The sequence below is a fragment of the Primulina huaijiensis genome, chromosome 12 (assembly GCF_012295235.1).
Source record: "Primulina huaijiensis isolate GDHJ02 chromosome 12, ASM1229523v2, whole genome shotgun sequence".
NCBI lineage: Eukaryota > Viridiplantae > Streptophyta > Magnoliopsida > Lamiales > Gesneriaceae > Primulina > Primulina huaijiensis.
Window position 1 is genome coordinate 2,474,216 of NC_133317.1, and position 62,863 is coordinate 2,537,078.

A 62,863-nucleotide genomic window follows, 5' to 3' on the forward strand; every position below is an offset into this window, starting at 1 on the left:
CCGACCCAACCCGAAACCCGCCTAACATGGCACTAACCCGAATCCACCCAACCCGAACCCGAAAAACCCCAACCCGAACCTGATTTTTTTCGTGTTGGATCGTGTCAGGTTGACGGGTCGTGTTGCATTTTGACACCCTTACTTTTAATTATCTTGTTTGGTTCAAACTTGTAATGTTTTGCCAGAAAAAAATATATTATATAATCTGCTGGTGGAATGTGTGTGTGTGTTTGAATGTTTTCAAAAAATCAGTGAGACTAAAGTAATTTATATTTGATGATTATATTATGATCACATAGCCGTTGGAAGATCTGCAAATAATCGAGAAATCATTATCATGGGAAAAATCCCAAAGGATGGGGGGAAAGAAAAGAGCACTAAATGTGCCTTTTAAGGTTTAATATATTGATATAAAGTAACCATTAAGTACGTACTTTTGTGTGTGTGTGTGTGTGTGTGTGTGTGTGTGAGAGAGAGATATGGATGTCAAGTGTATTTTTATTTTTATGTAGAAGAAGAATGGGAGATAATTGTAATTTCGATCGATATTATCTGGACTCGAAGCCTTATAAGCAATTGATAGCATGATATAAATTTAAAGGATGTATTTATAGTTCCCAATTACATTTCGATGTGATTTTTTTTTTGACACATTTTAATGTATGTCTTGTGTTATATATTTTAAGCTAAAATTATCGACGCTCCAAGCAACGGGGGAGGCACCTCCTTTGTGTCCTAGAATTTCAAGGGCAGAAAGGAAGGCGCTTAGATGCTGTTAAGCAGGATTGTTTACTAAGAGTTGTGAGTTTTCATATATTTATCACCAAAAAGTATTTTTAGTTACATTTTTTGGATTTGTGACTTAAATATTAATCCATCTGAATGAATTAACAATAAGAATAAACAAAATAACATCAACTTTAAGATTATCATACAAAAGAATTTCTTCTTCTACTTTCTTCTCAAAAGGGTGTTTACTTCATTTTTTTGGTTATGAAACTTGTGACGTAGTTATTGTATCTTGAGAGATGAGTGCATAATGTGCGGGACAGATTCGTCTTAATGAAAAAGAGTTTTCTCGTGTCCCGACTTCAAATTGCTAACATATATTCACGAATTTAGTTATCTTCATATTGCAGTTCAAATAAAGATGTTAAAGAAGATGTACATAAATAATATATATAGCGATGGAAATCGTAATTATCTGGAAAAAGGGTTGTAAATGGAATTTAGAAAAGTTTTGGGACCTTTGTCTGGAAATGGAGACAAAGTTTTCACATATTGATCTTTTTGCAGTCTTTTCTTTTAAATATTGTCACTACCTTGCATTCATAAAATAAAGCCTTTTGCTTTCAAAACAATGGAAGCCTCGGATCTCATCAAACTCCCAACGATGAATTATTGTGAAATCAATCATATGCTAAAATATCTTGTCTCATATATATTCAATGCGAAATAAAAAAATGAATAGGTCTCTTGTTAGATGGTCTCACGAATCTTTATATGTGAGACGAGTCAACTCTACCGATATTCACAATAAAGAGTAATATTTTTTTATGAATGATCCAAATAAGAGATCTGTCTCACAAAATACGACCTGTGAGACCGTCTCACACAAGTTTTTGCCTTAAAAAATTTAAGACACCCAAAAAAATTTGGCTAGTAATCCTAAGAATATAACTCGATATCAACCAAAATTATATATATTTGATGGATAATTTTTTTTATTTTTTTAGAGAGATGGGGGATGAATGAATTAGGGGTGTGATGTGATGTTCTGAAACCCTTTTTGCTTTCACAAAAAACAATGAAATGCTTTGGATCTTTCAAACCAAATCATAAGATTCACTATTTGGATTTTGTAACAAATAACCAAGAAAAAAGAAAAGTGTGTCCAAATTGTGTTGTGGGCCTATTTGTCAACTTAGATGGATTGGGTTCATGACTTGGTCAAAAAAGGACACTTCACAATTTATTTTTTTTTAAAAAAAAAAAAGTGAACGAGAATGTTGCCCTTTATCTTTTCATAAATTAATCATTGTTTGATATTTTTTTTAAAAAAAAAAACAACAAAAGGAGAAGTAAAAACGACAGGATATTTATATTTTGTAATGTAATGCGTGGTTTTAAATTGATTTGGGTGCAATGATAATTTGTAATGAGCTTTCTAGTTTATTTCAAAAGTTAAAAAATTAGGACTTTTTTTTAAATCAAAGTTTGTCATCTATGATTTTTTTAAAAAAAATATTTTTATTTCAAAAAATTGAAAACCCTCAAACACACATTATTCAAGCTTAATAGGAAGAGACTCATTACGAAGAAAAAATACTCCATTTGGTTCTACATTTAATAGCTTTTTTTTCTTGTTTTGTTATTAATATATCTCTATTAACTAAGTATTGAAAAACGTGAATTTTTTTAATTGGATGAAGTAATTATATATGGATAAAATATAGAGTTTGTTTGTAAACTGTCTTTCCATTCATTTTCATAATCTGTGTGAAAAAATAAACATGTTTAATGTATTTGGTACGGAGGGAGTGCAAATTTAATCGTCTAAAAATGAATGATCATATTTTCCTCGTATTCTAATATTTTACTAATGTAAAAGAAATAATTCTTGGATAAAAAAAACCCAATAAAATTCAATGCACATTCATTTTTCAGAAAATGATATATGTAAATTGTGGGTTACAAATTGAGTTACAAAATGAATTTGAAATGATAAAATTATCCTTTCATTGTATTTTAAATGCACATTATAACCCAACGTGTAACTCAAATTGTATATGTAGTATGATCCTTAATTTTTTCGTCATGGGTGGACCTCAAAAACTGTACGGAGTCAGATTGTGACATTTTTAGAGGACAAAATTATATTTTTGAATTAGTACTTTTCATTTAAGTACACCCGAAATTCACCAAAGGAAGATGATGGATGTTTCTCACATGTTTCACGACTTATACATGATTGATATCCTATCAAATTACCAAACATGATATTCAGTGTAAAACACAGAGCACTCGTCGAAGCAAAGTGGTTGAAATGGAACAAGGGATTTTTACCAAAAACATGCAAATTAATGCACCTGAGGAATGTAATCAGGCCGATGATATCGAAGCGATCGATGTATTTTTCATGTTCAGAGTGTGGGGAGAAATTGGAGGAAAGGGGATAGTGTTTCCCCAAGAAAATGAGGAAGCAGGGGCCAAATTTGCTGCCCAAATCATTGTGTAAAAGAATAGAGATTGTGCAAATTGGTCGAAGATATTAAGTCATGTGGAAATATACAAAGTATAATGTAGAAAACGAGAGATGAATGGGATTTGGCATGAAAGTGAAATGCAAAAAGTATGTATAATCAATTCTACCCTCTTTTAGTATGATCCGCATTTTGAATGAGTTAATGATGCACAAACAGTCTCACAGATCAATTTTGTAAGATGTATTTTTTATTTGAGTCATTTATGAAAAAATATTTTTTAATTATAAATATATATGAGTTTTTTCACCCTCCTAACTGTTGTAAATATTCTGAAGCAAATCTAAATTAACATATTTTAAAATTGAGTGCATGAAAAAAACAATGAGCGCCAGGAAGAAGTGCTGAAGGGAAATAGATCGTTGTTATTGGTTATTTCAGGAGATACACCCATATTTGATAGAAATTTCACATCTTGGACGAGATGCGGCTCAAACTAGCTTCAATAGTTCCATGGGGTTCGTCTGTTGGTATATATACATCGTCTTCAAACTGCAACAATCACCAAATTGTGAAACATCAGCTCTTTCCTCCAAGTTTGTATATGACTAAGGTGTTGAAAATATGGACAAGCAAAATTGGTAAGAAAAAGGAAAGATAAAAAAGCAAATCAAATAATACAACGAGTGCAATACTCTATACTCCAAATAAAAAACCATATAGATGCCAAACTACTTGAATGTTTGATTCCTTGTCGGCTTAAGAGTTCTTTTTATTTGAACAAAAAACTAGGTGATAGTGATTCCAACAAAAGCTTTGAACACATGGCAGCAATCTATACTACTCTTTTCATATTTAATACTGTTGTTATTAACATTATATCATGCAAAACTTCCCCTATTAACATACTGACTATTTTCCTTCCATGATGACAAAGTCATCTTAGAAATGTACATAATACCTAAAAGCCCATAAGACATGTATCTAGGGTGAAGGCACGATGAAACTTAGTCCTTGTACCTAGACACAAGTCATGCTGTAGCCCTTCTATGAAACAGACACTTGAGCCATGGACCACGATCCTTGGTGTCTTTCAAAAGGCAGATGCTTTCTAATCGCGTCTTAAAAGGACATTCATTTTTTGCTCAAAGGCTAATAAATATTTGTTTATCGTTGCCTTTAATAATGTGTAAAAAGTATACAATGGATAAAATGTAATAATTTTTTTACAAATATTTGAATTCTAGTACATTATTCCTTAGTTTGCCTCACTTCAATAAAAACATATGCCCTACGCCTTAGACATCACTCGTGAGTGTCATACTTGAACCAATAATAAATACGGTTATGTAGAAATTAGAATGATACAGATGTTAACATAGGGATATGTATGGATTCCTAATATTCACAATAACATGACAAGTGTAGAATGTAATTCAAGAAATAATATGTTTCACCAAACTCTGCAAAGTTATGGCTTCCAGTGACAAGGAAGGGTCACAAGGTTATTTCAAAATATATTTTGCTCTGTTATGCTGCTATTAAAAGAAAAATCTACCTGAACTATAACTGGGTTATCTTTGCTAGATAATTTGGCAGGTAGAAAGTGGATATTTGGCATTTTCAACTGCACTGATGATATATCAGGAAACCTGAAACACAAATTTATCAAAGATTCAATATATTTATGCATACACATGTTAGGGTTCAACACGATGGGGTGGGGGCGTAGGTGGGAGAGATAGAGAGGACCTGACAAGAATTGCATATGCCATATGATAGAGAGTACTCTGAACAGATGGACTGTACACTCCATCCTTCGGAGGACCAAAGAAAGTGTTCACCAAGACAGTTTTTACATCCATATATCTCTCCGTGAAGTAAAACTTTTTTGCAGGGATACTTGCTAGAGCATTGAAAGGATACCTGAATTAAGAAATAATCTTGTGTTAAACATGATAGAATCCTACAACTTACAAAAGCTCAGGCTGTCGCATAAACAAAAACTGGACATATGACTAACAACCCCAGATCTAAATTTCGTTTTTAATATTTATTGTGTTAATTACCTCCAAGAAGCCGTGACCTCTGTTGCTAACATCCTCTCTCGTGTGTCAGGCAATATTGTGTACTTGTCTCTTATGAATCCTTCAAAACCTGACTGTCGAACAGTCAAATTTATAATGAGAGTCAAATAAGGAAACCGGTCAAATAAAATCAAGCTCCACATTTACTACTCCAGGTGAAATTGCAATGTTTATAATCAGATCACTTTTTGTGACGAATGATCATTACTGTTGACATCTTTTTCATGATATGTGAGTGCTCTAAATAAAAAGATCTTGATGTGGCTACTAAGGTTAGCATGAATAAAAATCGAGTGGTCACTAGAAGTTCTTCAGAAGACAAACGACAAAGACAATGTTATTCAAGCAAAAAAAATAAAAGGTCTGAGCAGATTAGGCACAAATGTTGAAAGATTTTAATTTTACAATGACTCACTTTGGTTGTTTTCAGTAAGGCCAATCCTTCAAGACCCGAAACCACCTGGACTTCACCAGATTTCTTTATCATGACTTCAGTCGTGTGCTTCTCTGATCCGAGCTTAAAACCTTGAGATGAGGTATCACTGACGCTCGTTAAATGAAATTCTTCGATCTCCCCCATATCCTCTCGCCTTCAGCAAACACACTCCATAAAACATTCCCGTCCCATCCCACCCAATAGCAAAGAAAAAAGTGGGAAGAAGTTAACATTTTTCATTAAAATATTGACAGAAGTGTGTTTATTTTAAAGTAGAAACCAAGATATTTTTTCATACGAAAAGTTAACAAACAAGCCTTGGAGTCTAAAGACCTAGGATTTCGAGGAGTTTGTTTCAACTCGTCATTGCAAGAGAAATGGATATCAGAAAAAATCTTTACAGGGATGTGTTGTGCAGTTTCAAATCCTCCTTGAGGGGTGCATTGCTTGGGGATGGTTCTTGTTATATGTGTCTTCTTTAATCAACATTCATCAATACAAATGGTGCCCTTAATTAACTTACCATGTTCATGAGGTTGACCATTCACATAAATGCGCTCCCATGGCTTCTCGACTATTTTGATTATTGCAGCAACGACCTACAACATTTACGTTATTAAATCCAGTTATCATCATACTGTACTGCCAGAAGCTATATTTTGTCCCATGGCCCATGAATAATGCTGGTCACTAGCAGACAGATATACTGTTTCTATGCAGCAACAGTCACTGTAAATATGAAAACCCTTGACTTGACAAAAAAATTGCAGGTTACTAGGAAGAAAGCTTGGGTGGTCGCTTCATATTAAATTTTAGAAATGGTAAACAGTGCTTTGCTAGCTCATATCATAAATAGGAGAGAAAATTACAAGGCAAAAGGAAAAAGAAAGAAATGGGGAATAGAAAGAGTGGAATCTAATCCTTTGACTAGTTTATCAATTCATTAGTATTATATACAACAATTTTTCCAACCCTTCTAAACTGACTCACTTGAAATCCAAAAATCGTTTTAGCAAAACACTTTATAAACGTAATTACAAACGCATTTTCAAATCTTGCTGAAATCTCCATATTCATGCACTCAACAACTGCGAATCATCCCAAACCAATATTTTAAGTCAAAAGCAAGTCCAGCGACCTTCATTGTGGTTCTTTACTGAACTGTCTGACTATGCAGTCAACAATTAACTGCACTGGAAAACCAACTTCTAATAGAATTACCTGCTGATAAAAGGAGGTAAAGTGCTTGCCAAGTATGATAGCAAAATCCTCCACTGAAAGTTGTTCGTTGCATTCTTTAGCTTTCACATATACCTGCATCACGATCTGATCGTCAGTATCCCAAAGACAAAGGAATAAGGAAATCAATAATGGCGTTGCAACTGAAGTTATAGAACATCCTGTCATGGACATGAAAGTATCAGAAAAGAATTGCAAGACCACGTCTTAAAAGCTAAGAAAAGAACATACTAGCAATAAGTCAACTCAGATGGGGACTCGAGAAATAACAAGACTTATGAGTTTAAAAAACAAGTTCATAAAAAAGAAGCTAACAAAAAACATCAACAGATGTTGCATTTGCATAAGGAATTACATATGTTCTTCTACTGAATCTCTACGGTGATACAACCGAATGTAAAGTGTCCAAGTCAGGTTGAGGAATGCATAAAATGACAGGAGATATGTAAGACTTTAAAAAGCCTCTTTTTCTTCCATATCTTTCTGCTAATTATTTTAAGATCATACCACAACTCCACTATCGAGTGCAAGGTATAGGGATTCGGCTGATATCCAAAACACAGACACACATAGATATTTTCGTACAAAAACCAGGAAATTTCCCGCTGTTGGCCATCTTCAGGAGTGTCAACTCTAACGTCTATAATGAAAAAATGTTCAGTTTCTTGATATAATAATCCAACCCAGAAAATTTGTTAGCCAGACATGAAAACGTATACGAGTAAAGTCAGTCGCTCGCATAACATGAACCAAATTTCCAAGAAAATCAAATCAATAATAAAAGAAACTCTCCAGAAATTCTGAACTACATAGTACACGATCATGAAGATACAACTGATTCGTATATAAAAAAACAGTGAACAGATCAATCGAATTACGGTGTTTTTCATGGTATCGGTGGCCACGATATCGGAATTGTCCCCACTAGTATACGCGGGGATGCAATCGGAGAGGAGACTGATGCTGACGTTCCATTCGACGAAATGGTGAATTCCGCTGCCTGGTTGTTTCCAAATCCTTCCAACTCTCACCCTCGATTTTCCGTGTTTCTGCTCCAATTTCAGATCCAACATTTTCAGCACAGAGTTAAAGAGGTAAACTAACGATTGAGGTCGGGATTAGGTTTCGATCGATCATTCAGTCTCCGAGACCGTACATATTCGATTTTCTCAATCAGTCTGTAACATCGACTGGTTTATCTCATTCACGTAATTAGTATATTGTTGGTTTTTGTAATTGGAATAATACAAAATATTTTATTTTTGTATTTTTTAAATAATTAGATCGCGATTTGTATCATATAATTAATTTTAAAATAATATTATATTAGTTTTTGTGTGGTGAAAAATAATTAATTCTCAAATCAAAGTCTGAAACCATTTTGCCTCATTAAAATGGTATTACGTAAAAGCCCATCAATTTCAATTCATTTTCTTTTAATGCGGATGGAATTCTCAATTAGACGTTATTACTTTCAATAATGCTATATGTACAATAATAATATCGTGATATTTTATTATTATATCGTGAGATTTTGTTATTATTTCGTGAGATTTTGTATTGAATTTATCGTGAGATTTTGATAAATGGAATTTTTGTATGGAATTTTTTGTGTTGTAAGAATTGTTATATGAATTTGGTTGTACATGTAGCATTACTCTATTACTTTTCACAGTAGCGTGCAAATCACTTTAATCATTAAATCGCAATACACAAATCATATGTGAAAGTTTGTCCAATAAAACATCGATAGAAGGAAATCTAACTTATAATTATTGATCACACGTTCACTTAGTTCACCAACTCGAGCACATCTTATATCCAATTGATTTCTTACATATGTTTTGTATATGTGCATTGAATAAAAATTTAATAATGTAGACTAAATTCGATTCATGTAGATTTTATTCTACTAGGATGGGAGGAGTCATTTTGTTCCTTGTAATGTGTTAACATCTTATAGAAAATATTGGACGAAGGAGATCATCGAGCCCGATTAGTAATAATAAAGACGATAATAAAAAAAAATTGTAATGTGGAATTACAACATAATGATAATACAATCTTTAAATTTATGTTGTAGGTAGTTGGGTTGATGTGATTATATAATATTATAATTTTAATTCGTTGAATCAGTTGGTATAAAATGAATAATTAGTGATTTAATTAATATATAATAATAATCCATACACAAAATTGTAACCGAATATTTTGATCAGATTGAATTACTAATCATATCAAACCAATCAAACACAAACTAAAGAGAAAATTATTTCAGACGGATTGTTATTTCAATTATCATAAAAAAGCCACGTTTTTCTTGATTTTGTTCATATGAATATATACACGTGCTCTCGTAAAATCGAGGATTGAGACGTTACTCTAAAGATATTCACGATTCGGTTTACGTCCAGAAGAGAATCGAAACCTAATATTCGGATATTCGTTTTTTAGCTTGGTTGACTAAACAAATAACATTTCTTTTTAATCATTATTTATTAATAAATAAATATAAATTAAAAGTAATAGAAATTCGGTTAAACCGAAAAATCGAAAATACTTTGGTTTTTAATCGAATCGAACCGTGAAATTGGTAAGGATTTTTTATGGAATTTTATTCGATTAATCGAATCTTCGGATTGATTTGATAGGGATGAAGTTGAACACCGTACGCTTCAATAGATAGAGTCGAATCAACCGCCAAACCGATTCAACTGTATTTAAATCTATTGGGGTAAGGTCCACAAATTTGTTGTGCAATTTTTCCTTTATATTTTCTCTTGTAGCCTTTACTACCATTTGTTTTCAATTCATGTTTTAAGCATAAATAAGATAGTGTTTGTAAATATTTTAAAAATATATATCATGATTTTTTTTTTTACAAATTTTGTAAATTTGAAGGAAAAAAAACATTTGCAGACACTTACTTAAATCATTTTTAAATATTTAAGGAATTAATTGTAAGATATAATTTCTTATTAAAAAAAAAAGAAATTCAAATATTCTAAAAGGAAAATCAATGCGTTGTGGAAAATCCTGGATGCTGTCCGTTAAAATCTATGAAATTGTATGTGATGCGATTCTGGTAAAATGGATGAGCCGGGTCGGGTGCTCCACCGGATCTGCTATCAAGATAATGACGGGAATAAGAGCAGTGAGATATATCTCCGTAGTATGGCTTCAGCTGTAACCTGCACACAAGGAGATGAACTCGTGAATGGGCGCCGGAGGGGAGTCCGGCGTGGCCACTCCGATGCTTAAGTCAGTGAATGACTCAACAAAAGACCAATGTAACCAAGTGATGGTTGTGATATCGGTGTAAGAGTGTAGACAATAAAATGAATGAATCCCCAATGCAAAGAGATAACCTGGTATTTATAGTAGGGGATGCACTGATTACCTCGGTCTGCGTGCTACCTATTAATTATAGTAGGGCGGCTACATTCTGACATGTCAAATCATACACCAGTCACATCCCGCCTATCTGACTTTGTCAACCACTTGAATTAGTGTCAGAGATAGGACGGTCGCCCACATCCAATTCTGCTAGTGTACTCGAGTGCGGTGCTCATATCGAGGTGGCCCGGTTAGAATGCTTAACGGGTGTCTGGTTGCCCGGGGAGTAGAGCCCAGGTTTGCACCTGCCCGACTTCAGAAGAATCATCCTGCAGATTGACCCTGATTTGGGAATCCATCTGATATCCCGGGTCATTCATGACCCGGGCTCTTACAGGGCTATCAGTATGCACTTGCATAATATTGTGTGCTTTTTCCTTACGACATTGATATCTAGCTGGAACCAAAACTTTGGTTAGTCGTGGAGGAGAAGGGTGTAAAATTAACTTAGTTTTGGCGTGAGAAATGGAGCGCTTGATTGGAGAAAAGAAAAGGGTGGTGGTGGTTGGCGGCGGAGCTGGCGGCTCGCTCATCGCCAAAACGCTTCAAAACGATGCGGATGTTTTCCTCATCGATACGTCAGTCTTCTATCTTTCTTCGATCCCTTTTCATTATTTTTTAGCTCTTGGGGTCGCAATGTGGGTTACCTTTATATGCGGTTGATTTGTTTTAGCTGGCATTTCTTCGATTTGTTTTTGCCTCGATGAGGGTCCGGCTACCGGGATATGATAAAAGAGCCATTTTTATGTGTGTTTGTGTTTGGTGGCAAATTGCGTATCAAGTTTTTGATAGAGAAATTTCGATATAGTGGCTTTTCTGGTCTTGATGTAATGTGAAGGACACAATCCCTTTTTTATATGGATAGATCTGTTTATAATTTTGAATCATGGGAAGCTGAGGAATGTTCGAATTAGAAAATGAGAACGAATATGAACTATGAAGCAACTGAAAGGTTATTGAAGCAAAGCATACTTTATGCGTTTAGTGAGTTTGAGCACACTGACATGTTTGACTAATGTCATGGTGAAAATTGCCACTGGGATACGGTTTTTTGTATTGGCTTTTGATTATTGTGTGATACTCTTGAGGTTTTAGTTGAATATGTACATGTATTTATATTGTCCCTGTAGGTTAGGTTGCATGTCTGCTTTCATCAAACTATTCTGTATTGCGTTTTCCATATTCAATAAACTTGATACAGTAGAAACTGAGCCACGGCTGATGAAGTAGAATGATGCACCATAACCTTGTGTAATATTAGCGGCTCGATTTGTTTTGTACCAACGCATTAAACTCCGTGACTTCATCTTGATAAATTGTCTACATTTTGGTATTGTGACTTAGATACATAGACATATGTACGTGGGGAAAATGCAGCAGCATAAGGTAATCAATTTTCTTAGATGGTTGATTCAGTTATTTTGTCTTTACTCACCAATAAAAAGCAGGAGTGGAACTGTTCAGGGAGGATTTCTACACCCCTTTTTTTCTCTCTGAAAGCGAATTTCTACACCTTTTGAATGTGTTGGAAAAGATGAATTCTGACTAAAATCAGTGGAATAACTTTTTCTGCTGAAATTCTGTTTTTCTCCGCATGGTTTGTTTTCTTATTTTTCTCCAGCTGTAACCTGTAAAGAGTTTGGTTTCATTTGATTAATCGAAATAAATTATAGGAAGGAATATTTAGAGATGCCTTGGGCAAATTTGAGAGCAATGGTCGAACCTTCATTTGCCGAAAGATCTTTGATCAATCACTCAGAATACCTTCCTAACGCTCAAATTATTACGTCTGCTGCAACTGGCATCACAGAAAATAATGTATTGACTGCCCAAGGGCGTTTAATCGGTTACGATTATCTTGTCATTGCGACAGGCCATGTACACGCCGGTAGTCTTACAAAAGCTGAGAGGCTTCATTACTTCCAAGCAGGTGAGATTGATAAAACGACACAGCTGCGGGAGTGTGATTACTAGTTACTTCATATACACGGCATGACACCAAATCAGTGCATGGCTTGGTCAAATTTACGTTCTACATAGCATACATTTCTGGATGAATCAAAATACATATGTGGGTTCTCCATGAAAAAAAATCTGGGATCCTCCTATATAAAGATGTGCAATACACAGGAGAATTTCTCTTGTTGTGGCATAAATAACCTTTCGAAGAACTCCATCACGTTGCCTTCACTTGCATGCGTTTATCCCTCATTTTTAGTGAAATGTTATGCATTTAAGCCTATGATTTCCATTTGGACCTTGATATTATCGTGTTCTCAAGTTGAGTACTGTTTATGTACGTACGTAACATGATGCACTCATTCATACTTTAATTCGACCGAGAAATGACATCCCCAAAGATTTTATTGCTTGCTGGATTTGAACAGCAAATACACAAATTTTAATCGCTGTTGCATTTGCTGGCTTCTGACTTTCCTGTATAATGCAGAGCAAGATAAGATAAAATCTGCCAATTCAATTTTGATTGTTGGAGGGGGGCCGACTGGTGTAGAGCTAGCTGGAGAAATCTGTGTAGATTTCCCTGATAAGAAGGTAATACTAGTGCACCGAGGATCAAGGTTATTAGAATTTATTGGAGAAAAGGCGGGACAAAAAGCTCTGAATTGGTTGAGTTCAAAGAAAGTGGAAGTCATTTTAGGACAATCTGTCAAGCTGAACTCTCAGACTGATGGTGTTTATGAAACATCAGGTGGAGAGAAAATTGTAGCTGATTGCCATTTCCTTTGTGCGGGTGCGGGAATTGGGTCATCGTGGCTAAAGAAGACGATCTTGCAAGATAGCTTAGACATGGGAGGGAGATTAATGGTTGATGCTAACTTGCGGGTCAAGGGCCACCCAAACATCTTCAGCATTGGAGATATAACAGATATTCCAGTAAGTTTTTTTCCTCTTTTATGAAATATTATTGTTTTTATTTACAAGGGAAGTAATATCCTCAGATATATCCTGATAAACAAAGATAAAAATCAAGAATACATAATAAACCTATATTTAAATTAACATGTCTACATGGGCGGGACAAGTATTTTTCTGATGAAGACCTTAATGTTTCTTATCCTACAAAGACTCGTGGAATGTATTTATACTTCTAAATGAATTATCTGTGGTCCGGCTTTCTGGTGATAGAAATACCTTTATGTTATTTAACGTTAGGATTTGAAACTTTAGTTGTAATTTTTTAAAATTATTGGAAATCAAATTAGAAGAGGATGATGAAAATTTCCTAAAAAGACTATCCCCTTTCCTCCCAATTCTCTGCAGTGTCTAGGATTACTGCCTATACTTGAATCGCTTTTATATAATTCCAAAACACTTACCTTGTAGGAAATAAAACTGGCATATTTGGCTCACAATCAAGCCTTGGTTGCTGCCAAGAACTTGAAGTTGCTAATGAGTGGTGGAAACATAACTAATCTGTCTACCTACGCTCCTGCTCCACCAGCGGCAATCGTTTCGCTTGGACGAAGAGATGGGATTCTGCGATATCGTTGCCTTACTCTTTCTGGGCGTATTCCTGCTATGATAAAATCTGGAGATATGTTTGTGACAAAATCACGTAGGGAGCTTGGTTTGAGTTCTTAGTTGATTCATATATAATAAGCTCTTTTCTTGATTTTTATATAATAAGCGCAGGAATCGTGGATTTGATTAACTATTTCTCTGTGAAATATATAGTTTGACAATCTGAAAGTGTCGTGAGTTTGTTAGGGAGATACTCATGTCGCTTATATAATAATCTTTCTTGTCATACTTTTAATACGTATTAGAAAAGTGCATCGATTAATTTAGATAATCTTTATCGATATTTGATTAACATCGTGTTTAATATTTAAGATTATTTATCAATCTAAATAGATCAAAAATAAAAAGATAAAATATCATGACCACGAGTTTGTTAATTTATAATATCATACAATTTTCACTATGTTTTTTTATGAATGTCCAAACCATGATTTACTTAAATGTACCATATATATCGATAATTAAACTTTTGGTCTTTGTAATTTATATTATTTTTAAATTTTGGTTCTAATAACCGTGAATTTGTAATTTTAATTTTGTAAACATTTATAATCTTGTTGATGGTTAATTGTATTTTAGTCATGTAATTTGTATTTTCTTTTGATTTTTTACTTAGTCGATCGTGTCTGTCTGTCAAAATTGTTTCGACTGTCTGCTAAAATTGTTTATGTAACCGACATAGATGTTGACATGAATTTATGGAGAAAAACTTTCATGTGTCATGATTTTTTTAGAATATTATCCGTCCTTCCAAAAATCCAAGCCAACACTCACAGGCGCCACATAAGTAATTTTCAATTGATAGATCGGACATCGGTCAATAAATGACCAAAAATGAAATAAATATAAATTATAGAACTAAAAACGCAAATTCATTGTTAACACGACTAAAAATCGAGAAAACGCAAATAACATGACTAAAATTATGATTTTTCCCCTAATGTTTAATGATTCTCAACTAAAATACTCTTAATTAAAAAATTATCATACTAATATTAAAATAAAACCACTAAAATTTTATTTAGATTTAAATTTAATTATGATTTTTAAATTTTTTAACTTTTTATATACATGATATTAGTTCACATTTCTCTAGAATTACATAGTATGGACAATTAATTCTATATTAGAATAAATCTCTTGCAATTTTATATTGATGGCGATTAATTTCATGTTATTAAAATTTGAAATACTACGAATATATATGCAATCAAATATAAATTTAATTAAGAAATTATACGTTAAATAAGAGATAAAAATATTATATGTAAAAGCTTTATTTTTTAACAAATACCAATAAATTATCACTATAAATTTATATTTATAAGTTTATCTCATAAATTAAATACAAAAATAGAAATGGATTTCTTTTTTTATTTCCTTATTAATTTTTTCTATAAATAAAACTAAAAATAAATAATACTAATCTACAAATAAACATTATAAAAATTTACAAAAGAACACCTAGAATTCTGAATTTACCTAATCTCAAAGTCTCATTTCATTTCAAAAGTCACTATTTTTTAAAAATAATAATTGAATAGAAGTACTTTCATTAGAAAATTATCATCGTTTCAAAATACACGAGTTTTCCTTCCAATAGTTAAATTAACCCCAAAAATTTGTGTGATACGGTCTCACGGATCGTATTTTGTGAGACAGATATCTTATTTGGGTCATCCATGAAAAAATATTACTTTTTATGCTAATATTATTACTTTTTATTGTGAATATCGGTAGAGTTGACCCGTCTCACAGATAAAAATTCGTGAAACCGTCGCACAAGAGACCTACTCTTAACTTAAAACTTTGACCATAAATTGGAACATTGCTGTTACTTGGAAGCCGCCGATCTGGGAAAAATCGAATAGATCGAGATTGAGGAAATTGTTTTTTCATTTCAAAATATTATCTACAAGAAAAATATTTCTTTGACAGCAACTTTTTAGCATAATTTCGTCCGTTGATTAGTCTGTTGTGTCTAGAATCTACTAAACCCATTCAACGATCGATTAGACGTTAAAGTCAAAATGTTTGAACCTTACTTTTCTTAATAATATTTAATAATAATAGAATATTAATAATAATGGTGCCCTTCAAGCCTGTCGAGATTATGTAATCACGAATTTTTTATAGTTTGAATCAAATTTTATATTATTGATATTGCAAATTATAAAATTTGAAACAATTTTGAATATAATATAATTAAATTTAATATAAATATTCTATGTGATAAATACTTTATAAATGGTTCAAAAACTATGTATATAAGTATATTATTAAATACACATGTATACCATGTATATTTATATGAATTTATTTTAACCATGTAATTATAAAAACATAATGATAAAATTAATCATTTATTGCATGACTATTGTTGATTCAATTAAAAATATATGACTAAAAACAATATTACTTACATTTCGTTTGAAACTGATTTTGTTATGACTCCTTATTTTGAAAATTACAAAGAAAGAAAACAAAAAAAAAATTAAGTATGTTGGAATCATATTAGAGTTTAGAAAGGTAAAGAAACTTTATTAAAATTTTATAAACTTTGAATCGTTCTTAATAGCTTTAAAGTTGTTAAGAAAAAATATTCTTGAACGACTAGATTTGTTGGACTACTAAAAATAAGTAAGTGCGGAACAGTCCGACTTCACTATTGATGAAATATATTTGACAGAAACGGTTTGAAATAAGATTTGCAAGAATGTAAAGTGCGTAATAAAATAACACAAGTATTTTATGTTGGACTGCAGATAAACTAATATGACACCCCTTATTTCACTTAGATAGATTTCGACTAAAAGATTTTGGTTTCACAACGTCTTGTAACAACCCATTTCAGTTATTACTTATCACTGCATATATTGAAATTCTTAATGAGCATTTTACAAATGAGGATATTTAAGAATACTCTATTCACCACACAACGATATAAAAAACCTACGATCGGTTTGACAACTGAGTTATTGGTGTAGCACAAAATGATCCTCGATGATCCGATATAAACCGATAAGAACGTGTTTAAGTGAGCAAGTTGTGATCGAAAATATTAGGTGTACTCAAAGATCTTAAAATATGAAGGATTGAGATAATTCGTTGATGGAATCCGTAGAATTATTCTCTTCAAAGTTTTTCATATTTATAATTGAAAGCTCAAATGACCGAATTTGTTTTTCAACGATCATATGTATTATCACTCGACATAATGGACATGTCGTTTTCATTCGCCATATGTATCATTAAATGGTAATTTAATGGTTCTTGTGCTTTTGCGACATTAAGCTCTTGTTTTTCGTAAAACTGATGCACCATGTTCGAAATATGGAACTTTATGTCATTCGTAAGTTGATAAGATATTATGAAATCATTTTATATAAGGCAGACGTTTGAAGTACTTGACTTCAATATCCTATATGAAAATAACTGTTTTATGACCGGTGGCAGTGCGAGATATTCAACGATTTGAACACATGTACTACCTGTCAGTTTGACACATGATACATTGTAGTTGGGATTCAGAAATTATTGTCAAAACATCTTAATTTTCTAATGATATTGTTTGAACAGCTTGAATTGACCAGCAGTCTGAAAACCTGAATATATAATATAAGAACGACCTGACCTAAAATAACTCGATATTGTTATTTTGTTCATAACCCAAACTCAGGATAATATAAATTAACATGTTATTGTTTGAAAATGTTTAAAAAAGTGAAGTAGTGTTTGATTGTGAATTTAGATTATATTTTTTTATATTATAAATATTTGTTGTAAATAAATATATTTTGAAGTTAATTATACTGAATTTGGGAATTGGGATTGGGTCAGTGTTTTGAAAAGTTTACCTGTTGCTCACGTAAGCAGTATGAATATATATCCGACGGGTCAATAAAAAATATACGATCCATTTAAAATTTAATTAAATAAAAGGGATTTTGACTTTTTTAAATCGAGAAAATGGAGTTGAATATGTTAGTTAGATAAGATCACTAATTAGTTCATTAATTAGTTAGTTAAATTTCACATGGGGTCGAGCTCTTTGTTCGGGTTGAGCTCGACCTAGTGGGTCGAGGTGCTGGGTCGTGAAGACCTCGACCCACTCTTTTGATTTTTTTTTATTTTATTTTTTTTAAGAGATAAGAACCCACTCTTCTAATTTTTTTAATTTTATTTTTAAAATAAAAAAAATGAAGAGTGGGTCACTCTTCTACTTCTATTTTTTTTAATTTTTAAAAATAAATTTTTTAAAAAAAAATAAAAAAAATGGAAGAGTGGGTCGAGAAGATCTCGACCCACTCTTCTTATTCTATTTTTTTTTAAATAAATTTTTTGAAAAAAAATTAAAAAAAATGAAGAGTGGGTCCCACTCTTCTACTTCTAAATTTTTTTAAATACTTTTTTTTAAAATAAAAAAAATGAAGAGTGCGCGACCCACTCTTCTAAATTTTTTTATGTTTTTAAATAAAAAAAATAAAAAGAGTGGGTCGAGTGATAATGTTAGAGGTTTGGTTTAGGGTTTTGTTTAGGGTTTAGGGTTTGGGTCGAGTTTGGGTCGAGATGGGTCGAGTAGGTAGGAAATTTTTGATATTTTTGAGTTTTGATCATTTTATAATATATAATTCACTTTATATATGAATAGAATGTAAATATATATAAAAAATTTATTTGTGTAAACATTAGTTATATGTTATAATTTAAGTATATTAGTTAAAAAATTCATAACAAGTAGAAGAATGTATCTCTTATTCTAACAATGTGGGTTGAATTTATACTCGACTAAAAATCTTAACAAATTTTATAATTCCACTAAAATTCATAACAATTTTATAATAATAGAACTAAAAAAATTCATAACAAATTTCATTACATATTCACTTTAATGAAATGAATGTATATCAAAGCATATGAAATTAATGTTTATTGTATATAAACATTAACAAATTTTATAATTATACTAAAATTTTTAACAAATTTTATAATAATATACTTCTCGACCCATCTATTACAATATATTAAAATCTATATAGATTTTACAATATATTAAAATATATATATATATATGGGTCGAGAAGCCAAAATTATGCTTCTTGACCCATCTCGACCCACGCGACCCACCAAAATTGGGTCGCGTATAATCTCGACCCAATTTTCTGACGAGTCATAACCCTCGACTCAGTTTTGATTGAAATTGTTATAATCCTTAACACATAAAATTAAATTACCAAATTGAGTGTACTGCATCAAATATTCTATCTCTTTCTCATTTAAAAATGATACAATCTTCTTACAGATTTCAACGTATTTTTATCCTAAAGTTAACTTGCATTCAAAAAATTGATTTCTTCCAAGTTTAGCGAGAAAGTAAACCTGTAAAAAAAAACAAACAAAAAGATTATTATTGTTTAAATTTAAAACAAAACAAAGGTTATTTATTATAAAAATTTAAAATTAATGGATTCAAGTCACGACCCCGGGTGGGTCGTGAAGTCACGACCTTGGGTCGTGAAGCACAAGACCAAGTGCTTCACAATGAAGCACTTTGGATTGTGAAGCACAAGACCCACGACCCATGGGTCGTGAAGCAAGGGTCGTGTCACGACTAGGTGAAGTTCTTCATCTTGGGTCGTGAACACTGACGAGACTCAATAAATTTGATAACTCAAAATAAATTTTTTTTCAATACATAGTTTTATTTTTGGATTTGTTGCAGAAGAATAATTTATAGATTCGTGGTTAATTGTTAGCCAAAAAATGAGAGGATGGAAGGTTGAGAGGAAAAAGATTTTTTGTGAAGATAAGAAATGAAATGAGATCTAAGATTGAGTCGAGAAAGATGAAAAAATTAAACCGAATAAGTTTTTTTATTTAATTAAATTATAAATTTTATTATATATAAAATTAAATCATTAATAAAAAAATTAATTTTTAAACAAATTTTAAACCAAAGATAGAAAAATAAATTACATTCCATCCCTTTCCCTTAATAAACTCCTCGTGACTCCCTTTTTCCTCATTTTCCCTATATCCGACAATCATTTGGCTCGAGTATTGCGCGATTGTGATTCTTCCTTACTACGATAACACAGCACAATTGTTCATTGTTCAATTCCTTTTGTTTTGTGGTGAGCAATGGAGCGCTTAACCGGAGAAAAGAAAAGGGTGGTCGTGGTTGGCGGCGGAGTCGGCGGTTCTCTGATTGCCCATAAGCTTCAAAACGATGCTGATGTTGTCCTCATTGATCCGTCAGTCTGCTATCTTTCTCCGATTCCTTATTTTTTACAGTATTATTGTGTGTGTGTTTTAGCTCGATGAGTCGTTTTACACGTGGCTTGATTGCTTTGGCTGGCCTTTCTTTGATTAGATTAACGAAGTACTTGGTTTCGATTTCGATAGTGTTGTTGCCGGGGTGTAGATAAACGAGCAATTCAATGAGGGTTGGTGGTATTGACCTAAAATATGATCATGATTGCAGGGTAAATAGACTTCTGACTGAAATCAGTAATAAAAAAGAATTAACTTTTTATTGTTGAGATCCAGTGTTTTTCACACGATTTGTTGTATAATCTTACTTGAGCTGTAACCTCCTAAGAGCTTGGTTTCATTTGATTGATCGAAACATAATACAGGAAGGAGTATTTAGAGATCCCCTGGGCAAAATTGAGAGCCATGGTCGAACCCTCATTCGCGGAAAGAATTTTGATCAATCACTCAGATTACCTTCCTAACGCTCAAGTTATTACATCTGCTGCAACTGACATTACAGAAACTAATGTATTGACTGCCCAAGGTCATTCGATTGGGTATGATTATCTCGTCATTGCCACAGGCCATGCACACACCGGTGATTTTACGAAAGCTGAGAGGCTTCATTACTTTCAAGCAGGTACAATAGCCAAAATGAAGCAACTGTGGAATGTGATTATTATAGTATTGGCACAGCAATTCAATGTGTTGGTTGTTCGAAGCTACATCTTGTATTGGATGAATCCAAATATATGTAGGTTCTGCATGAAATACATCTGGGATCCATATCTTTAATACAAGATTATATGTCCTCTTGTGGTATAGAATAACCCTTCAATGAACTCTGTCAAAGTTGTCTTCATTTGCTTGTTTTTAACCTTCCTTTTTAATTGAAATTGCATGCTTTTAAAAACCATGATTCCCATTTGGCCAGTGATATCATAATTTTCTCATGGTCTGAGTACTGATGAACTTTTATTTGTTTACTTGGGCTATTGGTCTAATATGATGCACTCATTTATATATGATTTGACCGAGTGAAATTCTAGATGGCATCCACAAAACATTCATAATTTGCTGGATCCGAACATTTAATTTTTTACTTCCATCACAGCTGCGTACTTGTTTGTACGATTCTCTTGTTGCATTATTTGAGATTCTTCATTAAAATACATAAATTTAATTGCTGATGCCTTTGCTGGCTTCTGACTTTCCTGTATGTTGCAGAGCAAGAAAAGATAAAATCGGCCAATTCAATTTTGATTGTTGGAGGGGGGCCGACTGGTGTAGAGCTGGCAGGAGAAATCGGTGTAGATTTCCCTGATAAAAAAGTAACACTAGTGCACCGAGGATCAAGGTTATTGGAATTTATTGGAGAAAAGGCAGGGAAAAAAGCGCTAAATTGGTTGACTTCAAAGAAAGTTGAGGTCATTTTGAACCAATATGTCAATCTGGAATCTCAGACCGATGGTGTTTATGAAACATCAGGTGGAGAGAGAATAGTAGCTGATTGCCATTTCCTTTGTGCGGGTGCGGGAATTGGCTCATCTTGGTTAAAGCAGACGATCTTGAGAGATGGCTTAGACACGGAAGGGAGGTTGATGGTTGATGCTAACTTGCGGATCAAGGGTCACCCAAATGCCTTCGCCATTGGAGATATAACTGATATTCCAGTAAGCTTTTTTTCTTCAATGCATCATTTAATTTTACTCTTAAGGGATGTAATGTCCTCGTATACATTATACCTTAATACACGACTTATGGAAGGCCTGCTAGTTTGACAAAATGACTTCATGATAAACGAAGGAAGAAAAGATCAAATAAAAATCAAGATACTTAAGAAACTTACATTTAATTCGACACAAGTTTCTCTTGCTATGTTACTTTTGTCAATTCTATGTCTGCAACATATTTGGGAACACATGAGCCAGACATCTTCAGATTTGGAGCATGAGAAAGGCTAAATTAACTCTGTCCCGGTTTTTTTAATGATCTCATGGTAGAGTATTGCTAAATCAGCTTGGATGCAGGTCCATTTGCCGAAACACTGAAACTTTGATTTTTTTTTTTCCTTCCATACAAATATACAATATGTTGGCAATACAACAAAATCTAGATTTTGCTGCTCTTGAAAGTGCCGCCTAATATCAAATTGATTTACATATCAATCTTGTTCAGTAAATTATGAGTGCCACACAAACTATTCAATATTATGATCCCACACATATCTTTACGTGCGATTGAGGAATATTTAGATACAAGTTTTGTTGGCTGGTCCAAGATTTTTCCAACAAATACCTTAAATAATGTTTCTCATACTGCAAAGGCTCGTGACATCTATTTATACTAGTAAATGGGCAATCTATGGTCTTGCCTTTTGGTAATACAAAATTACAAATACCTTAAAATGGAAACTTGATACAATAATGTTTTAACATTTTATTCCCTTTTCGTTGCGTCAGTATGCTTTATAATTGAAAAAATGAGACTAATTTAACTTTTTATTCTGTTGTCGTGTCAACATTCTTTCTCATTGAAAATAGGAGACTATATAAATCTCTGCTTGTGTCGATCGTCGCTCTATGTAGTGAAGAGTTCTGTACGGAGAATACTGTACTTGAATGGTTCAGTTATTATTTGAAATCGCTTCTTGTAGGAACTGAAGCTAGGATTTTTGACCAATAACCATGCCTTGGTTGCTGCCAAGAACTTGAAGTTGCTAATGAGTGGCAGAAGCAAAACTAAACTGTCTACTTACACTCCTGGTCCACCAGCAGCTATTGTTTCACTTGGACGACGAGAAGGAATTATGCAAATCCGTTGTCTCACTCTTTCTGGACGCATTCCTGGGATGATGAAATCCGGAGATTTGTTTGTGACAAAATCGCGGAAAGAACGTGGTCTGAGATCTTAGTTAAGTTATTGAAGATTTTCCGTGGCGTGGCTATATATCTATATGCGTGTATTTTGTGTCTTTTCTTGATGTATTATTAGGTCCTGAATCAATGGATTTGATTGAACTCTCTCCCGCGTTGGGAATATTTGATTCACTGGTGCAGCATGTAGCAATGCCCTGTAATTTTGTGTTTTCATGTGTAATATTTGAACAAGAATGGTGTTCTATGAAGTTCAAATTAATCGGGTGAAAAACTCAAAAGTGACAGTTTCTCTATATAATAAAAACTTCATGTTTTTTTTCTCGTTTTATAACACCTAATAATTGTTCAAAATATTTTTATGAAAAGATCGTACTTCAATCAAGAAAGAAAACTATGATTATGTATTTGTTATAAAAAAAACTAACTAAAAATGAGTTTGATTTTGTGATGATTTCATTGATAGATGTATAAAAACTACTTACATAATGAAAATTTAGCAATACATGACACATTTCAAATAAGAAAAGCACACTTGTTTTCAATACATAAAAAATATATAAGTAATTTTAAAGGTTTTGAAGAGTGTAAGTTACATTAGTTATTGAACAAAAAAATTAATAAATTATATTTTTGTGATAAATTATTTTTGTGATAAATTTTATTAAATAAAAATGAAAAATTTGCATTTTTGGAGAGGTACTTTAGACTATGAAATCAAAGTTAATTATTTTAGGTAATCTACCTTAGTAATATAGTATATATCCCCGTAATAATATAAAATAGATATATGTATTTATGCCATATTATATATATAATTAATGGCATTTAAAACCTCATGTTTTAAAAAAATTAGAAATAAAACCCTCTATCGGAAGTGTAAATGTGTTTGAATTTTTATAAGATATGAATTAAATGTATTCGATTTTAAATTTAAAACCTCATGTTTTAAAAAATTAGAAATATCACTCATTTGTCATGAACAAGGGGACTTCTGTTGTGATATTTTGTCACTAATCCTGCACTAATATTCTGATATGCTATTATGTTCCTATCAAAGTTGCAAATGTTTTATTGGTTGGCACTTTTAGAAACTCAGATACATTTGTTTATCACTTTTGCCATTTATAGCTAATTATATCACATGCTCACAAGATGTCTGCTTTGAAGTCGGCGAATAAAGATCTCAAAGGAATGATGAAGACTGAAAATTCAAGATATAGATGTGTGTAACCTCACTCATAACATCTTTCTCTTTTAACCAAAGTATTGTTTTGTTTGATATTTTTCTTATATTTCCTAGTGGAATTTGATGGTTTGTAGAACTTACAAGATGAAATGTTGGACCTCATGGATGTGAGCAATGAAATCCAAGAGTCTCTTGTTAGAAGCTATGATGTACCTGATGACATCGATGAGGATGAACTCTTGTGTGGTAAGATTGAATCTGAACTCCCTTATTAATCTAAATCAAGAGCATTTAAGAATTATAATGAAGGGTGTTGATCGGTATGATACTTTGCATTGACGAAATAGTAGAATTGTACTTCTGCATAAATAATGAGAATATGAAAATTTAAGCTGATAAACTCGGTTCTTATTTCAAACTTTGTGCTGTATTAAGATGATCTATCACCCTTCTTCAAATTTCCATAGAGGGTTCATTCATGTTGTGATAAATTCTTATCTTTCTTGCTTTAAATGTGCAAACTTATGCTTTTATACCCTCTAATAATCAATTGATGGTGATAATAATTGTTTTGATTTTGATGTTGAGTGACATATATTAACGTAGTTGCTTGATTTGTACATGCCCCTTTCAATGATGGCTAAATGTCTGTTTCTAAGTTTTGCGGCGATCATCTAATCCACAAAAAGAGAAAAAGATTTAATCTCAGGCATAGAGTGAATAAATGATGCCCCTCTTGCTTCTCAGGAGCCCAACAACTTGTGAAAATCTCCCAAACCAGGCCCTTGGTGATTGCTTCTGTCCATACAGGGACTTGTTCAGTCTGCACACTTTTGACCCAAAGGTTTTTTCAAATCTAGGAGGTGCATCCTTATATACTTCTTCCAACTCTCCGTTGAAGAAAACATTTTTCACATCCAGCTATTGCAAGAGTCAATCTAATTTTGCTACAAGTGATAGAAGTACTCTCACAGTATTTAACTTGGCTAGAGGTGCAAAAGTTTCATGGTAGTCAATACCATAAGTTTGGGTAAATCTTTTGGCTACCAATCTTGCCTTATATCTCTCAAGTGACTCGTCGTCTGACTTGTATTTTGTTGTAAATACCCACTTGTATCCTAACCCTTCCTTACCTCTCGGTAGGTCGACCATCTCCCACATCTAGTTCTTTTCAAGAGCTCTCGATTCCTCCAACACAGCCACTTTCCACTCCGGAACTTTTAGATCATCCTGCATACATTTAGGAACCTCCAAACAGGAGAGCTTTGATGTAAAGGCATGGAAATTGGGTGAGAGCTTATCATACGAAATATAGTTAGACAAGGGGTACTGTTTGATACATGACCTTACACCCTTGCGAACAGCAATGGGTATATCTAAATCATTAAGTTCGCTAGATTCAGATATGAAAGGACTGGAATGTGCATGTTCAATATGAGTATCACCTGGAGAGCCGGTGAAGTCATGATCACGCAAAGGAGCAGCGGATTTCTCCACTTGTAATGTGTCCCGTGTGAGTAGACAATATCATATGGTAGTACTCTTGTGTTTATGATTTATTATAAATTTTATGCACCATTTCCTGTTATTGTATATTTTGTTATGGCCATCTCTATCCTATCCTTGAGAGTTGAGATACTTTTCTGCTTGACAGGCTGTGGATGAACTAGTATTACCTTCTGTTCCTCAAGCATCACTCCGAGGTTAGAGATCGAGTTGCAGACCTTTGTTAAATATCAAATGTAATATTTCATCTGTCCCTATCTAAGCAATCTGGATCTTATTGGTTGTTTGACACAATTATCGAATGGTATTTGTTCAACTATAACACTATTTTTTTTGCCATAATCTGCAGTAATTTGAAACATTACATATAAAATAAAAACACCTCCTTTTCAGTGAGATCAATTATCACTGGACCATCCACGAAAACCTTGAAGGGTTTATTTGTGCTGCAACTATCGTATTCCTCTCTCGACACTTCAATCATATCTTAAAGTCCCAAATTGAAGTCAAAATCTGTATGCAAATCCAAATGAAACAGAGGTGCATCAGGCAGCCATAAAAGCTTGGATTAACGACTGTCTAAAATCTATGTTTTTTTTCTAAACACAAAGAAAGAAAAAGAAAAGCCCATCAATTGTGAAATCTTTTCCTTTCATCATAATGAATGTAAAATGCAAGAAAAATCAAGAATCACATAATGTGTCACCGATGTGAGAGGAATGAGAGGAGGACCAATTGGCATAGAAGCCATTTACTGGTTGAATGGACCAGATTGAATCTCCAACGATGTGTTGCAAAATACACGAACCATCCATTAACACAAGCAAAAGTACTGTGAGTGTCAGTAAAATCCCACTTTGTTTTGCCATTTTTTCTTGATATGGTTGGAAGAAGAAGAACAAGAGTAGATTTTATAGACGACAGTTGTAAGTTTGTTGGAATAGTGTGACCGTTGAATTGGAGAGTTCTTTTAGAACTTAAGCAATATAAGAATAAAATATATTACAATGAAGACGAAGTTGACATTTATAATTCATATTTCCAATTTATGTTTTTCGCTATATTGCTTTTTTAGTATAAGTTATAATAATAATCAATAATCACTCTCGCTTTTGTCATTCATTGTGTTTGATTTGAGACATGACCATTGGTTTTTATCTACTAAATTTGGTCTGCTCAATATTTATGTTTTTTGTTAATTGACTGATTCTTAAATTAGATCTAGTCCACGTCTGAAAATTTAACTAAATCAGGTTTTGTTAAATTTTTGTATAATTTTCGGAGAAAATTGCAATTTTTGTTCTATGTATCCATCGTAAGAAATTTCAATATTTAATCTTTCATCTTTCATGTTGTGTCGGATAAAAAAAATAGACTAAAATTGAAATTTAATAATAAAGACGTCAAAAACACAAAATATATCATTATACTTAACTAAATAACAGTTTTCTCATATTTTGATATTTAGACTAAAATAGCAGTATTCTCATTCTTTAATGAAGTGCATGCGAACAGGTAAACCACTTTTATAATATACATCCATACATCCATACATACATATACATATATATATATATATATACACACTAGAAAAGTGAACGTGCGTTGCACGCGAGCAATTAAATTGCTGGAAATATAAGTACGAAATTTTGATAATATTTAAATGATTTAAAATATGGCTAATAGCATTTATTAATTTCAGCAAACCAAACCACAAAATCAAAAATCATGACCATAGACGCCAACGGTATATGAATCGGAGAAGTTATCTTATCCATGTGACACATTTTTCAATATACTTCTTGGTTGATTTTGATAACTCAACAACTCTTTGTCGTAGTTTGTTATAATATACATATAACCATTTTGGTAGACTCAGCAAGTATATGATCGTCTTTAACATCTATTATGTTATTTAACATCCTCAGCTGGGATCTGACATGCTCGTAGTTTACTTCCCTATCAGGATTTTTTTGGTTTTCTACATTGTTTTTATCCAGTATTCTTATTTTCCAAATATTTATTTTATTGTTGAATGATTTTTCAGTTTTTGACAATCATCAACTATAACTCATAAGAATAAATGTTGTTTTTAGTCGTGATTGGTTTTTACTTGTGACTAAAAGTATGTATAACCTATATATTCTTCAACAACATAACCGATGAATGGTGCTGTAATTTCTTCGAACATCGTGATATTTGCAATATCATTTTTATATATTTAATATCAATATTATCAACATATAGCTATAAGTTTAATAAATTTTTAACAATTATTTCTCAATCAATGTGAGAAAAAAACTTGAAAAACTTTTCAAATGACTATATCTTAGAACCGTGTCATCGTTTAATTTGACGCAATTCAGGAAAGTCATTTCGTTCGTCTTTTTAGAAGATTTGAAACAATGATTGCGTGCATCATATCATGAGGATGATATAGTTTTAATCTCATGAACAAAACAAATTTTATTCTATCAAGTTTATATTTTGTTTTATAATATTTTATATATTGTGGAACGACATACAAATTAATTATTGTATTTTAAAAATCTTGAGAAGGACACAGATAACGTAATTAAGATATGTATATGAGATATCATTCAAATATATATATCAAAGTATTTGTCTTATTCAATATCTCATCTAATAATACAACTGTTTAGATTTCATGAGCATCTTATAATAGACAAAATTAATTTGATGAAATATTGTATAACTCAATTTGAATTTCACTATTCGGCTAAGTGAATTTATTTGGCGAGTAGTTCTCTATGTTACCATTATATATCTCATGAATTAGTTTGTTAGTCACTTTAACTAAAAAAAATAGACAAAAACAACCTCTTAGCCACCTTGAAATCTATCGAGATAATATTGGAAGAAATAAGGACGTAGTAATACGCAACATTATTTTTTTAACATGTTTTTTTCATCCACTATGTTTGTCATAAATTTTTTGTTCAAAATTTGATTCTTTTCTTAACTACATGTATGAAGAACTAATAAATTATATAATTCACAGAAACCATATATTACCATCTTCGTAGAACATAAGACCCAAAATATGTGGCTTTGATTGGTGTACTCTCATACATATTTTCATATAAACAACAAGACAAATAATAAAATATCAGAAAAATCAATTGCCGTCAACAATACTAAACAAAATGAATTTAAAAAATTCATGACACAAACAACCTCCATAAAAAATGATAACTCAAAGTTCAAAAATTTACAAATTTTGTAAATTTGAAGGAAAAAAACATTTGCAGACACTTACTTAAATCATTTTTAAATATTTAATGAATTGATTAGATATAATTTCTTATCAAAAAAAAAAAAAAAAGAAATTCAAACATTCTAGAAGGAAAATCAATGCATTGTGGAAAATCCTGAATGCTGTCCGTTAAAATCAATGAAACTGTATGCAATTGCATAATATTGTGTGCTCTTTCCTTACGACATTGATATCTAGCTGGAACCAAAACTTTGGTTAATCGTTGAGGAGAAGGTTGTAATTAACTTAGTTTTGGCGTGAGAAATGGAGCGCTTGATCGGAGAAAAGAAAAGGGTGGTGGTGGTTGGCGGCGGAGCTGGCGGCTCGCTCATCGCCAAAACGCTTCAAAACGATGCGGATGTTTTCCTCATCGATACGTCAGTCTTCTATCTTTCTTCGATCCCTTTTCATTATTTTTTAGCTCTTGGGGTCGCAATGTGGGTTACCTTTATATGCGGTTGATTTGTTTTAGCTGGCATTTCTTCGATTTGTTTTTGCCTCGATGAGGGTCCGGCTACCGGGATATGATAAAAGAGCCATTTTTATGTGTGTTTGTGTTTGGTGGCAAATTGCGTATCAAGTTTTTGATAGAGAAATTTCGATATAGTGGCTTTTCTGGTCTTGATGTAATGTGAAGGACACAATCCCTTTTTTATATGGATAGATCTGTTTATAATTTTGAATCATGGGAAGCTGAGGAATGTTCGGATTAGAAAATGAGAACGAATATGAACTAAGAAGCAACTGAAATTAGGTTATTGAAGCAAAACATACTTTATGCGTTTAGTGAGTTTGAGCACACTGACATGTTTGACTAATGTCATGGTGAAAATTGCCACTGGGATACGGTTTTTTGTATTGGCTTTTGATTATTTTGTGATACTCTTGAGGTTTTAGTTGAATATGTACTATGTATTTATATCGTACCTGTAGGTTAGGTTGCATCTCTGCTTTCAGCAAACTATTCTGTATTGCGTTTCCATATTCAATAAACTTGATACAGTAGAAACTGAGCCACGGCTGATGAAGTAGAATGATGCACCATAACCTTGTGTAATATTAGCGGCTCGATTTGTTTTGTACCAACGCATTAAACTCCGTGACTTCATCTTGATAAATTGTCTACATTTTGGTATTGTGACTTAGATACATAGACATATGTGGGGAAAATGCAGCAGCATAAGGTAATCAATTTTCTTAGATGGTTGATTCAGTTATTTTGTCTTTACTCACCAATAAAAAGCAGGAGTGGAACTGTTCAGGGAGGATTTCTACACCCCTTTTTTTCTCTCTGAAAGCGAATTTCTACACCTTTTGAATGTGTTGGAAAAGATGAATTCTGACTAAAATCACTGGAATAACTTTTTGCTGTTGAAATTCAGTTTTTCTCCGCATGGTTTGTTTTCTTATTTTTCTCCAGCTGTAACCTGTAAAGAGTTTGGTTTCATTTGATTAATCGAAATAAATTATAGGAAGGAATATTTAGAGATGCCTTGGGCAAATTTGAGAGCAATGGTCGAACCTTCATTTGCCGAAAGATCTTTGATCAATCACTCAGAATACCTTCCTAACGCTCAAATTATTACGTCTGCTGCAACCGGCATCACAGAAAATAATGTATTGACTGAGCAAGGGCGTTTAATCGGTTACGATTATCTTGTCATTGCGACAGGCCATGTACACGCCGGTAGTCTTACAAAAGCTGAGAGGCTTCATTACTTCCAAGCAGGTGAGATTGATAAAACAACACAGGTGCGGGAGTGTGATTACTAGTTACTTCATATGCACGGCATGACACCAATTCAGTGCATGGCTTGGTCAAATCTACGTTCTACATAGCATACATTTCTAGATGAATCAAAATACATATGTGGGTTCTCCATGAAAAAAACATCTGGATCCTCCTATATAAAGATGTGCAATATACAGGAGAATTTCTCTTGTTGTGGCATAAATAACCTTTCGAAGAACTCCATCACGTTGCCTTCACTTGCATGCGTTTATCCCTCATTTTTAGTGAAATGCTATGCATTTAAGCCTATGATTTCCATTTGGACCTTGATATTATCGTGTTCTCAAGTTGAGTACTGTTTATGTACGTACCTAACATGATGCACTCATTCATACTTTAATTCGACCGAGAAATGACATCCCCAAAGATTTTATTGCTTGCTGGATTTGAACAGCAAATACACAAATTTTAATCGCTGTTGCATTTGCTGGCTTCTGACTTTCCTGTATAATGCAGAGCAAGATAAGATAAAATCTGCCAATTCAATTTTGATTGTTGGAGGGGGGCCGACTGGTGTAGAGCTAGCTGGAGAAATCTGTGTAGATTTCCCTGATAAGAAGGTAATACTAGTGCACCGAGGATCAAGGTTATTAGAATTTATTGGAGAAAAGGCGGGACAAAAAGCTCTGAATTGGTTGAGTTCAAAGAAAGTGGAAGTCATTTTAGGACAATCTGTCAAGCTGAACTCTCAGACTGATGGTGTTTATGAAACATCAGGTGGAGAGAAAATTGTAGCTGATTGCCATTTCCTTTGTGCGGGTGCGGGAATTGGGTCATCGTGGCTAAAGAAGACGATCTTGCAAGATAGCTTAGACATGGGAGGGAGATTAATGGTTGATGCTAACTTGCGGGTCAAGGGCCACCCAAACATCTTCAGCATTGGAGATATAACAGATATTCCAGTAAGTTTTTTTCCTCTTTTATGAAATATTATTGTTTTTATTTACAAGGGAAGTAATATCCTCAGATATATCCTGATAAACAAAGATAAAAATCAAGAATACATAATAAACCTATATTTAAATTAACATGTCTACATGGGCGGGACAAGTATTTTTCTGATGAAGACCTTAATGTTTCTTATCCTACAAAGACTCGTGGAATGTATTTATACTTCTAAATGAATTATCTGTGGTCTGGCTTTCTGGTGATAGAAATACCTTTATGTTATTTAACGTTAGGATTTGAAACTTTAGTTGTAATTTTTTAAAATTATTGGAAATCAAATTAGAAGAGGATGATGAAAATTTCCTAAAAAGACTATCCCCTTTCCTCCCAATTCTCTGCAGTGTCTAGGATTACTGCCTATACTTGAATCGCTTTTATATAATTCCAAAACACTTACCTTGTAGGAAATAAAACTGGCATATTTGGCTCACAATCAAGCCTTGGTTGCTGCCAAGAACTTGAAGTTGCTAATGAGTGGTGGAAACATAACTAATCTGTCTACCTACGCTCCTGCTCCACCAGCGGCAATCGTTTCGCTTGGACGAAGAGATGGGATTCTGCGATATCGTTGCCTTACTCTTTCTGGGCGTATTCCTGCTATGATAAAATCTGGAGATATGTTTGTGACAAAATCACGTAGGGAGCTTGGTTTGAGTTCTTAGTTGATTCATATATAATAAGCTCTTTTCTTGATTTTTATATAATAAGCGCAGGAATCGTGGATTTGATTAACTATTTCTCTGTGAAATATATAGTTTGATAATCTGAAAGTGTCGTGAGTTTGTTAGGGAGATACTCATGTCGCTTATATAATAATCTTTCTTGTCATACTTTTAATACGTATTAGAAAAGTGCATCGATTAATTTAGATAATCTTTATCGATATTTGATTAACATCGTGTTTAATATTTAAGATTATTTATCAATCTAAATAGATCAAAAATAAAAAGATAAAATATCATGACCACGAGTTTGTTAATTTATAATATCATACAATTTTCACTATGCTTTTTTATGAATGCCCAAACCATGATTTACTTAAATGTACCATATATATCGATAATTAAACTTTTGGTCTTTGCAATTTATATTATTTTTAAATTTTGGTTCTAATAACCGTGAATTTGTAATTTTAATTTTGTAAACATTTATAATCTTGTTGATGGTTAATTGTATTTTAGTCATGTAATTTGTATTTTCTTTTGATTTTTTTACTTAGTCGATCGTGTCTGTCTGTCAAAATTGTTTCGATTGTCTGCTAAAATTGTTTATGTAACCGACATAGATGTTGACATGAATTTATGGAGAAAAACTTTCATGTGTCATGATTTTTTTAGAATATTATCCGTCCTTCCAAAAATCCACGCCAACACTCACAGGCGCCACATAAGTAATTTTCAATTGATAGATCGGACATCGGTCAATAAATGACCAAAAATGAAATAAATATAAATTATAGAACTAAAAACGCAAATTCATTGTTAACACAACTAAAAATCGAGAAAACGCAAATAACATGACTAAAATTATGATTTTTCCCCTAATGTTTAATGATTCTTAACTAAAATACTCTTAATTAAAAAATTATCATACTAATATTAAAATAAAACCACTAAATTTTATTTAGATTTAAATTTAATTATGATTTTTAAATTTTTTAACTTTTTATATACATGATATTAGTTCACATTTCTCTAGAATTACATAGTATGGACAATTAATTCTATATTAGAATAAATCTCTTGCAATTTTATATTGATGGCGATTAATTTCATGTTATTAAAATTTGAAATACTACGAATATATATGCAATCAAATATAAATTTAATTAAGAAATTATACGTTAAATAAGAGATAAAAATATTATATGTAAAAGCTTTATTTTTTTAACAAATACTAATAAATTATCACTATAAATTTATATTTATAAGATTATCTCATAAATTAAATACAAAAATAGAAATGGATTTCTTTTTTTATTTCCTTATTATTTTTTTCTATAAATAAAAATAAAAATAAATAATACTAATCTACAAATAAACACTATAAAAATTTACAAAAGAACACCTATAATTTACCTAATCTCAAAGTCTAATTTCATTTCACAAGTCACTATTTTTTAAAAATAATAATTGAATAGAGGTAAAAACTTGTGTGAGACGGTCTCACGGGTCGTATTTGTGAGACGGATCTCTTATTTGGGTCATCCATGAAAAAGTATTACTTTTTATGCTAAAAATATTAATTTTTATTGTGAATATGGGTAGGGTTGACCCGTCTCACAGATTAAGATCCGTGAGACGGTCTCATATTAGACCCACTCTTGAATAGAAGTACTTTCATTAGAAAATTATCATCGTTTCAAAATACACGAGTTTTCCTTCCAACAGTTAAATTAACCCCAAAAACTTGTGTGAGACGGTCTCACGGATCGTATTTTGTGATACGGATCTCTTATGTGGGTCATCCATGAAAAAATATTACTTTTTATGCTAAGAGTATTACTTTTTATTGTGAATATCGGTAGAGTTGACCCGTCTCACAGATAAAGATTCGTGAAACCGTCGCATAAGAGACCTATTCTTAACTTAAAACTCTGACCATAAATTGGGACATTGCTGTTACTTGGAAGCCGCCGATCTGGGAAAAATCGAATAGATCGAGATTGAGGAAATTGTTTTTTCATTTCAAAATATTATCTACAAGAAAAATATTTCTTTGACAGCAACTTTTTAGCATAATTTCGTCCGTTGATTAGTCTGTTGTGTCTAGAATCTACTAAACCCATTCAACGATCGATTAGACGTTAAAGTCAAAATGTTTGAACCTTACTTTTCTTAATAATTTTTTATAATAACAGAATATTAATAATAATGGTGCCCTTCAAGCCTGTCGAGATCATGTAATCACGAATTTTTTTTATAGTTTGAATCAAATTTTATATTATTGATATTGCAAATTATAAAATTTGAAACAATTTCAAATTTTGAATATAAAATAATTAAATTTAATATAAATGTTCTATTTGATATATTTTATAAATGGTTCAAAAACTATGTATATAAGTATATTATTAAATACACATGTATATTTATATGAATTTATTTATTTTAACCATGTATATTTATATGAATTCATTTTAACCATGTAATTATAAAAACATAATGATAAAATTAATCATTTATTGCATGACTATTGTTGATTCAATTAAAAATATATGACTAAAAACAATAATACTTACATTTCGTTTGAAACTGATTTTGTTATGACTCTTTATTTTGAAAATTACAAAGAAAGAAAACAAAAAAAAATTAAGTATGTTGGAATCGTATTAGAGTTCAGAAAGGTAGAGAAACTTTATTAAAATTTTATAAACTTTGAACCGTTCTTAATAGCTTTAAAGTTGTTAAGAAAAAATATTCTTGAACGATTAGATTTGTTGGACTACTAAAAATAAATAAGTGCGGAACAGTCCGACTTCACTATTGATGAAATATATTTGACAGAAACGGTTTGAAATAAGATTTGCAAGAATGTAAAGTGCGTAATAAAATAACACAAGTATTTTATGGAGGACTGCAGATAAACTAATATGACACCCCTTATTTCACTTAAATAGATTTTCACTAAAAGATTTTGGTTTCACAACGTCTTGTAACAACTCATTTCAGTTATTACTTATCACTGCATATATTGAAATTCTTAATGAGCATTTTACAAATGAGGATATTTAAGAATACTCTATTCACCACACAACGATATAAAAAACCTACGATCGGTTTGACAACTGAGTTATTGGTATAGCACGAAATGATCCTCGATGATCCGATATAAACTGATAAGAACGTGTTTAATTGAGCAAGTTGTGATCGAAAATATTAGGTGTAGTCAAAGATCTTAAAATATGAAGGATTGAGATAATTCGTTGATGGAATCCGTAGAATTATTATCTTCAAAGTTTTGCATATTTATAATTGAAAGCTCAAACGACCGAATTTTTTTTCAACGATCATCTGTATTACCATTCGACATAATGAACATGTCGTTTTCATTCGCCGTATGTATCATTAAATGCTCATTTAATGGTTCTTGTGCTTTTGCGACTTTAAGCTCTTGTTTTTCGTAAAGCTGATACACCATGTTCGAAATATGTAACTTTATGTCATTCGTGTCATTCGTAAGTTGATAAGATATTATGAAATCATTCTATATAGGGCAGCCGTTTGAAGTACTTGACTTCAATATCCTTTATGAAAATAACTGTTTTATGATCGGTGCCAATGCGAGATATTCAACGATTTGAACACATGTACTACCTGTCAGTTTGACATATGATACATTGTAGTTGGGATTCAGAAATTATTGCCAAAACATCTTAATTTTCTAATGATATTGTTTGAATAGCTTGAATTAATCAGCAGTCTGAAAACCTGAATATATAATATAAGAACGCCCAGACCTAAAATAACTCGATATTGTTATTTTGTTCATAACCCAAACTCAGGATAATATAAATTAACATGTTATTGTTTGAAAATGTTTAAAAAAGTGAAGTAGTGTTTGATTGTGAATTTAGATTATATTTTTTTATATTATAAATATTTGTTGTAAATAAATATATTTTGAAGTTAATTATACTGAATATATTTTTTTTAATTTTAAATATTAGTCTTTTAGAATTCAAAATTTGATAAATAATATTCACTTAAAAAATAATTAATTAATTAAAAAATAAAAGAAGAGTAGAAACAAAATGGAGATAAAGGAAATGGATTCTTGTTCGATTNGTAAATAAATATATTTTGAAGTTAATTATACTGAATATATTTTTTTTAATTTTAAATATTAGTCTTTTAGAATTCAAAATTTGATAAATAATATTCACTTAAAAAATAATTAATTAATTAAAAAATAAAAGAAGAGTAGAAACAAAATGGAGATAAAGGAAATGGATTCTTGTTCGATTCCCTCCATTCTTCTCATTCTTCTCACAACGATTCTTCTTTTCTTCATCCTTCATTCATTGGTCATCTCTTCAATTTTTTTTCCTCTACATTAAGCAAGAGAATATTGTATTCATTTGTTTCCTAAAAAAAGTTTCAATTTTTCTCAACATTGTCAGAGATTTTAAATCAGGTGTAAGTTCTAATGTCATCTCAATTTTTTTTTATCGATTTACTGGTTTTTATTACAATGTTTATATTGTAAATATAATTTTTCATATATTTCATTCTTAATTGTTCGGTCACCCAAACATTATGGGTTCAGTCGCCTAATTCTGTTTTCAGTCGCTCAATTCTGTTTTCAGTCGCCCACTTTGATATGTTATGTCATCCGATTATATGTTAAATCATTTAATTTTTATGACATCTTTATTGATTATTTTGTATAGGAATGACGATCATCCAGATTTTGATTAATTCTAATAGAAAGTGGAAGAATGATGAACAAAGAACTTATACATGTTTATCCGAATCTGAAGAATGGACAACTATTTCTATTGATGGTAGTAATTTGACCATAGAATGTAATTGAACATTAATAATTTTGTATGAATGAATCGAAAATATTTTGTACTATTCAATCTATAAAACGTGATCAAATTAATGTTTTGTGGACTATTTACTATATTATATTATATTATAATCGTGTGAATATAAAATATAAAAGTGGCGTAAAATAATTCAACGAGCGACTGAAAGCGACTGAGTGATATATAATTCTTATAATAGAAAATATGAGCAACTACACGTTTGGGTCTATTTACTCTATTTTAGTATAGTATAATGGAGTGATAGTGTAAAATATAAAAATAATGTCATAATACAAAGAGCGACTGAGTGATCTAATAGAACCACTTGATGTACTAGAAAATATTGTTTTTTGGAAGTGGAAGGTTGGATGTTTTTTTTTATTTAAAAAAATGTAATTGAACATTAATGATTTAGTATGAATGAATCGAAGATATTTTGTACTATTCAATGTATAAAAGGTGATCAAATTAATGTTTTGTGGACTATTTACTATATTATAGTATATTATAATCGTGTGAGTATAAAATATAAAAGTGGCGTAAAATAATTCAAAGAGCGACTGAGTGATATATGATTCTTATAATAGAAAATAAGAGTAACTTCACGTTTGAGGTCTATTTACTCTATTTTAGTATAGTATAATGGAGTGATAGTGTAAAATATAAAAATAATGTCATAATACAAAGAGCGACTGAGAGCGACTAAGTGATATATGAGTGATCTAATAAAACCACTTGATGTACTATAAAATATTGTTTTTAGCTTATTTCACACTATTTTTCATTTTATAATCTCTTACCCATAAAAATATATCATAATATATTAAGTAGAATGTAAAACATGAACTTGCTCACTATTTTTTTACTATATAACTCAGTCGTCATTCGGTCGCTCTCAGTCGCCATTCGGTCGCCCTCAGTCTTTTTTGCCTTATTTCACACTATGTTTAATTTCGTAATTTTTTATCCATGAAAACGTACCATAATATAGTAAATAGGATATAAAACACGAATTTGCTCACTTTGTTTTTACCATATCACTAAATTTTCATTCGGTCGCCCTCAATCGCTTTTTAGCTTATTTCACACTATTTTTCATTTTATAATCTCTTATCCATAAAAATATATCTTAATATATTAAGTAGAATATAAAACTTGAACTTGCTCACTATTTTTACTATATGACTCAGTCGCCATTCGGTCGCTCCCAGTCGCCATTCGGTCGACATCAGTCATTTTTGCCTTATTTCACACTATGTTTAATTTCATAATTTCTTATCCATGAAAACGTATCATAATATAGTAAATAGGATATAAAACACGAATTTGCTCACTTTGTTTTTACCATATCACTCAATCGTCATTCGGTCGCCTTCAATCGCTTTTTAGCTTATTTCACAATATTTTTCATTTTATAATATCTTATCAATAAAAATATATCTTAATATATTAAGTACCATATAAAACATGAACTTGCTCACTATTTTTTACTATATAACTCAGTCGCCACTCGGTCGCGCTCATGTGAAAAAACAGGAACCAACAATTAAACAGAATACAACAAAACTCCGAAAAACAAAGCTTCACGTATTCACAACAAAAGCAAATGACTTTGTATATTACGATCATACTAAAAAAAAAAGCATCAATGATCAAAAAATTACAAAGAGAAAAAAAACTAGTTAATCGGATTTTTTTCCCACATAAATCAGGACCAATAATTAAGCAACCGTTACATATAAAAACATATAAACTTTTTACCGAAAAAAAGAAGAAAAACACCGTTGATATAATCGCATGGTAAATTCAGCTTTTAGTAAAAAAGAAACATTCGGAAATACAAAACTTTCGTCAATCGATGATCAGACAATTTGGATGAATGATCAACGCATCGCCGAGGTATGGATACATACAATTAGCAAATCAAACACGGAGTCGGGAGAATCGAAGAGAGGAAAGTTGATGGTAAATCGGGAGATAGTGGAATTTGGGTAACAACGTTTATAAATAAAAGAGACTTGCATATAAGAAAAAAGAAAACATTAGTTTAGGTTTAAAAGAAAAAACAATATTTGAAAATATTTAAAAAAATGAGGATAGAATAGATATTTGATGGGTTAGTTTTTTAAACATGATCCCAAAAGTAAACAGTATGAATATATATCCGACAATCATTTGGCTCGAGTATTGCGCGATTGTGATTCTTCCTTACTACGATAACACAGCACAATTGTTCATTGTTCAATTCCTTTTGTTTTGTGGTGAGCAATGGAGCGCTTAACCGGAGAAAAGAAAAGGGTGGTCGTGGTTGGCGGCGGAGTCGGCGGTTCTCTGATTGCCCATAAGCTTCAAAACGATGCTGATGTTGTCCTCATTGATCCGTCAGTCTGCTATCTTTCTCCGATTCCTTATTTTTTACAGTATTATTGTGTGTGTGTTTTAGCTCGATGAGTCGTTTTACACGTGGCTTGATTGCTTTGGCTGGCCTTTCTTTGATTAGATTAACGAAGTACTTGGTTTCGATTTCGATAGTGTTGTTGCCGGGGTGTAGATAAACGAGCAATTCAATGAGGGTTGGTGGTATTGACCTAAAATATGATCATGATTGCAGGGTAAATAGACTTCTGACTGAAATCAGTAATAAAAAAGAATTAACTTTTTATTGTTGAGATCCAGTGTTTTTCACACGATTTGTTGTATAATCTTACTTGAGCTGTAACCTCCTAAGAGCTTGGTTTCATTTGATTGATCGAAACATAATACAGGAAGGAGTATTTAGAGATCCCCTGGGCAAAATTGAGAGCCATGGTCGAACCCTCATTCGCGGAAAGAATTTTGATCAATCACTCAGATTACCTTCCTAACGCTCAAGTTATTACATCTGCTGCAACTGACATTACAGAAACTAATGTATTGACTGCCCAAGGTCATTCGATTGGGTATGATTATCTCGTCATTGCCACAGGCCATGCACACACCGGTGATTTTACGAAAGCTGAGAGGCTTCATTACTTTCAAGCAGGTACAATAGCCAAAATGAAGCAACTGTGGAATGTGATTATTATAGTATTGGCACAGCAATTCAATGTGTTGGTTGTTCGAAGCTACATCTTGTATTGGATGAATCCAAATATATGTAGGTTCTGCATGAAATACATCTGGGATCCATATCTTTAATACAAGATTATATTTCCTCTTGTGGTATAGAATAACCCTTCAATGAACTCTGTCAAAGTTGTCTTCATTTGCTTGTTTTTAACCTTCCTTTTTAATTGAAATTGCATGCTTTTAAAAACCATGATTCCCATTTGGCCAGTGATATCATAATTTTCTCATGGTCTGAGTACTGATGAACTTTTATTTGTTTACTTGGGCTATTGGTCTAATATGATGCACTCATTTATATATGATTTGACCGAGTGAAATTCTAGATGGCATCCACAAAACATTCATAATTTGCTGGATCCGAACATTTAATTTTTTACTTCCATCACAGCTGCGTACTTGTTTGTACGATTCTCTTGTTGCATTATTTGAGATTCTTCATTAAAATACATAAATTTAATTGCTGATGCCTTTGCTGGCTTCTGACTTTCCTGTATGTTGCAGAGCAAGAAAAGATAAAATCGGCCAATTCAATTTTGATTGTTGGAGGGGGGCCGACTGGTGTAGAGCTGGCAGGAGAAATCGGTGTAGATTTCCCTGATAAAAAAGTAACACTAGTGCACCGAGGATCAAGGTTATTGGAATTTATTGGAGAAAAGGCAGGGAAAAAAGCGCTAAATTGGTTGACTTCAAAGAAAGTTGAGGTCATTTTGAACCAATATGTCAATCTGGAATCTCAGACCGATGGTGTTTATGAAACATCAGGTGGAGAGAGAATAGTAGCTGATTGCCATTTCCTTTGTGCGGGTGCGGGAATTGGCTCATCTTGGTTAAAGCAGACGATCTTGAGAGATGGCTTAGACACGGAAGGGAGGTTGATGGTTGATGCTAACTTGCGGATCAAGGGTCACCCAAATGCCTTCGCCATTGGAGATATAACTGATATTCCAGTAAGCTTTTTTTCTTCAATGCATCATTTAATTTTACTCTTAAGGGATGTAATGTCCTCGTATACATTATACCTTAATACACGACTTATGGAAGGCCTGCTAGTTTGACAAAATGACTTCATGATAAACGAAGGAAGAAAAGATCAAATAAAAATCAAGATACTTAAGAAACTTACATTTAATTCGACACAAGTTTCTCTTGCTATGTTACTTTTGTCAATTCTATGTCTGCGACATATTTGGGAACACATGAGCACTGACATCTTCAGATTTGGAGCATGAGAAAGGCTAAATTAACTCTGTCCCGGTTTTTTTAATGATCTCATGGTAGAGTATTGCTAAATCAGCTTGGATGCAGGTCCATTTGCCGAAACACTGAAACCTTGATTTTTTTTCTTTCCATACAAATATACAATATGTTGGAAATACAACAAAATCTAGATTTTGCTGCTCTTGAAAGTGCCGCCTAATATCAAATTGATTTACATATCAATCTTGTTCAGTAAATTATGAGTGCCACACAAACTATTCAATATTATGATCCCACACAAATCTTTACGTGCGGGTGAGGAATATTTAGATACAAGTTTTTTTGGCTGGTCCAAGATTTTTCCGACAAAGACCTTAATGTTTCTCATACTGCAAAGGCTCGTGACATCTATTTATACTAGTAAATGGGCAATCTATGGTCTTGCCTTTTGGTAATACAAAATTACAAATACCTTAAAATGGAAACTTGATACAATAATGTTTTAACATTTTATTCCCTTTTCGTTGCGTCAGTATGCTTTATAATTGAAAAAATGAGACTAATTTAACTTTTTATTCTGTTGTCGTGTCAACATTCTTTCTCATTGAAAATAGGAGACTATATAAATCTCTACTTGTGTCGCTCGTCGCACTATGTAGTGAAGAGTTCTGTACGGAGAATACTGTACTTGAATGGTTCAGTTATTATTTGAAATCGCTTCTTGTAGGAACTGAAGCTAGGATTTTTGACCAATAACCATGCCTTGGTTGCTGCCAAGAACTTGAAGTTGCTAATGAGTGGCAGAAGCAAAACTAAACTGTCTACTTACACTCCTGGTCCACCAGCAGCTATTGTTTCACTTGGACGACGAGAAGGAATTATGCAAATCCGTTGTCTCACTCTTTCTGGACGCATTCCTGGGATGATGAAATCCGGAGATTTGTTTGTGACAAAATCGCGGAAAGAACGTGGTCTGAGATCTTAGTTAAGTTATTGAAGATTTTCCGTGGCGTGGCTATATATCTATATGCGTGTATTTTGTGTCTTTTCTTGATGTATTATTAGGTCCTGAATCAATGGATTTGATTGAACTCTCTCCCGCGTTGGGAATATTTGATTCACTGGTGCAGCGTGTAGCAATGCCATGTAATTTTGTGTTTTCATGTGTAATATATGAACAAGAATGGTGTTCTATGAAGTTCAAATTAATCGGGTCAAAAACTCAAAAATGACAGTGTCTCTATATAATAAAAACTTCATGTTTTTTTTCTCGTTTTATAACACCTAATAATTGTTCAAAATATTTTTATGAAAAGATCGTACTTCAATCAAGAAAGAAAACTATGATTATGTATTTGTTATAAAAAAAACTAACTAAAAATGAGTTTGATTTTGTGATGATTTCATTGATAGATGTATAAAAACTACTTACATAATGAAAATTTAGCAATACATGACACATTTCAAATAAGAAAAGCACACTTGTTTTCAATACATAAAAAATATATAAGTAATTTTAAAGGTTTTGAAGAGTGTAAGTTACATTAGTTATTGAACAAAAAAATTAATAAATTATATTTCTATGATAAATTTTATTAAATAAAAAATGAAAAATTAGACTATGAAATAAAAGTTAATTATTTTAGGTCATCTACCTTAGTAATATAGTAGTATATATCCCCGTAATAATATAATATAGATAAATGTATTTATGCCATACATATAATTAATGGCATTTAAAACCTCATGTTTTAAAAAAAAATAGAAATAAAACCCTCTATCGGAAGTGTAAATGTGTTTGAATTTTTATAAGATATGAATTAAATGTATTCGATTTTAAATATAAAACCTCATGTTTTAAAAAATTAGAAATATCACCCATTTGTCATGAACAAGGGGACTTATGTTGTGATATTTTGTGACTAATCCTGCACTAATATTCTGATATGCTATTATGTTCCTATCAAAGTTGCAAATGTTTTAATGGTTGGCACTTTTAGAAACCCAGATACATTTGTTTATCACTTTTGCCATTTATAACTAATTATATCACATGCTCACAAGATGTCTGCTTTGAAGTCACGAATAAAGATCTCAAAGGAATGATGAAGACTGAAAATTCAAGATATAGATGTGTGTAACCTCACTCATAACATCTTTCTCTTTTAACCAAAGTATTGTTTTGTTTGATATTTTTCTTATATTTCCTAGTGGAATTTGATGGTTTGTAGAACTTACAAGATGAAATGTTGGACCTCATGGATGTGAGCAATGAAATCCAAGAGTCTCTTGTTAGAAGCTATGATGTACCTGATGACATCGATGAGGATGAACTCTTGTGTGGTAAGATTGAATCTGAACTCCCTTATTAATCTAAATCAAGAGCCTTTAATAATTATAATGAAGGGTGTTGATCGGTATGATACTTTGCATTGATGAAATACTAGAATTGTACTTCTGCATAAATAATGAGAATATGAAAATTTAAGCTGATAAACTCGGTTCTTATTTCAAACTTTGTGCTGTATTAAGATGATCTATCACCCATCTTCAAATTTCCATCGAGGGGTTCATTCATGTTGTGATAAATTCTTATCTTTTCTTGCTTTAAATGTGCAAACATATGCTTTTATACCCTCTAATAATCAATTGATGGTGATAATAATTGTTTTGATTTTGATGTTGAGTGACATATATTAACGTAGTTGCTTGATTTGTACATGCCCCTTTCAATGATGGCTAAATGTCTGTTTCTAAGTTTTGCGGCGATCATCTAATCCTCAAAAAAGAGAAAAAAAAATTTAATCTCAGGCATAGAGTGAATAAATGATGCCCCTCTTGCTTCTCAGGAGCCCAACAACTTGTGAAAATCTCCCAAACCAGGCCCTTGGTGATTGCTTCTGTCCATACAGGGACTTGTTCAGTCTGCACACTTTTGACCCAAAGGTTTTTTCAAATCTAGGAGGTGCATCCTTATATACTTCTTCCAACTCTCCGTTGAAGAAAACATTTTTCACATCCAGCTATTGCAAGAGTCAATCTAATTTTGCTACAAGTGATAGAAGTACTCTCACAGTATTTAACTTGGCTAGAGGTGCAAAAGTTTCATGGTAGTCAATACCATAAGTTTGGGTAAATCTTTTGGCTACCAATCTTGCCTTATATCTCTCAGGTGACCCGTCGTCTGACTTGTATTTTGTTGTAAACACCCACTTGTATCCTAACCCTTCCTTACCTCTCGGTAGGTCGACCATCTCCCACATCTAGTTCTTTTCAAGAGCTCTCGATTCCTCCAACACAGCCACTTTCCACTCCGGAACTTTTAGATCATCCTGCATACATTTAGGAACCTCCAAACAGGAGAGCTTTGATGTAAAGGCATGGAAATTGGGTGAGAGCTTATCATACGAAATATAGTTAGACAAGGGGTACTGTTTGATACATGACCTTACACCCTTGCGAACAGCAATGGGTATATCTAAATCATTAAGTTCGCTAGATTCAGATATGAAAGGACTGGAATGTGCATGTTCAATATGAGTATCACCTGGAGAGCCGGTGAAGTCATGATCACGCAAAGGAGCAGCGGATTTCTCCACTTGTAATGTGTCCCGTGTGAGTAGACAATATCATATGGTAGTACTCTTGTGTTTATGATTTATTATAAATTTTATGCACCATTTCCTGTTATTGTATATTTTGTTATGGCCATCTCTATCCTATCCTTGAGAGTTGAGATACTTTTCTGCTTGACAGGCTGTGGATGAACTAGTATTACCTTCTGTTCCTCAAGCATCACTCCGAGGTTAGAGATCGAGTTGCAGACCTTTGTTAAATATCAAATGTAATATTTCATCTGTCCCTATCTAAGCAATCTGGATCTTATTGGTTGTTTGACACAATTATCGAATGGTATTTGTTCAACTATAACACTATTTTTTTTGCCATAATCTGCAGTAATTTGAAACATTACATATAAAATAAAAACACCTCCTTTTCAGTGAGATCAATTATCACTGGACCATCCACGAAAACCTTGAAGGGTTTATTTGTGCTGCAACTATCGTATTCCTCTCTCGACACTTCAATCATATCTTAAAGTCCCAAATTGAAGTCAAAATCTGTATGCAAATCCAAATGAAACAGAGGTGCATCAGGCAGCCATAAAAGCTTGGATTAACGACTGTCTAAAATCTATGTTTTTTTTCTAAACACAAAGAAAGAAAAAGAAAAGCCCATCAATTGTGAAATCTTTTCCTTTCATCATAATGAATGTAAAATGCAAGAAAAATCAAGAATTACATAGTGTGTCACCGATGTGAGAGGAACGAGACGAGGACCAATTGGCATAGAAGCCATTTACTGGTTGGATGGACCAGATTGTATCTCCAACGATGTGTTGCAAAATACACGAACCATCCATTAACACAAGCAAAAGTACTGCGAGTGTCAGTAAAATCCCACTTTGTTGAGGAGAAAGCACATATATATTGTTTTAGATTATATTTTCTGTTCAACTTTTTGTGCTCACTGATTAGCTTCTTACCTATGTCCACTTCGCTCACTAATTTGCATACTATTGCGTCAACAGAAAGATTTACTTAGTGCACGATAATGATTGTGATTCTAATGTCATTTAAAAAAAAAAGAATAAGGCATTTTTTTAATACTGAATTGGAGAGTTCTTTTAGAATTTAAGCAATAAGAATAAAATATATTACAATGAAGGAAGTTGACATTTATAATTCATAATTCCAATTTATGTTTTTCACTATATTCCTTTTTTAGTATAAGTTATAATAATAATAATAATCAATAATCATTCTCGCTTTTGTCATTCATTGTGTTTGATCCGAGATATGATAATTGGTTTTTATCTACTAAACTCGGTCTGCTCTGTATTTATGTTTTTTTATTAATTGCCTGATTCTTAAATTAGATTTCATCCACGTCTGAAAATTTAACTAAATCAGATTTCGTTAGATTTATGTATAATTTTCGAAGAAATTGCAATTTTGGTTCTATGGATTCATCGTAAGAAATTTCAGTCTTTAACCTTTCATCTTTCATGTTGTGTCGGATAAAAAAAATAGATTAAAATTGAAATTTAATAATAAAAGACATCAAAAACACAAATATACCATTATACTTAACTAAAAACAGTTTTCTCGTATTTTAATATTTAGACTAAAATAGCAGTATTCTCAATATTTAATGAAGTTCATATTATTCAATGAAGTGCATGCGAACTGGTAAACCACTTTTATAATACACACACACACACACAGATATNTGAATTTCTAAATTGGGACCATTATGAATGACCTGGAAAAAAATGAAAAACGGTTGGTAATTCACCTGGCAAAGAAGCTCAATCATTTTCAAATAAAAAGAAGGAAGCACAGGTCTTACTAGCCGTTAACACCTGCAACATTATCTCCTCTCTGCATCCACACCCAAGAATTTTTTCTCTCTTTTTGTAAATCGTCAAACCTGTAAAATCCATTTCGAACTCTTGATCGGATCCTTTTTGCTCAGAATCTTGGATCCCACCTCAGAATTCTCCGATCTGAATCAGTAGAGGTGGAAAAAAATGAAAGGAGTGAAAGGGAAGCTGATGAAGAAGTTTCAGACAATCAAAGAAATTGGGTACTTGAAAACTGAAAGAATCCTTCAGGTAAATGTGTTAGATTATGGTTTTTATACCTCGAAGTTGATTACGGGTCCCGCAGCGGGTTCGCCTTTGATGGCCATTCAGAAAGAACCTGTAAACCAGCTATCTGATGACAAGTTTCAAGTTCAAGAACCTGATTTCGTTGATGTATCAGAGCTGATGAAAGGCCTTGATAATCAAGAATTGGAATTTGCAGGTGATAGTGATGATAAAGAAAATATCAGGCCGGATATGAAGAGAAAGCTAAATGAATCGAAAGAAAATTCGAGGTTAATCAATACATGGAGGTCCAAAGTTGAGATCTTGGAAGACAATGAACTCCGAGAAGTGGAGAGGGAAATAGTCCCTTTATCCAGAGATTGACGTGTCGTTTTTCAGGCGGCCAGATATGGACTCGAGGACCCTTTTCGATCCCAGACTTCTTGCAGCTTTTGAGCTGGCGGTTATGGAAGTTAAGGCCCTAGAGGTAGAGAGGAGATCAAAAAATATGGGGAAGATCTTCCAAGAAAGTGATGGTATCGAACAACCCCCTATAAAATCCCGAAAATTGGAGGAAACCACCGATTCCCTAGATGAATTTGAAGAGAAATGCCCGCCAGGGGGGAGCGACTCAGTTGTTCTTTACACAACCGGCCTAAGAGGGATACGGAAAACATTCGAGGACTGCCATAGGATCAGATCTTTGTTAGAAAACCTTAGAATCTTGTTCTTCGAGAGAGACATATCGATGCATTCGGAGTTTAAGGAAGAACTGTGGGTCATTTTGGGTGCTAAAGAAGTTCCCCCAAGATTGTTTATAAAGGGAAGATACATTGGAGGAGCTGAACTAGTGTCGTCATTGCATGAATTAGGCAAACTTAGGCCACTTTTTGAAGGGATTCCAACTGATAGGAGTGAAGGGCCTTGTGAAGGGTGTGGTGGGATAAGGTTCGTTGTGTGTTTTAATTGCAATGGCAGCCATAAAATAATGGTCGAAGGAGGTTTTGAGGCAATAATTTGCTCAGAATGTAACGAAAATGGGGTGATTATATGCCCATTTTGCTGTTGAATTATCATCCAAAATGCTGTTAGTGTGTGTAGGGATGATATATTCTTTCATTTGTTAATAATGAAAGGGCGTAGTGTGACTTGGGAGATTGGACTTCCATTGTTGTGTAATGTATTTTTTCTGAAAATATTTATCAAAGTTCTTTCATTCATTTTATTTACATGTTAGAATTATATATTTGTTTACATAAATAGAATGTTGTTTCCGAGGTTACTTCAATTTAAAATGAAAGTTTAGAGTAACTTGATGAAATATGAGGTGCAAAATTAATTCCATTTTTGTGACGTATAGGAAAGTATATTTTATATTAGTTATTAACTCACACTATTATTAACTAAAATTATAGTGATGACAAATATAAATTATTTTTAACAAGTAATAAAGCTCGTAGAAGTATGCAACACATGCATGATAACACTAATATCAATAATATAAACATTTCGTCCATAATGGTATAGCAATATAAATCTAACATACATATAAATATACCACTTTAATTGTGAATTTTCTTATATGTCCTTGTTCATTTAAGTTTGTCAATTAAATTATTAGGTTATCTTAAAGTTTTTTTTTGTAATTCATTGTCCATCTTAAATGAATTTGGACATTAATACACATTCCTCTTTATTTCTTATATTTTATGCCAAAAAAATTATTATTTTACATTTCTTTGTTCATTTAAGTTAGCAAATTAAATTAATATGTCTTTTTAAGGATTTTTTTGTGATTCATTGTCCATCTTAGATAGATTTGGACATTAATTCACATTATTTTTTATTTTCTAAATTTTATGTAAAAAAATTATTTATTTACGTTTCTTAGTCAATATTTGTGATTCATTGTACATCTTAGATATATTTGGACATTAATACACAATCTTATTTTTTTTTCTAAATTTTAAACTAAATTTATTCTATAATCTTTAAAAAAAATTTAATCAATATAATCCTTATAATAAATATGAATTATATTGATAGTTTATTATCATTTGTTATATATTACAATTTTACATATAAAAATTTTTAACCGAGTATTACATATTATCTTATTTATTTATGTTTTTTACTACATATATTTATTTGAGTGATATCATGTTAAAATTTTATTTCTCTCAAATTATTAATCACCAATATTAATTTATAAACGATTGATTCCGATATAAAATTAATTATCTATAATATGCATTCTTAAAAAAAACATAGAAATTAAATAAAATCCGCAATGTGTTAAAAGTTAGCAAAAGCAAAAGTGATATTTACCTTAATAACAAGTTTAATGATTTTATTTTAACGTTATTATGATAATTTAGTAAATTAAGATAATTTTATTTGACGTTTGTCTATGTGTACTCTATTTAAGTAAATTTTAGTTTTGATTTTGGTAAAATTCAATATTCTGTTAATTTTATTTTTATTGTTTTTTTTATTTTGAATGTTATTTGAATGAAAAATATTTTTGCTGATTTATCATTTAAGAGAGCTGTATTATGTCGCGGATTGAAAAAGATCATATAAATAAGTGAATATATATGATTTATTGTCATCATGTATTTTTATGTATTATGTTTTGATATATTTAGATTGATACATACTTATAAAATGATTTTATTCAAACGACTTAAACATTATCTAATTCTCGTAATTATATTTTTCATTATTAGTCACCTACATGCATCGCACGTGTACATTCCTAGTATCTTTAAATAAAAGACATATATTATTGATAATACGTCTAAAATAAGATTGACAAAAATTTGTGTGAGATGGTCTCACGGATCGTATTTTGTGAGACGGATCTCTTATTTGGATCATCCATGAAAAAGTGTTACTTTTTATGCTAAGAGTATTACTTTTTATTGTAAATATCGATAGGGTTGACCTTCTCACAGATAAAGGTTCGCGAGAACATATCATAAAAAACCTATAAAGAAGATTTCTTAATGATTTGATAATATCTTTTCCGGTCTCTCAAAAAACGATGGAATTATGTATAGAGAGGTCCATGAGAAACCTAATCATATTCAAACCTATCGGATCGGTTCAACCCAAACCCGCCCATGAAGGAAGACAAGGAATAGCCATGGCTGCAAAATGACCGACACATATGATTTATAGTTCTTCTTCCTTCCTCTCTCATGAGAAATCTGATTCGCACTTCAATTCGTCCTATTTACTCTGAACCAATTTTCAATCCGCTGCCTCGATTTATTCCTTTCTCCTTCAAGTTCAGGTGCACCATTTTTGTTTTCCACATTATATGCATCACATGAAAAAATGCATGGAATTCACACAAAATTTTACAGCATATATTTGATATACATCGTCACGAATTTATTATCTCGCTTGTTTCATCAGTGGGTTGTCGTTATTTTGGTGATTTGATACACCGCGTGACAGAATAGAGTGTGATGCAGAAGATACACCAAGAGTGGAAAACTTCAAGGTGAAATCATGGAGCATGTTGTGTTTGACGGCGCTGAAGTAATGGTGGGTGACCCTCAGTTTCTTCAGAGAAAAATATCCGCTGTTCGATTTGTGGGTCCAGCAAAGCTTCAGGTTTTGTTTTTTTGTTTTGGTCCCTTACGTTTTAATTAGTTGTTTCGGTGCGGATTTATATTAATAACAGCAAATTGAGCCAGATTATGAAGCTCGTATGTTACATTGTTTGATTCTTGTTACCGATGAGTTATGCTGGTAATTTTGGTTCTTCTTGTAGACTTGATGGTTCAACCACAACCTACTTTACATGGCTGTAATTAGATGAGCCAGAGTCGAGAGTTCGTGAGGGAGGAAATATATTTATCGTCGTGATTGCATTTTTAGAACAATAAGTTCAAATTTTTTTCCTTAGGAGAGGGTGAGAGAGAGAGATTTTGATTAGTTAATATGATTTGCATATGCTGTCTAAGAGTCTAAGTCGGGATTCCAGTTTCTTCAAGGTTGTGATGTACCAACCACATGAATGACACTTTGAATTCGACATGAAATTTTTTTGTATTGTCCCCTCCACACCCCACCCTCCACCTCTCACAAAAAAAGAATCGATTATGATTAAATCATGTTGACTAGTCTGAGCTACCTAAAGGCTGAACCCTAAATTGATGTCCATGAAGTGTTGTATTAAAAAAATCATTTTTTTCAACTGAAAAATCTAATATTACCCCGCTTGTAAATTGTTTTTTTATGAAAGTTCGTTCATCTGAGAACTAACTTCCACGAATGCCTTATAGGTTTAACAATAAGTAGGGTGAGAATCTGCATCACTGCATCAGCCATTTGTGCATCGTTTGCAAGTGTGCTTTATGCACACTTTTAGACATACTAAAATCTTTGGAAACACATCAATCTAGTCGATCTTGTCATGTGGCCTTGCATGGTCAAAGCAGCCAATTTTATTTGTTTTTAAATGGATTGTGCAATTCATGGTTTATCTACGTGGTTGTCAATTATGTTTTTGATGGTTTTCTTTTTGGTCATGTATGAATTTGTCACTCGTATCATATTTCAATATAATAGGTTATTGCTGATTTTGATGCTACTCTAACAAAATACAGGATCCATGGACAGAGAGGGCAAAGTATGCATCTTCCAGTTTTTCATCCAATTTCCTTCTTTTATAGAATTCTAATCGCATTCAGAAACATTAGTGCAGCTATAAATAAGAAACATTTGTTGAACAGTTCCCTCCTTTCTTTTTGTTTATTGAATTATTGAGCTTAAACTGTGTAGGTAGTCATGGAATTCTGCGGCAGGGAAATCCTGAATATGATCTCAAGAGGCAAAACTTATATGATTATTATCATCCTTTAGAAATTGACCCCACAATTCCACTTGATGAGAAAGCCAAACTCATGGAAGAGTGGTACGAGAGTTTCATTATTTGAAATTCATACAGGATCTCAGCTAGATCACTATCACGACATTGCTGAAATTATAATGTGATATTCTATAAAAGAATATGATAGATCCCTATTTCAATATTGCAGAAATTGTCGTGTTATCTTCTATGGAAGATTATGGTTTCTTAGATTTGACCCTTGGCCCTTTTTTCATGCTTTCAGTATACTAGATTTTGAATTTTTGGTTTAAAAATTGATTGGCTTTTGGTAGCTTAAATGCTTAATTCTATTTATTAGGTGGGAGAAAACCCACGGTCTTCTTATTGAGGGAGGACTCACTTTTGATGCAATAAGGAGCTCTGTGGCTAATTCCAAGATTGCTTTCAGGGATGGTGTTATTGAACTTTTTGAACTTTTGGAGGTATAATTAATGGTTACCTACTGGGTTCTCCTTTTACATGTAATAAAAGGAGAGTTTCAAATTAAATTGGTTGTGTTACCGCGAAAATATGCAACATTTGCCCAATATAATATTTCCAGTTCTGGCTAAATATGTTCTGATGATGGTGGCAGAGCAACCAAAATTCACGCAAATACTATAGTAATTTTCTGAAGTAGATTAGTGTTTCTTGCAGAAGAGCAATGTTCCTGTCCTTATATTTTCTGCTGGCCTTGCGGATATAATTCAAGAGGTTGGTTTTCTGAGTTGTAGTTGTTTTTCATGATTCTGAATTTCTGTTGAGTTATATAATAATCTTTTGTGAAGTTATAATCCCTTTGAAAAGTGGAGGTAGAAAACATTTTTTTGGGGCTTATATTTGGTGGCTTCTTATCAGGTGCTGAGACAGAAACTTCATAGGTCTTTTGATAATGTTAAAATTGTATCTAACCGAATGGTTTTCGATCAGAGTGGCAATCTTGTGTCATTTAAAGGTACTATTCTTGTTTTCACTCAAAGTATCAGTTGAAGTAATTTGTGTTGCCTCGAATACCTGTGATGAATATTCTAATACTATAATAGTGTCGTGTTTGTAGGTTTGCTTAATGACAAATCATTGAAAGTTAATGAATCTGAATGGACCACCCATTTTTTCTTCTTCCTTTCTTAGAAAAAAGTATCGGTGAGGATAATCCATTTTTAATTACAGGGAAAACAATCCATGTACTGAATAAGAATGAGCATGCGATTGATATGGCTGGGCTTGTCCATGGTCAATTAGGTGACCCAAATGGAATTACAAATGATGCATCCTCTGTGAAATTGAGAACAAATGTGCTACTTCTGGGTGATCACATTGGAGATTTGGGAATGTCTGATGGATTGAACTACAATACAAGAATATCTGTTGGATTCCTGTGAGTATCAAGTGTTCCTTGAAAATTTCATGGGTATATTGCATCTTAAATTCAATTTTTCTTAGCAGGGAAATGTGTTATGAGCTTAGCTGGCACCAGTGCTTTCGATTTTTGTTCTTATTAATTTCCTCATTTAATTTATTAATATCTTTTCTTTTGGCAAATTAATATCTTTTTAACAGAAGTGAAATGTCCATATGTGTGAAATTATTGACAAAATCATGCGTAGATAAGTTATGATTCTATATGATCTCATTTTTCATCTTAAACTTCTTCACTTGGACCTTATTATAAAGACTCTAGATATTTTTTTGTAATTAATGATTCTGTATATTATTGAGTGATCAAGACTTGTTATAAAGGTGGAAAGAAGTATGGGATTTCTTCCCTGGACACATGGAATTTGATCTATATCGATCATCTGATAATAGTTTTTAATCCATCTAGGGATTGTTCTTAAGTATGTTATCAGTATCATTGCAACCAAACTCGGTATGATAGGATTTAGCATATAAGGATAAACAGGAATTTGATCCAGACTAGGACTGGGCATGGATCAATTAGTCTTCATTGCTCCTCTATAGAGTTGTAAGAAGTTGGTTTTCTTACAAAAGTATTGCATAGTTGGATTCGAGTCCAATATACATGAGCTGGGAATGAGTGATTATATTTTATTTATCTAGGGATAATGCATGTCTATCTATATGTTGTAAATTGTACTTTGTATAAAATGAATTTTATCAAAATAATGTAGTTGAAATCTTTGCTCTTAAGACTCAAATCACTGCCCTATAAAAGTATATACACCTATAATGGAGTATGAACGTTTAGTTGCCAACAATGCTCTAGTATCAGTTGTTTGATGAGAAATTCCCTGTTATTGTAACTTATTTTTTGTCATTTGTTATATTCAGTAATGAAAAATATACTACTGCAATTTTGAGATGCATTCTTCAAACTATTTTAGACACACGACCTTATCAAGTATTTCTTGCAGGAATGACAACATTGAGAGTTCTCGTGATACCTACCGTGAATCATTTGATGTGGTGTATATGGTGAGTACAAAGCTTCTGATAACTTACCCCTTTATCTCTTCTCTGAAGCAAATATTTGCAGAATGGTTATACGTACCACAATGATGAAAAAAAACTGATGTTTCATCGCATTGAAAAAAGGTGGCCGCTTTTCCCATTGCTGGGAAATATTTATATTTCAGCTTAGCTGATATCGATTATTTTTGCCAGAGACAAGTGCACATGTTGAGCTTCTCTCCTTGATTTCACATGTCAAATGCATAATCAAGTTCATGCATCTTATGCATGTGCTGGTGTAAACCGAAAAAAATCTGCTATTTCACAAAGATATAATAAAAGAAGAATAATCCACCTTATCCTTCTGCAATGGGCATAATCTTAAAGTCACGAAAGAGTCTATCTTGGGATGTTTTTCTACTACACCTGATGCACTGATTGTAATTTGATCTTGTGAGTTCTGTGTTCGATGTCATATGAAATCAATTCACTTGTTGTCTCTATGGAAAACAGTTCCTGGTAAAAAGATTAGAGGGCTTGATGGTATGATTTAGTTATCACTCGAGCACTTGATGCACATGATCTTTTGCTATTTTTGTATGTGGCAAGCGTTTTTAAGTGCATGAGACTCGTGTGATTTTTGAGTAATTGCAATGGAAGATTTTGTACCGTAGCTACATTTGAAATTATGCACTTGGTTATAGATAATTAATTTTTTTTTAAAAATTTCTGAGTGCTTTCTCGTGCAGAATGATGCACCAATGTGGGGAGTTGTGAAGCTTGCCTCTCAGCTTTGTTCACCTGTAAGTGATTGAAAGTTACGGGTCTCTTGCAAAATAACATGGCTCGAGTTGTTCCTTGTTTCCAAGGTGAAATGACTAAAACAGAGCTTGCTTGCCCGGACAACGAGTATTGTGCAAGCTATTTCGGTTGATGGCTTCTCGTCATCAGTACTGATTTTTGGGTTCTGCTCTATTTTTGCTTTACCGGATGTTCATACTGATAAACTCGGCCTCAAATTTAGGATTCAGTAAGTCATAGATTATTATTTCATAAGTTTGATGCAGTCATCATTCTGTCATGATTGAATTGTTGATTTAGATGCCTCATTTAATGGAGTCGGATTTGAAAAGATTTACTGCACTCTCTTTTACTTTCTTGTTCATTTTAATTCATGTCAGAAAGTGTAAGAAATTTTGCAGTTTTATCCATTTTTCTTTTGTGCATGTCAAATTTTCGCTTACTAGTGGTTACTTTGGACGAATTATTAAGCATAGGACTTGAGATGTGTATATCCTTGTATCTCATAAATTTTAAAGTAACAAAAAATTATTTAATACAATTTTTTTATATACGTATGCATGCATCATATGCCAAGTGACAGATGCTAGTGTATATTAAAAATTTAAGTGATTAACAAACTTGAACCATAGTTCGAACTTTTATTTATTTTCAATATAGTTCGAACTTTTATTTTTTGGAGTTCACTGGTTAAATTTAAATTAACCAAATCGAGATGCAATGCAAAGCCTAGGTCCATCTAAACTTAATGCTCAAGTTCAAATGTAACAAATGAGGAACATTCACCTTGATTTGGCTCCTTGAACTAATCACAAAACAAAAGAGAGAAGAAACTATATTTGTCAACTTTATTGCTTCATTAGATTACAATGTAACTTTGCTTCATTAGATTACAATGTAGCTTTAAGATTCATTAGATTCAGTTGGTGCTAATGATAACACTGGTGGAGATTCTGGCAAGCACCTAGTGAAATGGAATTCGATTTGCAGCCGGTGATGAATGCTCGTCGATGAAACCAACCCCTTTTTCAGATCATCTTCCAGCTCCCTGATCGGAATAGCAGCCAAGAAGCTCTTGATGTACTCCTTGCACGAATCTTTACCCATACATAACATCGATGATTCCTCGTCATCGTCGTTTCTTGGAGCATCGTCGTCTTTTTCGGATTTTTCATCTGATTTTCGGGCCTCCTTTTCAATCTGATATATAGTTGTATCTTTATCAAACTTCAAGATAAAGGCTTGGTTGCAGCCCTCGAAAAGCCTCTCGCCCAGAGTGTCGATGACGTAGAAACAATCGTGTTCAATCTTCAGTACAAAGAAATGGTCGTTCCAACTGATGATATAGAGTAAGGGGTCGTTGGAGGAAGTGTCGTTTTTTGAGGCACAAATGCATATCTCGTCCCATATGCTGTCAAACGACATCGCCCCTTGGAGGAAATCAAACCCTTTGTCCTCTAGTCCATCCGGGTGGAAAAACCCGACAAAGGATTTTTCGGGTACAACGGAAAGTGGGCGAACTTCAGCCTCGAGGACTGTCTCGAGATCAAAATGCTTGTCGGGGAACCTTTCTTGATAAGTCTCATTTTCACAGAGATTCCTCCACTCGAGTGAACCTTCACGGATCAGGCTGTCGAGTTGGGATTTAATAGGCATTTCATCGTGGTTGGACTGTAACCAGTCGGCAATCACTGCTACGAGGGCTGTGCATGCACTTTCACCAGCTGCTCGTTCGCTTCTCTGGTCAATTGAAGCAAAGAAAACTTGAGTTTTCAACTTCTTTAATCCATCGCGACTGACGATCTCCTTATCCTCCCACACACCAACAGCAAAATTGTCTTCTCCAAATACACACGTGGATGGCTGATCCGCAACTGAATCTTCTTCAGTTTTTTGCTTCTGTCACATTTATAGACAACATTAAAAACATGAAATTGTCAAGATTTTTTGAAGTTGGTATCCATTGATACGAGCAATAAAGATAATTAAATGAATCGTGGAAGAAAAGTACTATCTGCTCGGACGACATCAAGATAATCACAGGCGTGAATAAAAGGGCAAGGAAATGAAAACAAACCTCAAAAGTGGTTTCATCCGAAGAGCCAAGTTGTCGACGATCAAAATCAATGTCATCTCCTCCTTCCTCTCCGTAATAATTTTTCAACAATGGCTCTCCTTTAACTTTTGGGGATCTGAAGCTTAACTTCCTTTTCCTCCAGGGTAGAAGCCTGTTCTTGAAACCATGTGGCGGTGACTTATCTGGCTTTGATGCATCAGAATCCCCGGAATATACTTGCCCCACGTCTGAGGTACGATGGCTAAAATAGATCCAGTCCTCATCCTCACTACTGCTTGTGTTTGAGTATTTTGAAACACCAGCATGATTTGCATGGGCCAATGTTCCATAGCTGAACGATTTTCGAACAAAAGAGACATCTTTTACTGAGACATCTTTTACTTCCTTAGATTCCCTTTCATCGGAGTCATCGGATGATTCAGTTTCAAGTGGGAAAGTAAACTCGGCATCCTCGCTTTTAATTGAGCTCCTTCCATCACTGACTTCCTCTTCATGACCGGTCCTTTTACCTCTTTGTGCGAACATCCCGTTAAAGGTATTTGCTTTTTTAGAACCCGTCCTAAGATCAGGTAGCTCCTCTTTGTCCTGTGAAATGACCTCTCCATAACAAGGGGATCGAGGTAATGAAAACATCGATCTCGAGGTCGTTTCAGAAGTTTCCTCGAGATTCTTCAATTCTAGAAGGAAAATTGATAGCTGCAATCATGTAAACGAACAGAGTCTTAGCCAAAATTACGGTACAAAAAGAGTCATTTACGAACAAACAGAAGATGGCTAGTTGCTTACCGAAAGAGATGTAATACCGCAAACCGTGTCGCCGCATATCGCCAGAGGGACTTTAAGTTCATTGCCATGTTTTGTAGCTGTATTGGCAAAGTCAGCAAGGTTCAGAGATGCAGTGGCGAAAATAGAGGCCCTGTTCTTTGAATCCTGTTTTGAACCCTGATTCAGGACACAATTCGCCAGCATTTCAATGCAAAGAATTTTATCCAAAAACGACATGTCAAAATAAATTTAATTCTAAATGTACCCATGAGATCAACGTATTTTTCTTTGTTCTACTCGTTAATTCAACACAATTCTTAGTCTGAAAAAATAGTAAAACTCTATATAAAAATAATTTTCCACTACAAGGGAAGAACACAAAGAAATAAAAAAAAGATGTTAGTTCTTCAAATATGTTATATATGACAACCTTTCAATGATCAGCTACCAAATATGTGAAATAAATTGTAAAATAATTTTCCCCGCAGATCATCCTCTCAATCCCAAAACAAGTCATCGATCCTAAAATATGGGTAGAAAAATCAAACGCCCTTTTTCTCGCTAAATGTGAAAACTTGGGAAAATGCATCATTTCTTGATTATAAGAACCAAGGTATTATGTAATTCACCTCAATTTCTATATACAACAAATTACACTGCTTCAGAATGAAATACTGCACGACATTTTTTTTTAGAGAAAGGTCAAACCGCATCACTTAACACCAAAAAAAAAAAAAAAAAAAAAAAAAAAAAAAANGCAAGAAAAAAATGATACTCATTACTCAAACTCACATTGAAAACTGTAAACGAAACCTCCCATGGATGAAAGACACCATCCTTGCAAATGGACAAATTGCAGACACTTTGAAACTCCTCATTCCACTCAACAACCCCATCTTCTTCTCTTATCATCTCCTCTTTTGTGAAATTCCTCCTCACGCTTCTTCTCAATGAAGTCAAAGCATTTCCCTTTGAACCTTTCCACTTTATTTCCACTGAAAATCTCGGAGGATCTTGGGGTTGTGGTGATGATTTGAGGCCTGTGAGTTGATGAACAGTAATATTAGCTAAGAATTTCTTGGAAAAGGGCCTCCAGTTCATCATCTTCACCACCATTTTCTCTCTTCTGGTGATGAACTCTTTTGACTTTCACAATAAATATCACCCAGAAACAACAAATGAAAAAGATCCGCTTTTTGCAGAGTTTTTTTTTTTGTGAAATTGAGGGGTCGATGATCAAGAAAAGGGAATTTTGGGAGATGGGACTGAATCTAAACAGGGTATTTGAACGTTAGTTTGGATACCAAGGAAGGAGAAATATATACAAATCGTGTAAGCATGTTCGTGTGCACAACCACTTTCAAAGGAGAGATGCCGGCCTACGTCATAAGAACCAACGCCTTTGCCAGTTAACTTTTAACATGAAAGTGAGATGCATGTAAAAATAAATAAAAGAAAGATGCATGTCATAAAATTACAGGATATTAGTACTGTATATATTTTTTTCATATTTATTTTTTTTATATTATCAAATTTAAATCTATCGTTCGATAATTTTGCTATTTTCGTAATTTTAATTTTTTTATCGATATGACATTGATATGACGTATTAACTTCAACATGATGCTAATGTGTTCAGACTTCAGTGATATCAAAATTTTAAATTTTCTGTTAAAAACTTAAAAATATCGAAAATTGAAACTTTCAAGATAAATTAAATTCGACAAAATAGAGAATTAATTAAAACGGTAAATAAACAAACAGATAATAAAAAATCACAGTTTTATCAAAAAAATTAAGCAGTAATTCTGATTATGTGTGTAATTTAATATGCTTTACAAAATTTATAATATATCAGCGCCTCGATATTTTCTAAAATGTCTTTTTTTATAGATCGACAATTAAATCCGCTGATTTTGATATTTATAATTATATACATAATATTATGCATAATATATACCTCGAAAAAAAATGCATAATATAAAAATATATTTATTGTTACATGAAACCACTAAGCCGTTTTACTACAATATATTAATTAGAATTATGTTTCAATAATATTATTATTGATAGGAATTTTTAACGATGAAATTATAGCAATTAATATTGAACGAGTTTCGACTAATTTATTCATTGCAAATTTTTAAAATTTTCCATGAATATTTTGGAAAATCATATATGTATAAACTGAGTTACAAATTGTATTTGAAATTACAAAATTATCCTTACAATTTATTTGGAAAAATCTTTTCAAAAATGTATTTTAAGATAATTTTATAATTTTAAATATAATTTTTAACATAATGTTTATCTTAATTCGTACATATATTTCATCTATGTGGATTTAGAGTTTGAATTATATGACTTTTGGGAGGTGCAAAACAATGAAAACGTATTTAATAATGGAAGTTTCCTTTGACTTGGAAAAGGAATTGGGTGGGAATCTGGGAATGNAGATCAAAATGTAATTATAAGAAATATTGATGGATTAAACTGCAATTTGAATATATAAATTAAAAAATAAATAAAAAACAAAAGGAATAAAAAAAAATGATCATTAAGAATTGAACCTGTAACTTAATGTCTAAAAAATAAAAACTCTATCCGTTGAGCTATATGTAAATTGCATTAAAATTTTAACAGTTTATTAATATATATAATTATTAAAACAGATCAGGACACCAAAAATTAGTTACTCGAAGTGTCTCAAACTTAGTATAGATAGTAAAATTTCCATAAATTAATATTCGATAAATTAATAACATCTCGAAAATAATATTTTTTATTGGACCGAGTTTGGACTAGTGTACTAAAATAATAATTTTGATAAATTAATAAGATACTAATTTTGTTAAAGACTCTTATATAAATTTATAGACATATCATTATCATAAATTAATGATTATCTAAAATTTTATATATATATATATATATATATATATATAATAAATATATAAATAAAGGACATAGTAAAATATGATTTTATTTTGTTTATTTACAAAAACTCATATGAGATCGTCTCATATATCAATTTTGTGATAATGATCTCTTGTCCGACCTGATTCATGAAAACTATTATTTTTTATCTCAAAAGTATTAGTTTTCATTATAGATATGGATCGGGTTAACTTGTCTCATTAATATAAATCTATGAGATCGTCTCACAAAAGAATCACTCTTGTTTATTTTTTTCTTGAAATTTAAATTTAGTTGGATTTCATCTCCAACTTTTCACATTGCATTCAAAATAAATTTAATCTACATACTTTTGGGTTTGGCTTAAATATATGCGAACTTATCTGTGTGGGTATTCACGGGTGTACACACTCGTGTGTGTGTATCACATACACCACCGCGTATGATATATAATAGCGTATTGTGACACACGTGATTTATGTGATCAGTAAAAAAATAGAAATATTTTTTTAATTTTAATCTAAAATTAAATATTTCAATTTTTGAAGTTGAAGTGATAATTCAATTTTTGAAATTGAAATAATAAAAGATAAGAGTAATGATATAATCTAGGTTTCGATGTATCTGTCGATGCCATCATCTGCTTGGAAATCACGACGAAATAGCATTTAAAAATGTTTACGCATAACTTATTGTTTTTGGATTATTCATTGGGGGTTTCCTTACTTTTGTCTTGATTGATTTTCTCGTACAGCTCCTCGTATGTATTCATTCTATCATCATTTTTTTAAAAAAAAAAAATGGGACAATTGTTTTTATTTTGTTAAATAATTAAATAATTGTGTACAACGTAAATTTTTTCGAGACATTTCAAATAATAAATTTTTAACACCCACCTATATATATATATATATATATTGATCATGTGACGATAAATTTTTATTTTTAATCGTATAACTTGTATATATTTTTATAGTTTTGATCCTTATTTATTTTTATCATTTTTTATTCTGTTTTGACTTGATGAAAGGATGGACTCCGATAAAAAAAATATATAAAAAAACATAAAAGTTGATGAAAATTCATATTAAAATAACAAAAAATAAAAAACATATAAGTTAAATCACTAAAACGTAAATTAATTTTTAACATAACTAAAATTGAAAAAAGTGTAAATTTTTTCATCTATATATAAAGAAGCTGCATCGAGTCACATTATTTATATTTTATTATATGTTTAGCAAAGAATTTATTATATTAATTAATATTATTATTACATCATGATAATTACACGATAGTGACTATCGAAGATTTTTTAACAGAAAAATAATCATAAATTAATCCAACGGTCGTTGTCTAAATTTTGATCAGATAATTTTTTAAAATTTTATTGTTATCATGTACAATCTAACTTATTATATGTGTAGTATATGCACTATTAGATAATTTTATAACAAAAAATATTAAAATATTATGCGTACACATTAAGTATAATCAGTTGATTAAATTAACATTAAGCAATAAACCGACTAATGTGAGTTGCATGATGTTTTACCCAATACGCATTGAATGGTACCATGTTTGAGTTATATCGTTATAAAAATAATAAGTGTAATGCTAAAGGTACAACCAATATATCGTTACAGCGATATTTACAACCATTATATCGCGAGATTTTACTGTTATATCGCGGGATTTTGTATTCCATATATAGTGAAATTTTGACAAATTGAATTTCTTGTGTTGTACAAATTGATGTACAAATATAT

General features: G+C 32.1%; 7 protein-coding genes, 2 long non-coding RNA genes and 1 pseudogene across 13 annotated transcripts; 8 read left to right on the plus strand and 2 right to left on the minus strand.

Annotated features, from left to right (window-relative positions):
* Positions 1-3,492: 3,492 nt before the first annotated feature.
* Positions 3,493-8,159, minus strand: LOC140990664 (uricase-like). Its single transcript, XM_073460484.1, has 8 exons — positions 7,844-8,159; positions 6,948-7,040; positions 6,250-6,325; positions 5,706-5,815; positions 5,273-5,364; positions 4,956-5,129; positions 4,762-4,855; positions 3,493-3,755 (listed from the first exon to the last, which is right to left on the minus strand). Exons 1-8 carry the CDS (start codon positions 8,036-8,038, stop codon positions 3,672-3,674), a joined length of 918 nt encoding a protein of 305 aa, XP_073316585.1. The 5' UTR covers positions 8,039-8,159; the 3' UTR covers positions 3,493-3,671.
* Positions 8,160-10,753: 2,594 nt separating this feature from the next.
* LOC140989563 (uncharacterized) lies at positions 10,754-14,128 on the plus strand. The gene is made up of 4 exons (XM_073458813.1): positions 10,754-10,939; positions 12,035-12,291; positions 12,811-13,256; positions 13,707-14,128. Exons 1-4 carry the CDS (start codon positions 10,827-10,829, stop codon positions 13,962-13,964), a joined length of 1,074 nt encoding a protein of 357 aa, XP_073314914.1. The 5' UTR covers positions 10,754-10,826; the 3' UTR covers positions 13,965-14,128.
* A 5,798-nt stretch (positions 14,129-19,926) lies between these two features.
* LOC140990711 (uncharacterized) lies at positions 19,927-23,316 on the plus strand. The gene is made up of 4 exons (XM_073460544.1): positions 19,927-20,158; positions 20,543-20,799; positions 21,387-21,832; positions 22,816-23,316. The coding sequence occupies exons 1-4, from the start codon at positions 20,046-20,048 to the stop codon at positions 23,071-23,073; spliced, it is 1,074 nt and encodes a 357-aa protein (XP_073316645.1). The 5' UTR covers positions 19,927-20,045; the 3' UTR covers positions 23,074-23,316.
* A 689-nt stretch (positions 23,317-24,005) lies between these two features.
* LOC140990467 (uncharacterized) lies at positions 24,006-26,670 on the plus strand. Its single transcript, XR_012177653.1, has 3 exons — positions 24,006-24,260; positions 24,359-24,470; positions 25,879-26,670. It is a non-coding gene; the product is annotated as an uncharacterized lncRNA (long non-coding RNA).
* Positions 26,671-29,103: 2,433 nt separating this feature from the next.
* On the plus strand, positions 29,104-32,573 carry LOC140989546 (uncharacterized). Its single transcript, XM_073458783.1, has 4 exons — positions 29,104-29,384; positions 30,480-30,736; positions 31,256-31,701; positions 32,152-32,573. Exons 1-4 carry the CDS (start codon positions 29,272-29,274, stop codon positions 32,407-32,409), a joined length of 1,074 nt encoding a protein of 357 aa, XP_073314884.1. The 5' UTR covers positions 29,104-29,271; the 3' UTR covers positions 32,410-32,573.
* Positions 32,574-39,427: 6,854 nt separating this feature from the next.
* On the plus strand, positions 39,428-42,814 carry LOC140990660 (uncharacterized). Its single transcript, XM_073460481.1, has 4 exons — positions 39,428-39,661; positions 40,046-40,302; positions 40,890-41,335; positions 42,313-42,814. The coding sequence occupies exons 1-4, from the start codon at positions 39,549-39,551 to the stop codon at positions 42,568-42,570; spliced, it is 1,074 nt and encodes a 357-aa protein (XP_073316582.1). The 5' UTR covers positions 39,428-39,548; the 3' UTR covers positions 42,571-42,814.
* Positions 42,815-43,667: 853 nt separating this feature from the next.
* LOC140990397 (uncharacterized) lies at positions 43,668-45,969 on the plus strand. Its single transcript, XR_012177645.1, has 3 exons — positions 43,668-43,718; positions 43,817-43,928; positions 45,342-45,969. It is a non-coding gene; the product is annotated as an uncharacterized lncRNA (long non-coding RNA).
* Positions 45,970-46,920: 951 nt separating this feature from the next.
* On the plus strand, positions 46,921-48,428 carry LOC140990545 (uncharacterized; annotated as a pseudogene).
* Positions 48,429-50,315: 1,887 nt separating this feature from the next.
* Positions 50,316-55,739, plus strand: LOC140989179 (uncharacterized). Of its 5 annotated transcripts, none has more exons than XM_073458306.1 (10): positions 50,316-50,536; positions 50,724-50,862; positions 51,823-51,883; positions 52,036-52,168; positions 52,443-52,566; positions 52,781-52,837; positions 52,982-53,078; positions 53,294-53,501; positions 54,499-54,559; positions 55,285-55,739. In XM_073458306.1, the coding sequence occupies exons 1-10, from the start codon at positions 50,442-50,444 to the stop codon at positions 55,348-55,350; spliced, it is 1,041 nt and encodes a 346-aa protein (XP_073314407.1). In that variant the 5' UTR covers positions 50,316-50,441; the 3' UTR covers positions 55,351-55,739. The 5 variants fall into 5 exon arrangements, with proteins under 5 accessions (XP_073314407.1, XP_073314406.1, XP_073314408.1 ...); XM_073458305.1 differs by having other exon boundaries at positions 50,317-50,536; positions 50,721-50,862; XM_073458307.1 differs by having other exon boundaries at positions 50,325-50,536; positions 50,704-50,862.
* A 419-nt stretch (positions 55,740-56,158) lies between these two features.
* LOC140990521 (uncharacterized) lies at positions 56,159-59,580 on the minus strand. The gene is made up of 4 exons (XM_073460246.1): positions 58,971-59,580; positions 58,200-58,355; positions 57,414-58,109; positions 56,159-57,235 (listed from the first exon to the last, which is right to left on the minus strand). The coding sequence occupies exons 1-4, from the start codon at positions 59,292-59,294 to the stop codon at positions 56,240-56,242; spliced, it is 2,172 nt and encodes a 723-aa protein (XP_073316347.1). The 5' UTR covers positions 59,295-59,580; the 3' UTR covers positions 56,159-56,239.
* Positions 59,581-62,863: the final 3,283 nt, after the last annotated feature.

Bases quoted from the DNA above. Each gene is read 5' to 3' on its own strand.
- LOC140990664 (XM_073460484.1), bottom strand. From the start codon at position 8,038: ATGTTGGATCTGAAATTGGAGCAGAAACACGGAAAATCGAGGGTGAGA. The intron at 5,816-6,249 runs GTAAGTTAATTA...CCTCATCTCAAG, and splicing joins TGGTCAACCTCATGAACATG to GTTTTAAGCTCGGATCAGAG. The intron at 5,365-5,705 runs GTGAGTCATTGT...ACTGTTCGACAG, and splicing joins CCTTACTGAAAACAACCAAA to TCAGGTTTTGAAGGATTCAT.
- LOC140990660 (XM_073460481.1), top strand. From the start codon at position 39,549: ATGGAGCGCTTAACCGGAGAAAAGAAAAGGGTGGTCGTGGTTGGCGGC. The intron at 39,662-40,045 runs GTCAGTCTGCTA...AACATAATACAG, and splicing joins GATGTTGTCCTCATTGATCC to GAAGGAGTATTTAGAGATCC. The intron at 41,336-42,312 runs GTAAGCTTTTTT...CGCTTCTTGTAG, and splicing joins GAGATATAACTGATATTCCA to GAACTGAAGCTAGGATTTTT.
- LOC140989546 (XM_073458783.1), top strand. From the start codon at position 29,272: ATGGAGCGCTTGATCGGAGAAAAGAAAAGGGTGGTGGTGGTTGGCGGC. The intron at 29,385-30,479 runs GTCAGTCTTCTA...AATAAATTATAG, and splicing joins GATGTTTTCCTCATCGATAC to GAAGGAATATTTAGAGATGC. The intron at 30,737-31,255 runs GTGAGATTGATA...TGTATAATGCAG, and splicing joins GCTTCATTACTTCCAAGCAG to AGCAAGATAAGATAAAATCT.
- LOC140989563 (XM_073458813.1), top strand. From the start codon at position 10,827: ATGGAGCGCTTGATTGGAGAAAAGAAAAGGGTGGTGGTGGTTGGCGGC. The intron at 10,940-12,034 runs GTCAGTCTTCTA...AATAAATTATAG, and splicing joins GATGTTTTCCTCATCGATAC to GAAGGAATATTTAGAGATGC. The intron at 13,257-13,706 runs GTAAGTTTTTTT...CTTACCTTGTAG, and splicing joins GAGATATAACAGATATTCCA to GAAATAAAACTGGCATATTT.
- LOC140990711 (XM_073460544.1), top strand. From the start codon at position 20,046: ATGGAGCGCTTAACCGGAGAAAAGAAAAGGGTGGTCGTGGTTGGCGGC. The intron at 20,159-20,542 runs GTCAGTCTGCTA...AACATAATACAG, and splicing joins GATGTTGTCCTCATTGATCC to GAAGGAGTATTTAGAGATCC. The intron at 20,800-21,386 runs GTACAATAGCCA...TGTATGTTGCAG, and splicing joins GCTTCATTACTTTCAAGCAG to AGCAAGAAAAGATAAAATCG.
- LOC140990521 (XM_073460246.1), bottom strand. From the start codon at position 59,294: ATGGTGGTGAAGATGATGAACTGGAGGCCCTTTTCCAAGAAATTCTTA. The intron at 58,110-58,199 runs GTAAGCAACTAG...ACATGATTGCAG, and splicing joins GCGGTATTACATCTCTTTCG to CTATCAATTTTCCTTCTAGA. The intron at 57,236-57,413 runs GTTTGTTTTCAT...TAAATGTGACAG, and splicing joins CGGATGAAACCACTTTTGAG to AAGCAAAAAACTGAAGAAGA.
- LOC140989179 (XM_073458305.1), top strand. From the start codon at position 50,442: ATGAGAAATCTGATTCGCACTTCAATTCGTCCTATTTACTCTGAACCA. The intron at 52,169-52,442 runs GTACGAGAGTTT...TCTATTTATTAG, and splicing joins GCCAAACTCATGGAAGAGTG to GTGGGAGAAAACCCACGGTC. The intron at 54,560-55,284 runs GTGAGTACAAAG...TTTCTCGTGCAG, and splicing joins CATTTGATGTGGTGTATATG to AATGATGCACCAATGTGGGG.